At 44.1% G+C, this 69736-nt stretch overlaps 11 protein-coding genes and 1 pseudogene across 15 annotated transcripts in view; all 12 read left to right on the forward strand.

The window, feature by feature from the left end:
• Positions 1-887: 887 nt before the first annotated feature.
• LOC127691853 (THO complex subunit 4-like) lies at positions 888-1337 on the forward strand (the record flags this gene model as incomplete). Its single annotated transcript, XM_052191758.1, has 1 exon — positions 888-1337. A coding segment is annotated over one exon (450 nt), but the record flags the coding sequence as incomplete, so codon positions are not given.
• A 4230-nt stretch (positions 1338-5567) lies between these two features.
• Positions 5568-6017, forward strand: LOC127693072 (THO complex subunit 4-like; the record flags this gene model as incomplete). The annotated part of the gene is made up of 1 exon (XM_052193791.1): positions 5568-6017. A coding segment is annotated over one exon (450 nt), but the record flags the coding sequence as incomplete, so codon positions are not given.
• Positions 6018-10246: 4229 nt separating this feature from the next.
• On the forward strand, positions 10247-10696 carry LOC127693084 (THO complex subunit 4-like; the record flags this gene model as incomplete). The annotated part of the gene is made up of 1 exon (XM_052193808.1): positions 10247-10696. A coding segment is annotated over one exon (450 nt), but the record flags the coding sequence as incomplete, so codon positions are not given.
• A 4230-nt stretch (positions 10697-14926) lies between these two features.
• LOC127693071 (THO complex subunit 4-like) lies at positions 14927-15376 on the forward strand (the record flags this gene model as incomplete). Its single annotated transcript, XM_052193790.1, has 1 exon — positions 14927-15376. A coding segment is annotated over one exon (450 nt), but the record flags the coding sequence as incomplete, so codon positions are not given.
• A 4225-nt stretch (positions 15377-19601) lies between these two features.
• On the forward strand, positions 19602-20051 carry LOC127693083 (THO complex subunit 4-like; the record flags this gene model as incomplete). The annotated part of the gene is made up of 1 exon (XM_052193806.1): positions 19602-20051. A coding segment is annotated over one exon (450 nt), but the record flags the coding sequence as incomplete, so codon positions are not given.
• Positions 20052-24279: 4228 nt separating this feature from the next.
• LOC127693090 (THO complex subunit 4-like) lies at positions 24280-24729 on the forward strand (the record flags this gene model as incomplete). Its single annotated transcript, XM_052193814.1, has 1 exon — positions 24280-24729. A coding segment is annotated over one exon (450 nt), but the record flags the coding sequence as incomplete, so codon positions are not given.
• A 4228-nt stretch (positions 24730-28957) lies between these two features.
• LOC127691877 (THO complex subunit 4-like) lies at positions 28958-29407 on the forward strand (the record flags this gene model as incomplete). Its single annotated transcript, XM_052191807.1, has 1 exon — positions 28958-29407. A coding segment is annotated over one exon (450 nt), but the record flags the coding sequence as incomplete, so codon positions are not given.
• Positions 29408-33632: 4225 nt separating this feature from the next.
• LOC127692760 (THO complex subunit 4-like) lies at positions 33633-34082 on the forward strand (the record flags this gene model as incomplete). The annotated part of the gene is made up of 1 exon (XM_052193359.1): positions 33633-34082. A coding segment is annotated over one exon (450 nt), but the record flags the coding sequence as incomplete, so codon positions are not given.
• A 4226-nt stretch (positions 34083-38308) lies between these two features.
• LOC127692759 (THO complex subunit 4-like) lies at positions 38309-38758 on the forward strand (the record flags this gene model as incomplete). Its single annotated transcript, XM_052193358.1, has 1 exon — positions 38309-38758. A coding segment is annotated over one exon (450 nt), but the record flags the coding sequence as incomplete, so codon positions are not given.
• A 3927-nt stretch (positions 38759-42685) lies between these two features.
• LOC127692001 (THO complex subunit 4-like) lies at positions 42686-43444 on the forward strand. The gene has a single exon (XM_052191887.1). The coding sequence runs from the start codon at positions 42686-42688 to the stop codon at positions 43442-43444; it is 759 nt and encodes a 252-aa protein (XP_052047847.1).
• A 2129-nt stretch (positions 43445-45573) lies between these two features.
• Positions 45574-47337, forward strand: LOC127692002 (mortality factor 4-like protein 1; annotated as a pseudogene).
• A 15527-nt stretch (positions 47338-62864) lies between these two features.
• The window catches only part of Ptp4a1 (protein tyrosine phosphatase 4A1), a 9222-nt gene continuing 2350 nt past the window's right edge, over positions 62865-69736 (forward strand). Inside the window, exons 1-6 of one of the 5 annotated variants that reach the window (XM_052192926.1) lie at positions 62865-63080; positions 65805-66385; positions 67399-67491; positions 67768-67898; positions 68449-68523; positions 69088-69736. The exon at positions 69088-69736 is cut by the window's right edge and continues 2350 nt beyond it. In XM_052192926.1, coding sequence (XP_052048886.1) covers positions 66281-66385; positions 67399-67491; positions 67768-67898; positions 68449-68523; positions 69088-69325 — 642 coding nt within the window. In that variant the 5' untranslated portion in view covers positions 62865-63080; positions 65805-66280 and the 3' untranslated portion in view covers positions 69326-69736. Of the gene's footprint in view, positions 63081-63294; positions 63432-65804; positions 66386-67398; positions 67492-67767; positions 67899-68433; positions 68524-69083 lie in introns of those variants that run through there. The other 4 variants (XM_052192922.1, XM_052192925.1, XM_052192923.1 and 1 more) reach the window with 4 other exon arrangements.

Genomic DNA, 69736 nt, shown 5'->3' on the forward strand with positions numbered 1-69736 from the left:
GAGGGCTGGGATCAAAAGCATTGGCCACCACACTGAACCTTTTTTTTTCCCGTTTAGTTTACTCTATTTTGTTTGTGACAGTGTTCCCCTATGCAAACCTGGACAATGCGGTTATATTTTATTTTCTGTTCAAATTCCTCAAATTCCTTTCTGGTTTGTTTGGTGGTGTGTTGGTACAGGAGTCAGGTAGAGCTCAGAAGACTTGGATGGGTGAATTGTCTCCTCGATAGGTACTGGTACCCAGAGACTGGCCTCAGCTCATTGGGTTTGCCTGTTCAGATGTTTCCAATGTTGTTTGGAAAGTGTGGTGTTAAGAGTTGTATAGGAATCACTCTGAGTAGGCCAGAAATGTAATTAAGCACTTCTATCACTTACCAAACAATCAGGAGGAGATACAGCCACCTGTAATGGTTTCAATTGAAACCTTTGTCAATAAAGAGTGTTCCTGTTGAAAATTCTTGTTTTTCCTCATCAAGTTCTCAGGACCTCTTCCCTGTTGCTCAGTGATTTACTATGCTAAAAGCACCAGGGAGAGGCTTTGAACATAAGGTTAAAACTTTGTTTTCAAAACAGGTGGGCTCGATCTGATGCCCGAATCCACACTGGCGATGGCCAACAAAGTGGACATGTCTTTGGATGACATCATCAAGCTGAACCGGAGGCAGCAAGGAGGTCCCTGGTGGGGCCGGGGTCGCAGAGGGGCCGGCTACCAGAACTTCCGTGGCTTCAAAGCAGGCGGCGGTGGTGAGCCTAGGAGGAAGCAGCCTGCCATGGCCCTGCGCGGCAGGAACCGGGTGGCACCATACAGCCACCAGAAGCAAAGTCGTCGGGACAAGTGGCAGCAGGACCTAGTCCACAGGGCCTTCGTGGGTGGAGCCAGCGTGGACAGCGGTGGGAAGCTGCTTGTGTCCAACCTGGACTTTGCAGTGTCCGATGCTGATATACAGGAAGTCTTTGCTTCATCCGGAACCTTGAAGAAAGCCACCGTGCACTATGATCGCTCTGGACAAAGTTTGGGGACAGCAGAGGTGCACTTTGAACGGGAAGCAGATGCCCTGAAGGCTATGCAAGAGTACAATGGTGTGCCTTTGGATGGCCGCCGCATGAAGATCCAGCTCGTCACATCCCAGATCCTTATGCAACCAAGACCTGCACAAAGCATCAACAGAGGAGGCATGACAAGAAACCCTGGCTCGGGAGGTTCGCGTGCCGGAGTCACCAGGAGAGGGACAAGTGGAGGCTACCAGGGACGAGCTAGAGGGGCCAGCAGCAACTCGAAGCAGCAGCTTACTGCAGAGGGGTTGGACGCACAGTTGGATGCTTATATGGAAAGCATGGACACTGACTGAGCAAATCCATGCGAGAAATGGGACCCAGAAGCCTCATCTGTGATGCCTAGGGGGAGGGAGAGAGGAAGGGAGGGAGGGAGGGAGGGTTGGCAACTGGACTGTGCAGACCATGGTGGATTTGGGTTTTGCTTCTTTGGATTTCTCCTCTTTTCCTTGCCTGTTTTCAAATAAAATCTACAATCTAATGTAATTTCTTTTTGCCTTTTTGTGTGTTTTAGTTTGATTTTTAACTCTGAAACAGACCTCTTTGGCCCTGACTTATCTTGGGGATACATTTTACTTGTTGCTGTTGTGTTGAAGGTAGCATTTTCACCTTTGCCATACTAAAAGGCAAAGGTGTGCTGGGGTGGGGGAACAGGCATTCTAGGGTACTAAAGTAGTAATTCACCTTCACCTTGGAGACTGATTTCTTTGGTGGTTGTTGTAATCATCAAAGTAGAAGGTGGAATAAGATTGCGTTCTCTGGGCCTGTGGGGGGAAGAGCGTGCCTCAGTGGACCCATGCAGAGGCAACCCTTCACCCAGAGGGACCACCCACAGGATGGTATAGCATGGAAGAGAGTTTCTTTGGGGCATGGGGAAGGGAGTTGATGGGGAGAGTTAAGAGGCAGAGAGGAGGAGAGAAGTAGAAGCTGGCCAGGACCGTATGTGGAGGGAGTGGGGACGGGAAAGGAAAATGGAAGAGACAAAGAGGGCAAGAGAATGAGAGGATGAGAGAGAGAGGGAAAAGAGGGGCAAGCAGCCCCTTTGATATGGGTCAGAGCTACCTGGCCATGGCCAGGTAAGCGTGGGGTGGAGCTGAGAAAGGCCACAAACAGTCGTGATAGAATAATCTTTACACAGTTTGGGTCTCTGTGGGTCTGGGCTCAAGAGTGAAGGCCAAAGCTCATGGTATTTGCCTCTTAAAAACATTCACAAGTATGGCCTACAAATATTGTTGTCACCCAAGAGAGTGGAATTAAAGCTGGCCTCAAAGCCACTTACATGGTATATTATATTCCAGTGCTTCAATAGAGCTAGGTTTCTCAATCTTGCCTGGGAGTCAGCAAATATTCTACATCTCAGGGTCTTAGAGTGATATCTGGGGACCATGTAGTTTACTAGCAAGGAATAGATAGTGTCATTGCTCATTGGGAGGAAACTAGAATTTGGGGTTTTCATATACAAGGGCAGACCAGTTCAATCCCCTTGAATGTTTACAGACTAAACCATTCAGGAAATGGTGGCAGGCACAAATCTGCTTAACCATTGGCCAGCCTGTGACTGCAACTCGAATGGCAAACAGTTCATTTGACTCGGGTCTTTTAAGAGGTCATTGCGATGGGTGTTGAAAGCAGAAAACAAAACAAAACAAAAAAAAAACACAACAACAATGACAACAACAACAACCATGCTAGCAAAGCATCTCAAGAAGAGGTCTGGTCTAATTTCAAAATGCTGATAGGTGTGGTGCTGAATGTGCCGTGAGGTGATCATGATTACGTCACTTTTTGGTTTCCTTGTTTGTTTGTCTTTGTTGTTTATTTGGTTTTGGTTTGTGTTTGTTTTCTGTTTTGTTCTTTGTTTTGTTTAATCCCAGCATTAAATGGGCTTAAAGGTGTGTGCCACCACTGCTGGGCAATTAGATCACTTCTGATCCACATCTCCAGGCAGGCAGACACACAACTTTAATCCGAATCTTGCCTTGAGGACATCCAATCAGGATCAACCGACTGAGATTCTAATCTAATCCAAACTGGGCCACACCTCCTTCTCAAAGCCTATATAAAGACAGGGAAGAAGGAGCTTTTCCTCTTTGCCTGCTTGCTCTCATCTTGCTAGCAAGTCCATTCTTTCACCGGGATCCCAGCATCTCTACTGAAGACCAGTTGAGACCTCCAGCCTTGTGGACTGAGTGGATTCTGGAACTCTGAACTTTCCATCATCATAGCAAACCACTGGATTAGTGGGACCACACCTTGTAAGTCATTCAACACAATCCCCTTTCTGTATGTATGTAGAGATTCATTCTGTAAGTTGTGCTTCTCTAGAGAGAACCCTGACTACCATAGTGATGATGCTTTTCATTTCAAAGATTTAGAAGAAAGATACTTGTCTCAAAACTATTTCTCTGAGCTGGGCATAGTGGCCCATGGGTTGATGTCTCACTACTCTGTAGAGGGAGTTAAGCAAATCTAGGATTCTGAGGCCAGCCTGGGCCATAGATCAACTACTAGGCTACAGAGTCTGACTAGGTCTTAAAGGGAACCCAAACAAACAAACCAATGTTCTCTCTCTGCACCATTAAAGAAACTGAGATGAATCTGAAAATGGGACCCAGTGAGTTGCATTCCAATGGAATCGATGGCAGAGCCCAGTGTCTAGAACACTAAGCCCCCCGTATCTCCAAGCCTTCCTTCTTTTAGTATACACTCCATACATTTTATTCTCCTTCTTAAGATCCTTCCAGGAGGGTTCCAAGAGGGTCTCCATGGCCGAGTACTTGCGTGCAGTACCCATGTGTGAAGCCATGGGTGAGATGCCCAGCAATAAACACAAGTAGTAGCTATCTGTCTTTGTGACACCCCTCTAGAGGACAGTCTCTGATTCCCCCTATGTTGCAGTCACAGAATCTTGGGATGTGTGTCCATTTTTTTTTTTTTTTATTTTCTGGCTCTGCTGTTGTTTCTTTCTTTGTTTCTTTGTTTTCTGTTTTTTCCTATCTAATGGGAGGAGTTTAGAGATGGTGTTCTGTTTCTTTAGGTGTCAAAAGCTTTCACCGAAGCACTTGGGAGACAGAGGCAGGCAGATCTCTGAGTTGGACGCCACCTCTGCTCTACAGCGTGTTCCCCCTGGATACCTACATAAAAGAAAGCCAACTGATTTAAGAGGTAAGAGGGACTCTGGGAGAAGGCTATGAAAAAAATGAAGCTTTCAGTCAGATTAGTGGGTTTCACAGAGAATTAGCCACAGTATTTTCTTTTGGCATCTAGGTTACAGCTCCCAAACATTGCTTTCATTGGTATCCTGTCTCTTTATAGGGGATGATGATTTGTGGTGTGAAAAAAAATCCCAAGACTTAAACTTAACATTCAACTCTATATTGTACTCGCTTTTAAGTAACGTTGTCATTTTGAAATTGTGTATTTTGGAGGTTTATACTTATCATTCTACTTATGATTGTTTCCATGTTTTTATCTTCTGTAGATAAAATATACAGATAGTGTTGTTGTTGTTGTTTTTTTTTTCTCAAGTATCAGTCCTACTAGGCTGCCCTGGACAGTCTAGAGCTGTCTAGGTGTAGTAGCAGGATGTCATCTAACTTGAAAAGGTCCTCCTGTCTCTGCCTCTTGAGGGCTGGGATCAAAAGCATTGGCCACCACACTGAACCTTTTTTTTTCCCCGTTTAGTTTACTCTATTTTGTTTGTGACAGTGTTCCCCTATGCAAACCTGGACAATGCGGTTATATTTTATTTTCTGTTGAAATTCCTCAAATTCCTTTCTGGTTTGTTTGGTGGTGTGTTGGTACAGGAGTCAGGTAGAGCTCAGAAGACTTGGATGGGTGAATTGTCTCCTCGATAGGTACTGGTACCTAGAGACTGGCCTCAGCTCATTGGGTTTGCCTGTTCAGATGTTTCCAATGTTGTTTGGAAAGTGTGGTGTTAAGAGTTGTATAGGAATCACTCTGAGTAGGCCAGAAATGTAATTAAGCACTTCTATCACTTACCAAATAATCAGGAGGAGATACAGCCACCTGTAATGGTTTCAATTGAAACCTTTGTCGATAAAGAGTGTTCCTGTTGAAAATTCTTGTTTTTCCTCATCAAGTTCTCAGGACCTCTTCCCTGTTGCTCAGTGATTTACTATGCTAAAAGCACCAGGGAGAGGCTTTGAACATAAGGTTAAAACTTTGTTTTCAAAACAGGTGGGCTCGATCTGATGCCCGAATCCACACTGGCGATGGCCAACAAAGTGGACATGTCTTTGGATGACATCATCAAGCTGAACCGGAGGCAGCAAGGAGGTCCCTGGTGGGGCCGGGGTCGCAGAGGGGCCGGCTACCAGAACTTCCGTGGCTTCAAAGCAGGCGGCGGTGGTGAGCCTAGGAGGAAGCAGCCTGCCATGGCCCTGCGCGGCAGGAACCGGGTGGCACCATACAGCCACCAGAAGCAAAGTCGTCGGGACAAGTGGCAGCAGGACCTAGTCCACAGGGCCTTCGTGGGTGGAGCCAGCGTGAACAGCGGTGGGAAGCTGCTTGTGTCCAACCTGGACTTTGCAGTGTCCGATGCTGATATACAGGAAGTCTTTGCTTCATCCGGAACCTTGAAGAAAGCCACCGTGCACTATGATCGCTCTGGACAAAGTTTGGGGACAGCAGAGGTGCACTTTGAACGGGAAGCAGATGCCCTGAAGGCTATGCAAGAGTACAATGGTGTGCCTTTGGATGGCCGCCGCATGAAGATCCAGCTCGTCACATCCCAGATCCTTATGCAACCAAGACCTGCACAAAGCATCAACAGAGGAGGCATGACAAGAAACCCTGGCTCGGGAGGTTCGCGTGCCGGAGTCACCAGGAGAGGGACAAGTGGAGGCTACCAGGGACGAGCTAGAGGGGCCAGCAGCAACTCGAAGCAGCAGCTTACTGCAGAGGGGTTGGACGCACAGTTGGATGCTTATATGGAAAGCATGGACACTGACTGAGCAAATCCATGCGAGAAATGGGACCCAGAAGCCTCATCTGTGATGCCTAGGGGGAGGGAGAGAGGAAGGGAGGGAGGGAGGGAGGGTTGGCAACTGGACTGTGCAGACCATGGTGGATTTGGGTTTTGCTTCTTTGGATTTCTCCTCTTTTCCTTGCCTGTTTTCAAATAAAATCTACAATCTAATGTAATTTCTTTTTGCCTTTTTGTGTGTTTTAGTTTGATTTTTAACTCTGAAACAGACCTCTTTGGCCCTGACTTATCTTGGGGATACATTTTACTTGTTGCTGTTGTGTTGAAGGTAGCATTTTCACCTTTGCCATACTAAAAGGCAAAGGTGTGCTGGGGTGGGGGAACAGGCATTCTAGGGTACTAAAGTAGTAATTCACCTTCACCTTGGAGACTGATTTCTTTGGTGGTTGTTGTAATCATCAAAGTAGAAGGTGGAATAAGATTGCGTTCTCTGGGCCTGTGGGGGGAAGAGCGTGCCTCAGTGGACCCATGCAGAGGCAACCCTTCACCCAGAGGGACCACCCACAGGATGGTATAGCATGGAAGAGAGTTTCTTTGGGGCATGGGGAAGGGAGTTGATGGGGAGAGTTAAGAGGCAGAGAGGAGGAGAGAAGTAGAAGCTGGCCAGGACCGTATGTGGAGGGAGTGGGGACGGGAAAGGAAAATGGAAGAGACAAAGAGGGCAAGAGAATGAGAGGATGAGAGAGAGAGGGAAAAGAGGGGCAAGCAGCCCCTTTGATATGGGTCAGAGCTACCTGGCCATGGCCAGGTAAGCGTGGGGTGGAGCTGAGAAAGGCCACAAACAGTCGTGATAGAATAATCTTTACACAGTTTGGGTCTCTGTGGGTCTGGGCTCAAGAGTGAAGGCCAAAGCTCATGGTATTTGCCTCTTAAAAACATTCACAAGTATGGCCTACAAATATTGTTGTCACCCAAGAGAGTGGAATTAAAGCTGGCCTCAAAGCCACTTACATGGTATATTATATTCCAGTGCTTCAATAGAGCTAGGTTTCTCAATCTTGCCTGGGAGTCAGCAAATATTCTACATCTCAGGGTCTTAGAGTGATATCTGGGGACCATGTAGTTTACTAGCAAGGAATAGATAGTGTCATTGCTCATTGGGAGGAAACTAGAATTTGGGGTTTTCATATACAAGGGCAGACCAGTTCAATCCCCTTGAATGTTTACAGACTAAACCATTCAGGAAATGGTGGCAGGCACAAATCTGCTTAACCATTGGCCAGCCTGTGACTGCAACTCGAATGGCAAACAGTTCATTTGACTCGGGTCTTTTAAGAGGTCATTGCGATGGGTGTTGAAAGCAGAAAACAAAACAAAACAAAAAAAAAACACAACAACAATGACAACAACAACAACCATGCTAGCAAAGCATCTCAAGAAGAGGTCTGGTCTAATTTCAAAATGCTGATAGGTGTGGTGCTGAATGTGCCGTGAGGTGATCATGATTAGGTCACTTTTTGGTTTCCTTGTTTGTTTGTCTTTGTTGTTTATTTGGTTTTGGTTTGTGTTTGTTTTCTGTTTTGTTCTTTGTTTTGTTTAATCCCAGCATTAAATGGGCTTAAAGGTGTGTGCCACCACTGCTGGGCAATTAGATCACTTCTGATCCACATCTCCAGGCAGGCAGACACACAACTTTAATCCGAATCTTGCCTTGAGGACATCCAATCAGGATCAACCGACTGAGATTCTAATCTAATCCAAACTGGGCCACACCTCCTTCTCAAAGCCTATATAAAGACAGGGAAGAAGGAGCTTTTCCTCTTTGCCTGCTTGCTCTCATCTTGCTAGCAAGTCCATTCTTTCACCGGGATCCCAGCATCTCTACTGAAGACCAGTTGAGACCTCCAGCCTTGTGGACTGAGTGGATTCTGGAACTCTGAACTTTCCATCATCATAGCAAACCACTGGATTAGTGGGACCACACCTTGTAAGTCATTCAACACAATCCCCTTTCTGTATGTATGTAGAGATTCATTCTGTAAGTTGTGCTTCTCTAGAGAGAACCCTGACTACCATAGTGATGATGCTTTTCATTTCAAAGATTTAGAAGAAAGATACTTGTCTCAAAACTATTTCTCTGAGCTGGGCATAGTGGCCCATGGGTTGATGTCTCACTACTCTGTAGAGGGAGTTAAGCAAATCTAGGATTCTGAGGCCAGCCTGGGCCATAGATCAACTACTAGGCTACAGAGTCTGACTAGGTCTTAAAGGGAACCCAAACAAACAAACCAATGTTCTCTCTCTGCACCATTAAAGAAACTGAGATGAATCTGAAAATGGGACCCAGTGAGTTGCATTCCAATGGAATCGATGGCAGAGCCCAGTGTCTAGAACACTAAGCCCCCCGTATCTCCAAGCCTTCCTTCTTTTAGTATACACTCCATACATTTTATTCTCCTTCTTAAGATCCTTCCAGGAGGGTTCCAAGAGGGTCTCCATGGCCGAGTACTTGCGTGCAGTACCCATGTGTGAAGCCATGGGTGAGATGCCCAGCAATAAACACAAGTAGTAGCTATCTGTCTTTGTGACACCCCTCTAGAGGACAGTCTCTGATTCCCCCTATGTTGCAGTCACAGAATCTTGGGATGTGTGTCCATTTTTTTTTTTTTTTATTTTCTGGCTCTGCTGTTGTTTCTTTCTTTGTTTCTTTGTTTTCTGTTTTTTCCTATCTAATGGGAGGAGTTTAGAGATGGTGTTCTGTTTCTTTAGGTGTCAAAAGCTTTCACCGAAGCACTTGGGAGACAGAGGCAGGCAGATCTCTGAGTTGGACGCCACCTCTGCTCTACAGCGTGTTCCCCCTGGATACCTACATAAAAGAAAGCCAACTGATTTAAGAGGTAAGAGGGACTCTGGGAGAAGGCTATGAAAAAAATGAAGCTTTCAGTCAGATTAGTGGGTTTCACAGAGAATTAGCCACAGTATTTTCTTTTGGCATCTAGGTTACAGCTCCCAAACATTGCTTTCATTGGTATCCTGTCTCTTTATAGGGGATGATGATTTGTGGTGTGAAAAAAAATCCCAAGACTTAAACTTAACATTCAACTCTATATTGTACTCGCTTTTAAGTAACGTTGTCATTTTGAAATTGTGTATTTTGGAGGTTTATACTTATCATTCTACTTATGATTGTTTCCATGTTTTTATCTTCTGTAGATAAAATATACAGATAGTGTTGTTGTTGTTGTTTTTTTTTTCTCAAGTATCAGTCCTACTAGGCTGCCCTGGACAGTCTAGAGCTGTCTAGGTGTAGTAGCAGGATGTCATCTAACTTGAAAAGGTCCTCCTGTCTCTGCCTCTTGAGGGCTGGGATCAAAAGCATTGGCCACCACACTGAACCTTTTTTTTTCCCGTTTAGTTTACTCTATTTTGTTTGTGACAGTGTTCCCCTATGCAAACCTGGACAATGCGGTTATATTTTATTTTCTGTTCAAATTCCTCAAATTCCTTTCTGGTTTGTTTGGTGGTGTGTTGGTACAGGAGTCAGGTAGAGCTCAGAAGACTTGGATGGGTGAATTGTCTCCTCGATAGGTACTGGTACCCAGAGACTGGCCTCAGCTCATTGGGTTTGCCTGTTCAGATGTTTCCAATGTTGTTTGGAAAGTGTGGTGTTAAGAGTTGTATAGGAATCACTCTGAGTAGGCCAGAAATGTAATTAAGCACTTCTATCACTTACCAAACAATCAGGAGGAGATACAGCCACCTGTAATGGTTTCAATTGAAACCTTTGTCAATAAAGAGTGTTCCTGTTGAAAATTCTTGTTTTTCCTCATCAAGTTCTCAGGACCTCTTCCCTGTTGCTCAGTGATTTACTATGCTAAAAGCACCAGGGAGAGGCTTTGAACATAAGGTTAAAACTTTGTTTTCAAAACAGGTGGGCTCGATCTGATGCCCGAATCCACACTGGCGATGGCCAACAAAGTGGACATGTCTTTGGATGACATCATCAAGCTGAACCGGAGGCAGCAAGGAGGTCCCTGGTGGGGCCGGGGTCGCAGAGGGGCCGGCTACCAGAACTTCCGTGGCTTCAAAGCAGGCGGCGGTGGTGAGCCTAGGAGGAAGCAGCCTGCCATGGCCCTGCGCGGCAGGAACCGGGTGGCACCATACAGCCACCAGAAGCAAAGTCGTCGGGACAAGTGGCAGCAGGACCTAGTCCACAGGGCCTTCGTGGGTGGAGCCAGCGTGGACAGCGGTGGGAAGCTGCTTGTGTCCAACCTGGACTTTGCAGTGTCCGATGCTGATATACAGGAAGTCTTTGCTTCATCCGGAACCTTGAAGAAAGCCACCGTGCACTATGATCGCTCTGGACAAAGTTTGGGGACAGCAGAGGTGCACTTTGAACGGGAAGCAGATGCCCTGAAGGCTATGCAAGAGTACAATGGTGTGCCTTTGGATGGCCGCCGCATGAAGATCCAGCTCGTCACATCCCAGATCCTTATGCAACCAAGACCTGCACAAAGCATCAACAGAGGAGGCATGACAAGAAACCCTGGCTCGGGAGGTTCGCGTGCCGGAGTCACCAGGAGAGGGACAAGTGGAGGCTACCAGGGACGAGCTAGAGGGGCCAGCAGCAACTCGAAGCAGCAGCTTACTGCAGAGGGGTTGGACGCACAGTTGGATGCTTATATGGAAAGCATGGACACTGACTGAGCAAATCCATGCGAGAAATGGGACCCAGAAGCCTCATCTGTGATGCCTAGGGGGAGGGAGAGAGGAAGGGAGGGAGGGAGGGAGGGTTGGCAACTGGACTGTGCAGACCATGGTGGATTTGGGTTTTGCTTCTTTGGATTTCTCCTCTTTTCCTTGCCTGTTTTCAAATAAAATCTACAATCTAATGTAATTTCTTTTTGCCTTTTTGTGTGTTTTAGTTTGATTTTTAACTCTGAAACAGACCTCTTTGGCCCTGACTTATCTTGGGGATACATTTTACTTGTTGCTGTTGTGTTGAAGGTAGCATTTTCACCTTTGCCATACTAAAAGGCAAAGGTGTGCTGGGGTGGGGGAACAGGCATTCTAGGGTACTAAAGTAGTAATTCACCTTCACCTTGGAGACTGATTTCTTTGGTGGTTGTTGTAATCATCAAAGTAGAAGGTGGAATAAGATTGCGTTCTCTGGGCCTGTGGGGGGAAGAGCGTGCCTCAGTGGACCCATGCAGAGGCAACCCTTCACCCAGAGGGACCACCCACAGGATGGTATAGCATGGAAGAGAGTTTCTTTGGGGCATGGGGAAGGGAGTTGATGGGGAGAGTTAAGAGGCAGAGAGGAGGAGAGAAGTAGAAGCTGGCCAGGACCGTATGTGGAGGGAGTGGGGACGGGAAAGGAAAATGGAAGAGACAAAGAGGGCAAGAGAATGAGAGGATGAGAGAGAGAGGGAAAAGAGGGGCAAGCAGCCCCTTTGATATGGGTCAGAGCTACCTGGCCATGGCCAGGTAAGCGTGGGGTGGAGCTGAGAAAGGCCACAAACAGTCGTGATAGAATAATCTTTACACAGTTTGGGTCTCTGTGGGTCTGGGCTCAAGAGTGAAGGCCAAAGCTCATGGTATTTGCCTCTTAAAAACATTCACAAGTATGGCCTACAAATATTGTTGTCACCCAAGAGAGTGGAATTAAAGCTGGCCTCAAAGCCACTTACATGGTATATTATATTCCAGTGCTTCAATAGAGCTAGGTTTCTCAATCTTGCCTGGGAGTCAGCAAATATTCTACATCTCAGGGTCTTAGAGTGATATCTGGGGACCATGTAGTTTACTAGCAAGGAATAGATAGTGTCATTGCTCATTGGGAGGAAACTAGAATTTGGGGTTTTCATATACAAGGGCAGACCAGTTCAATCCCCTTGAATGTTTACAGACTAAACCATTCAGGAAATGGTGGCAGGCACAAATCTGCTTAACCATTGGCCAGCCTGTGACTGCAACTCGAATGGCAAACAGTTCATTTGACTCGGGTCTTTTAAGAGGTCATTGCGATGGGTGTTGAAAGCAGAAAACAAAACAAAACAAAAAAAAAACACAACAACAATGACAACAACAACAACCATGCTAGCAAAGCATCTCAAGAAGAGGTCTGGTCTAATTTCAAAATGCTGATAGGTGTGGTGCTGAATGTGCCGTGAGGTGATCATGATTACGTCACTTTTTGGTTTCCTTGTTTGTTTGTCTTTGTTGTTTATTTGGTTTTGGTTTGTGTTTGTTTTCTGTTTTGTTCTTTGTTTTGTTTAATCCCAGCATTAAATGGGCTTAAAGGTGTGTGCCACCACTGCTGGGCAATTAGATCACTTCTGATCCACATCTCCAGGCAGGCAGACACACAACTTTAATCCGAATCTTGCCTTGAGGACATCCAATCAGGATCAACCGACTGAGATTCTAATCTAATCCAAACTGGGCCACACCTCCTTCTCAAAGCCTATATAAAGACAGGGAAGAAGGAGCTTTTCCTCTTTGCCTGCTTGCTCTCATCTTGCTAGCAAGTCCATTCTTTCACCGGGATCCCAGCATCTCTACTGAAGACCAGTTGAGACCTCCAGCCTTGTGGACTGAGTGGATTCTGGAACTCTGAACTTTCCATCATCATAGCAAACCACTGGATTAGTGGGACCACACCTTGTAAGTCATTCAACACAATCCCCTTTCTGTATGTATGTAGAGATTCATTCTGTAAGTTGTGCTTCTCTAGAGAGAACCCTGACTACCATAGTGATGATGCTTTTCATTTCAAAGATTTAGAAGAAAGATACTTGTCTCAAAACTATTTCTCTGAGCTGGGCATAGTGGCCCATGGGTTGATGTCTCACTACTCTGTAGAGGGAGTTAAGCAAATCTAGGATTCTGAGGCCAGCCTGGGCCATAGATCAACTACTAGGCTACAGAGTCTGACTAGGTCTTAAAGGGAACCCAAACAAACAAACCAATGTTCTCTCTCTGCACCATTAAAGAAACTGAGATGAATCTGAAAATGGGACCCAGTGAGTTGCATTCCAATGGAATCGATGGCAGAGCCCAGTGTCTAGAACACTAAGCCCCCCGTATCTCCAAGCCTTCCTTCTTTTAGTATACACTCCATACATTTTATTCTCCTTCTTAAGATCCTTCCAGGAGGGTTCCAAGAGGGTCTCCATGGCCGAGTACTTGCGTGCAGTACCCATGTGTGAAGCCATGGGTGAGATGCCCAGCAATAAACACAAGTAGTAGCTATCTGTCTTTGTGACACCCCTCTAGAGGACAGTCTCTGATTCCCCCTATGTTGCAGTCACAGAATCTTGGGATGTGTGTCCATTTTTTTTTTTTTTTATTTTCTGGCTCTGCTGTTGTTTCTTTCTTTGTTTCTTTGTTTTCTGTTTTTTCCTATCTAATGGGAGGAGTTTAGAGATGGTGTTCTGTTTCTTTAGGTGTCAAAAGCTTTCACCGAAGCACTTGGGAGACAGAGGCAGGCAGATCTCTGAGTTGGACGCCACCTCTGCTCTACAGCGTGTTCCCCCTGGATACCTACATAAAAGAAAGCCAACTGATTTAAGAGGTAAGAGGGACTCTGGGAGAAGGCTATGAAAAAAATGAAGCTTTCAGTCAGATTAGTGGGTTTCACAGAGAATTAGCCACAGTATTTTCTTTTGGCATCTAGGTTACAGCTCCCAAACATTGCTTTCATTGGTATCCTGTCTCTTTATAGGGGATGATGATTTGTGGTGTGAAAAAAAATCCCAAGACTTAAACTTAACATTCAACTCTATATTGTACTCGCTTTTAAGTAACGTTGTCATTTTGAAATTGTGTATTTTGGAGGTTTATACTTATCATTCTACTTATGATTGTTTCCATGTTTTTATCTTCTGTAGATAAAATATACAGATAGTGTTGTTGTTGTTGTTTTTTTTTTCTCAAGTATCAGTCCTACTAGGCTGCCCTGGACAGTCTAGAGCTGTCTAGGTGTAGTAGCAGGATGTCATCTAACTTGAAAAGGTCCTCCTGTCTCTGCCTCTTGAGGGCTGGGATCAAAAGCATTGGCCACCACACTGAACCTTTTTTTTTCCCCGTTTAGTTTACTCTATTTTGTTTGTGACAGTGTTCCCCTATGCAAACCTGGACAATGCGGTTATATTTTATTTTCTGTTGAAATTCCTCAAATTCCTTTCTGGTTTGTTTGGTGGTGTGTTGGTACAGGAGTCAGGTAGAGCTCAGAAGACTTGGATGGGTGAATTGTCTCCTCGATAGGTACTGGTACCTAGAGACTGGCCTCAGCTCATTGGGTTTGCCTGTTCAGATGTTTCCAATGTTGTTTGGAAAGTGTGGTGTTAAGAGTTGTATAGGAATCACTCTGAGTAGGCCAGAAATGTAATTAAGCACTTCTATCACTTACCAAATAATCAGGAGGAGATACAGCCACCTGTAATGGTTTCAATTGAAACCTTTGTCGATAAAGAGTGTTCCTGTTGAAAATTCTTGTTTTTCCTCATCAAGTTCTCAGGACCTCTTCCCTGTTGCTCAGTGATTTACTATGCTAAAAGCACCAGGGAGAGGCTTTGAACATAAGGTTAAAACTTTGTTTTCAAAACAGGTGGGCTCGATCTGATGCCCGAATCCACACTGGCGATGGCCAACAAAGTGGACATGTCTTTGGATGACATCATCAAGCTGAACCGGAGGCAGCAAGGAGGTCCCTGGTGGGGCCGGGGTCGCAGAGGGGCCGGCTACCAGAACTTCCGTGGCTTCAAAGCAGGCGGCGGTGGTGAGCCTAGGAGGAAGCAGCCTGCCATGGCCCTGCGCGGCAGGAACCGGGTGGCACCATACAGCCACCAGAAGCAAAGTCGTCGGGACAAGTGGCAGCAGGACCTAGTCCACAGGGCCTTCGTGGGTGGAGCCAGCGTGAACAGCGGTGGGAAGCTGCTTGTGTCCAACCTGGACTTTGCAGTGTCCGATGCTGATATACAGGAAGTCTTTGCTTCATCCGGAACCTTGAAGAAAGCCACCGTGCACTATGATCGCTCTGGACAAAGTTTGGGGACAGCAGAGGTGCACTTTGAACGGGAAGCAGATGCCCTGAAGGCTATGCAAGAGTACAATGGTGTGCCTTTGGATGGCCGCCGCATGAAGATCCAGCTCGTCACATCCCAGATCCTTATGCAACCAAGACCTGCACAAAGCATCAACAGAGGAGGCATGACAAGAAACCCTGGCTCGGGAGGTTCGCGTGCCGGAGTCACCAGGAGAGGGACAAGTGGAGGCTACCAGGGACGAGCTAGAGGGGCCAGCAGCAACTCGAAGCAGCAGCTTACTGCAGAGGGGTTGGACGCACAGTTGGATGCTTATATGGAAAGCATGGACACTGACTGAGCAAATCCATGCGAGAAATGGGACCCAGAAGCCTCATCTGTGATGCCTAGGGGGAGGGAGAGAGGAAGGGAGGGAGGGAGGGAGGGTTGGCAACTGGACTGTGCAGACCATGGTGGATTTGGGTTTTGCTTCTTTGGATTTCTCCTCTTTTCCTTGCCTGTTTTCAAATAAAATCTACAATCTAATGTAATTTCTTTTTGCCTTTTTGTGTGTTTTAGTTTGATTTTTAACTCTGAAACAGACCTCTTTGGCCCTGACTTATCTTGGGGATACATTTTACTTGTTGCTGTTGTGTTGAAGGTAGCATTTTCACCTTTGCCATACTAAAAGGCAAAGGTGTGCTGGGGTGGGGGAACAGGCATTCTAGGGTACTAAAGTAGTAATTCACCTTCACCTTGGAGACTGATTTCTTTGGTGGTTGTTGTAATCATCAAAGTAGAAGGTGGAATAAGATTGCGTTCTCTGGGCCTGTGGGGGGAAGAGCGTGCCTCAGTGGACCCATGCAGAGGCAACCCTTCACCCAGAGGGACCACCCACAGGATGGTATAGCATGGAAGAGAGTTTCTTTGGGGCATGGGGAAGGGAGTTGATGGGGAGAGTTAAGAGGCAGAGAGGAGGAGAGAAGTAGAAGCTGGCCAGGACCGTATGTGGAGGGAGTGGGGACGGGAAAGGAAAATGGAAGAGACAAAGAGGGCAAGAGAATGAGAGGATGAGAGAGAGAGGGAAAAGAGGGGCAAGCAGCCCCTTTGATATGGGTCAGAGCTACCTGGCCATGGCCAGGTAAGCGTGGGGTGGAGCTGAGAAAGGCCACAAACAGTCGTGATAGAATAATCTTTACACAGTTTGGGTCTCTGTGGGTCTGGGCTCAAGAGTGAAGGCCAAAGCTCATGGTATTTGCCTCTTAAAAACATTCACAAGTATGGCCTACAAATATTGTTGTCACCCAAGAGAGTGGAATTAAAGCTGGCCTCAAAGCCACTTACATGGTATATTATATTCCAGTGCTTCAATAGAGCTAGGTTTCTCAATCTTGCCTGGGAGTCAGCAAATCTTCTACCTCTCAGGGTCTTAGAGTGATATCTGGGGACCATGTAGTTTACTAGCAAGGAATAGATAGTGTCATTGCTCATTGGGAGGAAACTAGAATTTGGGGTTTTCATATACAAGGGCAGACCAGTTCAATCCCCTTGAATGTTTACAGACTAAACCATTCAGGAAATGGTGGCAGGCACAAATCTGCTTAACCATTGGCCAGCCTGTGACTGCAACTCGAATGGCAAACAGTTCATTTGACTCGGGTCTTTTAAGAGGTCATTGCGATGGGTGTTGAAAGCAGAAAACAAAACAAAACAAAAAAAAACACAACAACAATGACAACAACAACAACCATGCTAGCAAAGCATCTCAAGAAGAGGTCTGGTCTAATTTCAAAAAGCTGATAGGTGTGGTGCTGAATGTGCCGTGAGGTGATCATGATTAGGTCACTTTTTGGTTTCCTTGTTTGTTTGTCTTTGTTGTTTATTTGGTTTTGGTTTGTGTTTGTTTTCTGTTTTGTTCTTTGTTTTGTTTAATCCCAGCATTAAATGGGCTTAAAGGTGTGTGCCACCACTGCTGGGCAATTAGATCACTTCTGATCCACATCTCCAGGCAGGCAGACACACAACTTTAATCCGAATCTTGCCTTGAGGACATCCAATCAGGATCAACCGACTGAGATTCTAATCTAATCCAAACTGGGCCACACCTCCTTCTCAAAGCCTATATAAAGACAGGGAAGAAGGAGCTTTTCCTCTTTGCCTGCTTGCTCTCACCTTGCTAGCAAGTCCATTCTTTCACCGGGATCCCAGCATCTCTACTGAAGACCAGTTGAGACCTCCAGCCTTGTGGACTGAGTGGATTCTGGAACTCTGAACTTTCCATCATCATAGCAAACCACTGGATTAGTGGGACCACACCTTGTAAGTCATTCAACTCAATCCCCTTTCTGTATGTATGTAGAGATTCATTCTGTAAGTTGTGCTTCTCTAGAGAGAACCCTGACTACCATAGTGATGATGCTTTTCATTTCAAAGATTTAGAAGAAAGATACTTGTCTCAAAACTATTTCTCTGAGCTGGGCATAGTGGCCCATGGGTTGATGTCTCACTACTCTGTAGAGGGAGTTAAGCAAATCTAGGATTCTGAGGCCAGCCTGGGCCATAGATCAACTACTAGGCTACAGAGTCTGACTAGGTCTTAAAGGGAACCCAAACAAAAAAAAACCAATGTTCTCTCTCTGCACCATTAAAGAAACTGAGATGAATCTGAAAATGGGACCCAGTGAGTTGCATTCCAATGGAATCGATGGCAGAGCCCAGTGTCTAGAACACTAAGCCCCCCGTATCTCCAAGCCTTCCTTCTTTTAGTATACACTCCATACATTTTATTCTCCTTCTTAAGATCCTTCCAGGAGGGTTCCAAGAGGGTCTCCATGGCCGAGTACTTGCGTGCAGTACCCATGTGTGAAGCCATGGGTGAGATGCCCAGCAATAAACACAAGTAGTAGCTGTCTGTCTTTGTGACACCCCTCTAGAGGACAGTCTCTGATTCCCCCTATGTTGCAGTCACAGAATCTTGGGATGTGTGTCCATTTTTTTTTTTTATTTTCTGGCTCTGCTGTTGTTTCTTTCTTTGTTTCTTTGTTTTCTGTTTTTTCCTATCTAATGGGAGGAGTTTAGAGATGGTGTTCTGTTTCTTTAGGTGTCAAAAGCTTTCACCGAAGCACTTGGGAGACAGAGGCAGGCAGATCTCTGAGTTGGACGCCACCTCTGCTCTACAGCGTGTTCCCCCTCGATACCTACATAAAAGAAAGCCAACTGATTTAAGAGGTAAGAGGGACTCTGGGAGAAGGCTATGAAAAAAATGAAGCTTTCAGTCAGATTAGTGGGTTTCACAGAGAATTAGCCACAGTATTTTCTTTTGGCATCTAGGTTACAGCTCCCAAACATTGCTTTCATTGGTATCCTGTCTCTTTATAGGGGATGATGATTTGTGGTGTGAAAAAAAATCCCAAGACTTAAACTTAACATTCAACTCTATATTGTACTCGCTTTTAAGTAACGTTGTCATTTTGAAATTGTGTATTTTGGAGGTTTATACTTATCATTCTACTTATGATTGTTTCCATGTTTTTATCTTCTGTAGATAAAATATACAGATAGTGTTGTTGTTGTTTTTTTTTTCTCAAGTATCAGTCGTACTAGGCTGCCCTGGACAGTCTAGAGCTGTCTAGGTGTAGTAGCAGGATGTCATCTAACTTGAAAAGGTCCTCCTGTCTCTGCCTCTTGAGGGCTGGGATCAAAAGCATTGGCCACCACACTGAACCTTTTTTTTTCCCCGTTTAGTTTACTCTATTTTGTTTGTGACAGTGTTCCCCTATGCAAACCTGGACAATGCGGTTATATTTTATTTTCTGTTCAAATTCCTCAAATTCCTTTCTGGTTTGTTTGGTGGTGTGTTGGTACAGGAGTCAGGTAGAGCTCAGAAGACTTGGATGGGTGAATTGTCTCCTCGATAGGTACTGGTACCCAGAGACTGGCCTCAGCTCATTGGGTTTGCCTGTTCAGATGTTTCCAATGTTGTTTGGAAAGTGTGGTGTTAAGAGTTGTATAGGAATCACTCTGAGTAGGCCAGAAATGTAATTAAGCACTTCTATCACTTACCAAACAATCAGGAGGAGATACAGCCACCTGTAATGGTTTCAATTGAAACCTTTGTCGATAAAGAGTGTTCCTGTTGAAAATTCTTGTTTTTCCTCATCAAGTTCTCAGGACCTCTTCCCTGTTGCTCAGTGATTTACTATGCTAAAAGCACCAGGGAGAGGCTTTGAACATAAGGTTAAAACTTTGTTTTCAAAACAGGTGGGCTCGATCTGATGCCCGAATCCACACTGGCGATGGCCAACAAAGTGGACATGTCTTTGGATGACATCATCAAGCTGAACCGGAGGCAGCAAGGAGGTCCCTGGTGGGGCCGGGGTCGCAGAGGGGCCGGCTACCAGAACTTCCGTGGCTTCAAAGCAGGCGGCGGTGGTGAGCCTAGGAGGAAGCAGCCTGCCATGGCCCTGCGCGGCAGGAACCGGGTGGCACCATACAGCCACCAGAAGCAAAGTCGTCGGGACAAGTGGCAGCAGGACCTAGTCCACAGGGCCTTCGTGGGTGGAGCCAGCGTGAACAGCGGTGGGAAGCTGCTTGTGTCCAACCTGGACTTTGCAGTGTCCGATGCTGATATACAGGAAGTCTTTGCTTCATCCGGAACCTTGAAGAAAGCCACCGTGCACTATGATCGCTCTGGACAAAGTTTGGGGACAGCAGAGGTGCACTTTGAACGGGAAGCAGATGCCCTGAAGGCTATGCAAGAGTACAATGGTGTGCCTTTGGATGGCCGCCGCATGAAGATCCAGCTCGTCACATCCCAGATCCTTATGCAACCAAGACCTGCACAAAGCATCAACAGAGGAGGCATGACAAGAAACCCTGGCTCGGGAGGTTCGCGTGCCGGAGTCACCAGGAGAGGGACAAGTGGAGGCTACCAGGGACGAGCTAGAGGGGCCAGCAGCAACTCGAAGCAGCAGCTTACTGCAGAGGGGTTGGACGCACAGTTGGATGCTTATATGGAAAGCATGGACACTGACTGAGCAAATCCATGCGAGAAATGGGACCCAGAAGCCTCATCTGTGATGCCTAGGGGGAGGGAGAGAGGAAGGGAGGGAGGGAGGGAGGGTTGGCAACTGGACTGTGCAGACCATGGTGGATTTGGGTTTTGCTTCTTTGGATTTCTCCTCTTTTCCTTGCCTGTTTTCAAATAAAATCTACAATCTAATGTAATTTCTTTTTGCCTTTTTGTGTGTTTTAGTTTGATTTTTAACTCTGAAACAGACCTCTTTGGCCCTGACTTATCTTGGGGATACATTTTACTTGTTGCTGTTGTGTTGAAGGTAGCATTTTCACCTTTGCCATACTAAAAGGCAAAGGTGTGCTGGGGTGGGGGAACAGGCATTCTAGGGTACTAAAGTAGTAATTCACCTTCACCTTGGAGACTGATTTCTTTGGTGGTTGTTGTAATCATCAAAGTAGAAGGTGGAATAAGATTGCGTTCTCTGGGCCTGTGGGGGGAAGAGCGTGCCTCAGTGGACCCATGCAGAGGCAACCCTTCACCCAGAGGGACCACCCACAGGATGGTATAGCATGGAAGAGAGTTTCTTTGGGGCATGGGGAAGGGAGTTGATGGGGAGAGTTAAGAGGCAGAGAGGAGGAGAGAAGTAGAAGCTGGCCAGGACCTTATGTGGAGGGAGTGGGGACGGGAAAGGAAAATGGAAGAGACAAAGAGGGCAAGAGAATGAGAGGATGAGAGAGAGAGGGAAAAGAGGGGCAAGCAGCCCCTTTGATATGGGTCAGAGCTACCTGGCCATGGCCAGGTAAGCGTGGGGTGGAGCTGAGAAAGGCCACAAACAGTCGTGATAGAATAATCTTTACACAGTTTGGGTCTCTGTGGGTCTGGGCTCAAGAGTGAAGGCCAAAGCTCATGGTATTTGCCTCTTAAAAACATTCACAAGTATGGCCTACAAATATTGTTGTCACCCAAGAGAGTGGAATTAAAGCTGGCCTCAAAGCCACTTACATGGTATATTATATTCCAGTGCTTCAATAGAGCTAGGTTTCTCAATCTTGCCTGGGAGTCAGCAAATATTCTACCTCTCAGGGTCTTAGAGTGATATCTGGGGACCATGTAGTTTACTAGCAAGGAATAGATAGTGTCATTGCTCATTGGGAGGAAACTAGAATTTGGGGTTTTCATATACAAGGGCAGACCAGTTCAATCCCCTTGAATGTTTACAGACTAAACCATTCAGGAAATGGTGGCAGGCACAAATCTGCTTAACCATTGGCCAGCCTGTGACTGCAACTCGAATGGCAAACAGTTCATTTGACTCGGGTCTTTTAAGAGGTCATTGCGATGGGTGTTGAAAGCAGAAAACAAAACAAAACAAAAAAAAAAAACACAACAACAATGACAACAACAACAACCATGCTAGCAAAGCATCTCAAGAAGAGGTCTGGTCTAATTTCAAAAAGCTGATAGGTGTGGTGCTGAATGTGCCGTGAGGTGATCATGATTAGGTCACTTTTTGGTTTCCTTGTTTGTTTGTCTTTGTTGTTTATTTGGTTTTGGTTTGTGTTTGTTTTCTGTTTTGTTCTTTGTTTTGTTTAATCCCAGCATTAAATGGGCTTAAAGGTGTGTGCCACCACTGCTGGGCAATTAGATCACTTCTGATCCACATCTCCAGGCAGGCAGACACACAACTTTAATCCGAATCTTGCCTTGAGGACATCCAATCAGGATCAACCGACTGAGATTCTAATCTAATCCAAACTGGGCCACACCTCCTTCTCAAAGCCTATATAAAGACAGGGAAGAAGGAGCTTTTCCTCTTTGCCTGCTTGCTCTCACCTTGCTAGCAAGTCCATTCTTTCACCGGGATCCCAGCATCTCTACTGAAGACCAGTTGAGACCTCCAGCCTTGTGGACTGAGTGGATTCTGGAACTCTGAACTTTCCATCATCATAGCAAACCACTGGATTAGTGGGACCACACCTTGTAAGTCATTCAACTCAATCCCCTTTCTGTATGTATGTAGAGATTCATTCTGTAAGTTATGCTTCTCTAGAGAGAACCCTGACTACCATAGTGATGATGCTTTTCATTTCAAAGATTTAGAAGAAAGATACTTGTCTCAAAACTATTTCTCTGAGCTGGGCATAGTGGCCCATGGGTTGATGTCTCACTACTCTGTAGAGGGAGTTAAGCAAATCTAGGATTCTGAGGCCAGCCTGGGCCATAGATCAACTACTAGGCTACAGAGTCTGACTAGGTCTTAAAGGGAACCCAAACAAAAAAAAACCAATGTTCTCTCTCTGCACCATTAAAGAAACTGAGATGAATCTGAAAATGGGACCCAGTGAGTTGCATTCCAATGGAATCGATGGCAGAGCCCAGTGTCTAGAACACTAAGCCCCCCGTATCTCCAAGCCTTCCTTCTTTTAGTATACACTCCATACATTTTATTCTCCTTCTTAAGATCCTTCCAGGAGGGTTCCAAGAGGGTCTCCATGGCCGAGTACTTGCGTGCAGTACCCATGTGTGAAGCCATGGGTGAGATGCCCAGCAATAAACACAAGTAGTAGCTGTCTGTCTTTGTGACACCCCTCTAGAGGACAGTCTCTGATTCCCCCTATGTTGCAGTCACAGAATCTTGGGATGTGTGTCCATTTTTTTTTTTTATTTTCTGGCTCTGCTGTTGTTTCTTTCTTTGTTTCTTTGTTTTCTGTTTTTTCCTATCTAATGGGAGGAGTTTAGAGATGGTGTTCTGTTTCTTTAGGTGTCAAAAGCTTTCACCGAAGCACTTGGGAGACAGAGGCAGGCAGATCTCTGAGTTGGACGCCACCTCTGCTCTACAGCGTGTTCCCCCTGGATACCTACATAAAAGAAAGCCAACTGATTTAAGAGGTAAGAGGGACTCTGGGAGAAGGCTATGAAAAAAATGAAGCTTTCAGTCAGATTAGTGGGTTTCACAGAGAATTAGCCACAGTATTTTCTTTTGGCATCTAGGTTACAGCTCCCAAACATTGCTTTCATTGGTATCCTGTCTCTTTATAGGGGATGATGATTTGTGGTGTGAAAAAAAATCCCAAGACTTAAACTTAACATTCAACTCTATATTGTACTCGCTTTTAAGTAACGTTGTCATTTTGAAATTGTGTATTTTGGAGGTTTATACTTATCATTCTACTTATGATTGTTTCCATGTTTTTATCTTCTGTAGATAAAATATACAGATAGTGTTGTTGTTGTTTTTTTTTTCTCAAGTATCAGTCGTACTAGGCTGCCCTGGACAGTCTAGAGCTGTCTAGGTGTAGTAGCAGGATGTCATCTAACTTGAAAAGGTCCTCCTGTCTCTGCCTCTTGAGGGCTGGGATCAAAAGCATTGGCCACCACACTGAACCTTTTTTTTTCCCCGTTTAGTTTACTCTATTTTGTTTGTGACAGTGTTCCCCTATGCAAACCTGGACAATGCGGTTATATTTTATTTTCTGTTCAAATTCCTCAAATTCCTTTCTGGTTTGTTTGGTGGTGTGTTGGTACAGGAGTCAGGTAGAGCTCAGAAGACTTGGATGGGTGAATTGTCTCCTCGATAGGTACTGGTACCCAGAGACTGGCCTCAGCTCATTGGGTTTGCCTGTTCAGATGTTTCCAATGTTGTTTGGAAAGTGTGGTGTTAAGAGTTGTATAGGAATCACTCTGAGTAGGCCAGAAATGTAATTAAGCACTTCTATCACTTACCAAACAATCAGGAGGAGATACAGCCACCTGTAATGGTTTCAATTGAAACCTTTGTCGATAAAGAGTGTTCCTGTTGAAAATTCTTGTTTTTCCTCATCAAGTTCTCAGGACCTCTTCCCTGTTGCTCAGTGATTTACTATGCTAAAAGCACCAGGGAGAGGCTTTGAACATAAGGTTAAAACTTTGTTTTCAAAACAGGTGGGCTCGATCTGATGCCCGAATCCACACTGGCGATGGCCAACAAAGTGGACATGTCTTTGGATGACATCATCAAGCTGAACCGGAGGCAGCAAGGAGGTCCCTGGTGGGGCCGGGGTCGCAGAGGGGCCGGCTACCAGAACTTCCGTGGCTTCAAAGCAGGCGGCGGTGGTGAGCCTAGGAGGAAGCAGCCTGCCATGGCCCTGCGCGGCAGGAACCGGGTGGCACCATACAGCCACCAGAAGCAAAGTCGTCGGGACAAGTGGCAGCAGGACCTAGTCCACAGGGCCTTCGTGGGTGGAGCCAGCGTGAACAGCGGTGGGAAGCTGCTTGTGTCCAACCTGGACTTTGCAGTGTCCGATGCTGATATACAGGAAGTCTTTGCTTCATCCGGAACCTTGAAGAAAGCCACCGTGCACTATGATCGCTCTGGACAAAGTTTGGGGACAGCAGAGGTGCACTTTGAACGGGAAGCAGATGCCCTGAAGGCTATGCAAGAGTACAATGGTGTGCCTTTGGATGGCCGCCGCATGAAGATCCAGCTCGTCACATCCCAGATCCTTATGCAACCAAGACCTGCACAAAGCATCAACAGAGGAGGCATGACAAGAAACCCTGGCTCGGGAGGTTCGCGTGCCGGAGTCACCAGGAGAGGGACAAGTGGAGGCTACCAGGGACGAGCTAGAGGGGCCAGCAGCAACTCGAAGCAGCAGCTTACTGCAGAGGGGTTGGACGCACAGTTGGATGCTTATATGGAAAGCATGGACACTGACTGAGCAAATCCATGCGAGAAATGGGACCCAGAAGCCTCATCTGTGATGCCTAGGGGGAGGGAGAGAGGAAGGGAGGGAGGGAGGGAGGGTTGGCAACTGGACTGTGCAGACCATGGTGGATTTGGGTTTTGCTTCTTTGGATTTCTCCTCTTTTCCTTGCCTGTTTTCAAATAAAATCTACAATCTAATGTAATTTCTTTTTGCCTTTTTGTGTGTTTTAGTTTGATTTTTAACTCTGAAACAGACCTCTTTGGCCCTGACTTATCTTGGGGATACATTTTACTTGTTGCTGTTGTGTTGAAGGTAGCATTTTCACCTTTGCCATACTAAAAGGCAAAGGTGTGCTGGGGTGGGGGAACAGGCATTCTAGGGTACTAAAGTAGTAATTCACCTTCACCTTGGAGACTGATTTCTTTGGTGGTTGTTGTAATCATCAAAGTAGAAGGTGGAATAAGATTGCGTTCTCTGGGCCTGTGGGGGGAAGAGCGTGCCTCAGTGGACCCATGCAGAGGCAACCCTTCACCCAGAGGGACCACCCACAGGATGGTATAGCATGGAAGAGAGTTTCTTTGGGGCATGGGGAAGGGAGTTGATGGGGAGAGTTAAGAGGCAGAGAGGAGGAGAGAAGTAGAAGGTGGCCAGGACCTTATGTGGAGGGACTGGGGACGGGAAAGGAAAATGGAAGAGACAAAGAGGGCAAGAGAATGAGAGGACGAGAGAGAGAGGGAAAAGAGGGGCAAGCAGCCCCTTTGATATGGGTCAGAGCTACCTGGCCATGGCCAGGTAAGCGTGGGGTGGAGCTGAGAAAGGCAACAAACAGTCGTGATAGAATAATCTTTACACAGTTTGGGTCTCTGTGGGTCTGGGCTCAAGAGTGAAGGCCAAAGCTCATGGTATTTGCCTCTTAAAAACATTCACAAGTATGGCCTACAAATATTGTTGTCACCCAAGAGAGTGGAATTAAAGCTGGCCTCAAAGCCACTTACATGGTATATTATATTCCAGTGCTTCAATAGAGCTAGGTTTCTCAATCTTGCCTGGGAGTCAGCAAATATTCTACATCTCAGGGTCTTAGAGTGATATCTGGGGACCATGTAGTTTACTAGCAAGGAATAGATAGTGTCATTGCTCATTGGGAGGAAACTAGAATTTGGGGTTTTCATATACAAGGGCAGACCAGTTCAATCCCCTTGAATGTTTACAGACTAAACCATTCAGGAAATGGTGGCAGGCACAAATCTGCTTAACCATTGGCCAGCCTGTGACTGCAACTCGAATGGCAAACAGTTCATTTGACTCGGGTCTTTTAAGAGGTCATTGCGATGGGTGTTGAAAGCAGAAAACAAAACAAAACAAAAAAAAACACAACAACAATGACAACAACAACAACCATGCTAGCAAAGCATCTCAAGAAGAGGTCTGGTCTAATTTCAAAAAGCTGATAGGTGTGGTGCTGAATGTGCCGTGAGGTGATCATGATTAGGTCACTTTTTGGTTTCCTTGTTTGTTTGTCTTTGTTGTTTATTTGGTTTTGGTTTGTGTTTGTTTTCTGTTTTGTTCTTTGTTTTGTTTAATCCCAGCATTAAATGGGCTTAAAGGTGTGTGCCACCACTGCTGGGCAATTAGATCACTTCTGATCCACATCTCCAGGCAGGCAGACACACAACTTTAATCCGAATCTTGCCTTGAGGACATCCAATCAGGATCAACCGACTGAGATTCTAATCTAATCCAAACTGGGCCACACCTCCTTCTCAAAGCCTATATAAAGACAGGGAAGAAGGAGCTTTTCCTCTTTGCCTGCTTGCTCTCATCTTGCTAGCAAGTCCATTCTTTCACCGGGATCCCAGCATCTCTACTGAAGACCAGTTGAGACCTCCAGCCTTGTGGACTGAGTGGATTCTGGAACTCTGAACTTTCCATCATCATAGCAAACCACTGGATTAGTGGGACCACACCTTGTAAGTCATTCAACACAATCCCCTTTCTGTATGTATGTAGAGATTCATTCTGTAAGTTGTGCTTCTCTAGAGAGAACCCTGACTACCATAGTGATGATGCTTTTCATTTCAAAGATTTAGAAGAAAGATACTTGTCTCAAAACTATTTCTCTGAGCTGGGCATAGTGGCCCATGGGTTGATGTCTCACTACTCTGTAGAGGGAGTTAAGCAAATCTAGGATTCTGAGGCCAGCCTGGGCCATAGATCAACTACTAGGCTACAGAGTCTGACTAGGTCTTAAAGGGAACCCAAACAAACAAACCAATGTTCTCTCTCTGCACCATTAAAGAAACTGAGATGAATCTGAAAATGGGACCCAGTGAGTTGCATTCCAATGGAATCGATGGCAGAGCCCAGTGTCTAGAACACTAAGCCCCCCGTATCTCCAAGCCTTCCTTCTTTTAGTATACACTCCATACATTTTATTCTCCTTCTTAAGATCCTTCCAGGAGGGTTCCAAGAGGGTCTCCATGGCCGAGTACTTGCGTGCAGTACCCATGTGTGAAGCCATGGGTGAGATGCCCAGCAATAAACACAAGTAGTAGCTATCTGTCTTTGTGACACCCCTCTAGAGGACAGTCTCTGATTCCCCCTATGTTGCAGTCACAGAATCTTGGGATGTGTGTCCATTTTTTTTTTTTTTTATTTTCTGGCTCTGCTGTTGTTTCTTTCTTTGTTTCTTTGTTTTCTGTTTTTTCCTATCTAATGGGAGGAGTTTAGAGATGGTGTTCTGTTTCTTTAGGTGTCAAAAGCTTTCACCGAAGCACTTGGGAGACAGAGGCAGGCAGATCTCTGAGTTGGACGCCACCTCTGCTCTACAGCGTGTTCCCCCTCGATACCTACATAAAAGAAAGCCAACTGATTTAAGAGGTAAGAGGGACTCTGGGAGAAGGCTATGAAAAAAATGAAGCTTTCAGTCAGATTAGTGGGTTTCACAGAGAATTAGCCACAGTATTTTCTTTTGGCATCTAGGTTACAGCTCCCAAACATTGCTTTCATTGGTATCCTGTCTCTTTATAGGGGATGATGATTTGTGGTGTGAAAAAAAATCCCAAGACTTAAACTTAACATTCAACTCTATATTGTACTCGCTTTTAAGTAACGTTGTCATTTTGAAATTGTGTATTTTGGAGGTTTATACTTATCATTCTACTTATGATTGTTTCCATGTTTTTATCTTCTGTAGATAAAATATACAGATAGTGTTGTTGTTGTTGTTGTTTTTTTCTCAAGTATCAGTCGTACTAGGCTGCCCTGGACAGTCTAGAGCTGTCTAGGTGTAGTAGCAGGATGTCATCTAACTTGAAAAGGTCCTCCTGTCTCTGCCTCTTGAGGGCTGGGATCAAAAGCATTGGCCACCACACTGAACCTTTTTTTTTCCCGTTTAGTTTACTCTATTTTGTTTGTGACAGTGATCCCCTATGCAAACCTGGACAATGCGGTTATATTTTATTTTCTGTTCAAATTCCTCAAATTCCTTTCTGGTTTGTTTGGTGGTGTGTTGGTACAGGAGTCAGGTAGAGCTCAGAAGACTTGGATGGGTGAATTGTCTCCTCGATAGGTACTGGTACCCAGAGACTGGCCTCAGCTCATTGGGTTTGCCTGTTCAGATATTTCCAATGTTGTTTGGAAAGTGTGGTGTTAAGAGTTGTATAGGAATCACTCTGAGTAGGCCAGAAATGTAATTAAGCACTTCTATCACTTACCAAACAATCAGGAGGAGATACAGCCACCTGTAATGGTTTCAATTGAAACCTTTGTCGATAAAGAGTGTTCCTGTTGAAAATTCTTGTTTTTCCTCATCAAGTTCTCAGGACCTCTTCCCTGTTGCTCAGTGATTTACTATGCTAAAAGCACCAGGGAGAGGCTTTGAACATAAGGTTAAAACTTTGTTTTCAAAACAGGTGGGCTCGATCTGATGCCCGAATCCACACTGGCGATGGCCAACAAAGTGGACATGTCTTTGGATGACATCATCAAGCTGAACCGGAGGCAGCAAGGAGGTCCCTGGTGGGGCCGGGGTCGCAGAGGGGCCGGCTACCAGAACTTCCGTGGCTTCAAAGCAGGCGGCGGTGGTGAGCCTAGGAGGAAGCAGCCTGCCATGGCCCTGCGCGGCAGGAACCGGGTGGCACCATACAGCCACCAGAAGCAAAGTCGTCGGGACAAGTGGCAGCAGGACCTAGTCCACAGGGCCTTCGTGGGTGGAGCCAGCGTGGACAGCGGTGGGAAGCTGCTTGTGTCCAACCTGGACTTTGCAGTGTCCGATGCTGATATACAGGAAGTCTTTGCTTCATCCGGAACCTTGAAGAAAGCCACCGTGCACTATGATCGCTCTGGACAAAGTTTGGGGACAGCAGAGGTGCACTTTGAACGGGAAGCAGATGCCCTGAAGGCTATGCAAGAGTACAATGGTGTGCCTTTGGATGGCCGCCGCATGAAGATCCAGCTCGTCACATCCCAGATCCTTATGCAACCAAGACCTGCACAAAGCATCAACAGAGGAGGCATGACAAGAAACCCTGGCTCGGGAGGTTCGCGTGCCGGAGTCACCAGGAGAGGGACAAGTGGAGGCTACCAGGGACGAGCTAGAGGGGCCAGCAGCAACTCGAAGCAGCAGCTTACTGCAGAGGGGTTGGACGCACAGTTGGATGCTTATATGGAAAGCATGGACACTGACTGAGCAAATCCATGCGAGAAATGGGACCCAGAAGCCTCATCTGTGATGCCTAGGGGGAGGGAGAGAGGAAGGGAGGGAGGGAGGGAGGGTTGGCAACTGGACTGTGCAGACCATGGTGGATTTGGGTTTTGCTTCTTTGGATTTCTCCTCTTTTCCTTGCCTGTTTTCAAATAAAATCTACAATCTAATGTAATTTCTTTTTGCCTTTTTGTGTGTTTTAGTTTGATTTTTAACTCTGAAACAGACCTCTTTGGCCCTGACTTATCTTGGGGATACATTTTACTTGTTGCTGTTGTGTTGAAGGTAGCATTTTCACCTTTGCCATACTAAAAGGCAAAGGTGTGCTGGGGTGGGGGAACAGGCATTCTAGGGTACTAAAGTAGTAATTCACCTTCACCTTGGAGACTGATTTCTTTGGTGGTTGTTGTAATCATCAAAGTAGAAGGTGGAATAAGATTGCGTTCTCTGGGCCTGTGGGGGGAAGAGCGTGCCTCAGTGGACCCATGCAGAGGCAACCCTTCACCCAGAGGGACCACCCACAGGATGGTATAGCATGGAAGAGAGTTTCTTTGGGGCATGGGGAAGGGAGTTGATGGGGAGAGTTAAGAGGCAGAGAGGAGGAGAGAAGTAGAAGCTGGCCAGGACCGTATGTGGAGGGAGTGGGGACGGGAAAGGAAAATGGAAGAGACAAAGAGGGCAAGAGAATGAGAGGATGAGAGAGAGAGGGAAAAGAGGGGCAAGCAGCCCCTTTGATATGGGTCAGAGCTACCTGGCCATGGCCAGGTAAGCGTGGGGTGGAGCTGAGAAAGGCCACAAACAGTCGTGATAGAATAATCTTTACACAGTTTGGGTCTCTGTGGGTCTGGGCTCAAGAGTGAAGGCCAAAGCTCATGGTATTTGCCTCTTAAAAACATTCACAAGTATGGCCTACAAATATTGTTGTCACCCAAGAGAGTGGAATTAAAGCTGGCCTCAAAGCCACTTACATGGTATATTATATTCCAGTGCTTCAATAGAGCTAGGTTTCTCAATCTTGCCTGGGAGTCAGCAAATCTTCTACATCTCAGGGTCTTAGAGTGATATCTGGGGACCATGTAGTTTACTAGCAAGGAATAGATAGTGTCATTGCTCATTGGGAGGAAACTAGAATTTGGGGTTTTCATATACAAGGGCAGACCAGTTCAATCCCCTTGAATGTTTACAGACTAAACCATTCAGGAAATGGTGGCAGGCACAAATCTGCTTAACCATTGGCCAGCCTGTGACTGCAACTCGAATGGCAAACAGTTCATTTGACTCGGGTCTTTTAAGAGGTCATTGCGATGGGTGTTGAAAGCAGAAAACAAAACAAAACAAAAAAAACACAACAACAATGACAACAACAACAACCATGCTAGCAAAGCATCTCAAGAAGAGGTCTGGTCTAATTTCAAAATGCTGATAGGTGTGGTGCTGAATGTGCCGTGAGGTGATCATGATTAGGTCACTTTTTGGTTTCCTTGTTTGTTTGTCTTTGTTGTTTATTTGGTTTTGGTTTGTGTTTGTTTTCTGTTTTGTTCTTTGTTTTGTTTAATCCCAGCATTAAATGGGCTTAAAGGTGTGTGCCACCACTGCTGGGCAATTAGATCACTTCTGATCCACATCTCCAGGCAAGCAGACACACAACTTTAATCCGAATCTTGCCTTGAGGACATCCAATCAGGATCAACCGACTGAGATTCTAATCTAATCCAAACTGGGCCACACCTCCTTCTCAAAGCCTATATAAAGACAGGGAAGAAGGAGCTTTTCCTCTTTGCCTGCTTGCTCTCATCTTGCTAGCAAGTCCATTCTTTCACCGGGATCCCAGCATCTCTACTGAAGACCAGTTGAGACCTCCAGCCTTGTGGACTGAGTGGATTCTGGAACTCTGAACTTTCCATCATCATAGCAAACCACTGGATTAGTGGGACCACACCTTGTAAGTCATTCAACTCAATCCCCTTTCTGTATGTATGTAGAGATTCATTCTGTAAGTTGTGCTTCTCTAGAGAGAACCCTGACTACCATAGTGATGATGCTTTTCATTTCAAAGATTTAGAAGAAAGATACTTGTCTCAAAACTATTTCTCTGAGCTGGGCATAGTGGCCCATGGGTTGATGTCTCACTACTCTGTAGAGGGAGTTAAGCAAATCTAGGATTCTGAGGCCAGCCTGGGCCATAGATCAACTACTAGGCTACAGAGTCTGACTAGGTCTTAAAGGGAACCCAAACAAACAAACCAATGTTCTCTCTCTGCACCATTAAAGAAACTGAGATGAATCTGAAAATGGGACCCAGTGAGTTGCATTCCAATGGAATCGATGGCAGAGCCCAGTGTCTAGAACACTAAGCCCCCCGTATCTCCAAGCCTTCCTTCTTTTAGTATACACTCCATACATTTTATTCTCCTTCTTAAGATCCTTCCAGGAGGGTTCCAAGAGGGTCTCCATGGCCGAGTACTTGCGTGCAGTACCCATGTGTGAAGCCATGGGTGAGATGCCCAGCAATAAACACAAGTAGTAGCTATCTGTCTTTGTGACACCCCTCTAGAGGACAGTCTCTGATTCCCCCTATGTTGCAGTCACAGAATCTTGGGATGTGTGTCCATTTTTTTTTTTTTATTTTCTGGCTCTGCTGTTGTTTCTTTCTTTGTTTCTTTGTTTTCTGTTTTTTCCTATCTAATGGGAGGAGTTTAGAGATGGTGTTCTGTTTCTTTAGGTGTCAAAAGCTTTCACCGAAGCACTTGGGAGACAGAGGCAGGCAGATCTCTGAGTTGGACGCCACCTCTGCTCTACAGCGTGTTCCCCCTCGATACCTACATAAAAGAAAGCCAACTGATTTAAGAGGTAAGAGGGACTCTGGGAGAAGGCTATGAAAAAAATGAAGCTTTCAGTCAGATTAGTGGGTTTCACAGAGAATTAGCCACAGTATTTTCTTTTGGCATCTAGGTTACAGCTCCCAAACATTGCTTTCATTGGTATCCTGTCTCTTTATAGGGGATGATGATTTGTGGTGTGAAAAAAAATCCCAAGACTTAAACTTAACATTCAACTCTATATTGTACTCGCTTTTAAGTAACGTTGTCATTTTGAAATTGTGTATTTTGGAGGTTTATACTTATCATTCTACTTATGATTGTTTCCATGTTTTTATCTTCTGTAGATAAAATATACAGATAGTGTTGTTGTTGTTGTTGTTTTTTTCTCAAGTATCAGTCGTACTAGGCTGCCCTGGACAGTCTAGAGCTGTCTAGGTGTAGTAGCAGGATGTCATCTAACTTGAAAAGGTCCTCCTGTCTCTGCCTCTTGAGGGCTGGGATCAAAAGCATTGGCCACCACACTGAACCTTTTTTTTTCCCGTTTAGTTTACTCTATTTTGTTTGTGACAGTGATCCCCTATGCAAACCTGGACAATGCGGTTATATTTTATTTTCTGTTCAAATTCCTCAAATTCCTTTCTGGTTTGTTTGGTGGTGTGTTGGTACAGGAGTCAGGTAGAGCTCAGAAGACTTGGATGGGTGAATTGTCTCCTCGATAGGTACTGGTACCCAGAGACTGGCCTCAGCTCATTGGGTTTGCCTGTTCAGATGTTTCCAATGTTGTTTGGAAAGTGTGGTGTTAAGAGTTGTATAGGAATCACTCTGAGTAGGCCAGAAATGTAATTAAGCACTTCTATCACTTACCAAACAATCAGGAGGAGATACAGCCACCTGTAATGGTTTCAATTGAAACCTTTGTCGATAAAGAGTGTTCCTGTTGAAAATTCTTGTTTTTCCTCATCAAGTTCTCAGGACCTCTTCCCTGTTGCTCAGTGATTTACTATGCTAAAAGCACCAGGGAGAGGCTTTGAACATAAGGTTAAAACTTTGTTTTCAAAACAGGTGGGCTCGATCTGATGCCCGAATCCACACTGGCGATGGCCAACAAAGTGGACATGTCTTTGGATGACATCATCAAGCTGAACCGGAGGCAGCAAGGAGGTCCCTGGTGGGGCCGGGGTCGCAGAGGGGCCGGCTACCAGAACTTCCGTGGCTTCAAAGCAGGCGGCGGTGGTGAGCCTAGGAGGAAGCAGCCTGCCATGGCCCTGCGCGGCAGGAACCGGGTGGCACCATACAGCCACCAGAAGCAAAGTCGTCGGGACAAGTGGCAGCAGGACCTAGTCCACAGGGCCTTCGTGGGTGGAGCCAGCGTGGACAGCGGTGGGAAGCTGCTTGTGTCCAACCTGGACTTTGCAGTGTCCGATGCTGATATACAGGAAGTCTTTGCTTCATCCGGAACCTTGAAGAAAGCCACCGTGCACTATGATCGCTCTGGACAAAGTTTGGGGACAGAAGAGGTGCACTTTGAACGGGAAGCAGATGCCCTGAAGGCTATGCAAGAGTACAATGGTGTGCCTTTGGATGGCCGCCGCATGAAGATCCAGCTCGTCACATCCCAGATCCTTATGCAACCAAGACCTGCACAAAGCATCAACAGAGGAGGCATGACAAGAAACCCTGGCTCGGGAGGTTCGCGTGCCGGAGTCACCAGGAGAGGGACAAGTGGAGGCTACCAGGGACGAGCTAGAGGGGCCAGCAGCAACTCGAAGCAGCAGCTTACTGCAGAGGGGTTGGACGCACAGTTGGATGCTTATATGGAAAGCATGGACACTGACTGAGCAAATCCAAGCGAGAAATGGGACCCAGAAGCCTCATCTGTGATGCCTAGGGGGAGGGAGAGAGGAAGGGAGGGAGGGAGGGAGGGTTGGCAACTGGACTGTGCAGACCATGGTGGATTTGGGTTTTGCTTCTTTGGATTTCTCCTCTTTTCCTTGCCTGTTTTCAAATAAAATCTACAATCTAATGTAATTTCTTTTTGCCTTTTTGTGTGTTTTAGTTTGATTTTTAACTCTGAAACAGACCTCTTTGGCCCTGACTTATCTTGGGGATACATTTTACTTGTTGCTGTTGTGTTGAAGGTAGCATTTTCACCTTTGCCATACTAAAAGGCAAAGGTGTGCTGGGGTGGGGGAACAGGCATTCTAGGGTACTAAAGTAGTAATTCACCTTCACCTTGGAGACTGATTTCTTTGGTGGTTGTTGTAATCATCAAAGTAGAAGGTGGAATAAGATTGCGTTCTCTGGGCCTGTGGGGGGAAGAGCGTGCCTCAGTGGACCCATGCAGAGGCAACCCTTCACCCAGAGGGACCACCCACAGGATGGTATAGCATGGAAGAGAGTTTCTTTGGGGCATGGGGAAGGGAGTTGATGGGGAGAGTTAAGAGGCAGAGAGGAGGAGAGAAGTAGAAGCTGGCCAGGACCGTATGTGGAGGGAGTGGGGACGGGAAAGGAAAATGGAAGAGACAAAGAGGGCAAGAGAATGAGAGGATGAGAGAGAGAGGGAAAAGAGGGGCAAGCAGCCCCTTTGATATGGGTCAGAGCTACCTGGCCATGGCCAGGTAAGCGTGGGGTGGAGCTGAGAAAGGCCACAAACAGTCGTGATAGAATAATCTTTACACAGTTTGGGTCTCTGTGGGTCTGGGCTCAAGAGTGAAGGCCAAAGCTCATGGTATTTGCCTCTTAAAAACATTCACAAGTATGGCCTACAAATATTGTTGTCACCCAAGAGAGTGGAATTAAAGCTGGCCTCAAAGCCACTTACATGGTATATTATATTCCAGTGCTTCAATAGAGCTAGGTTTCTCAATCTTGCCTGGGAGTCAGCAAATATTCTACATCTCAGGGTCTTAGAGTGATATCTGGGGACCATGTAGTTTACTAGCAAGGAATAGATAGTGTCATTGCTCATTGGGAGGAAACTAGAATTTGGGGTTTTCATATACAAGGGCAGACCAGTTCAATCCCCTTGAATGTTTACAGACTAAACCATTCAGGAAATGGTGGCAGGCACAAATCTGCTTAACCATTGGCCAGCCTGTGACTGCAACTCGAATGGCAAACAGTTCATTTGACTCGGGTCTTTTAAGAGGTCATTGCGATGGGTGTTGAAAGCAGAAAACAAAACAAAACAAAAAAAAACACAACAACAATGACAACAACAACAACCATGCTAGCAAAGCATCTCAAGAAGAGGTCTGGTCTAATTTCAAAATGCTGATAGGTGTGGTGCTGAATGTGCCGTGAGGTGATCATGATTAGGTCACTTTTTGGTTTCCTTGTTTGTTTGTCTTTGTTGTTTATTTGGTTTTGGTTTGTGTTTGTTTTCTGTTTTGTTCTTTGTTTTGTTTAATCCCAGCATTAAATGGGCTTAAAGGTGTGTGCCACCACTGCTGGGCAATTAGATCACTTCTGATCCACATCTCCAGGCAAGCAGACACACAACTTTAATCCGAATCTTGCCTTGAGGACATCCAATCAGGATCAACCGACTGAGATTCTAATCTAATCCAAACTGGGCCACACCTCCTTCTCAAAGCCTATATAAAGACAGGGAAGAAGGAGCTTTTCCTCTTTGCCTGCTTGCTCTCATCTTGCTAGCAAGTCCATTCTTTCTCCGGGATCCCAGCATCTCTACTGAAGACCAGTTGAGACCTCCAGCCTTGTGGACTGAGTGGATTCTGGAACTCTGAACTTTCCATCATCATAGCAAACCACTGGATTAGTGGGACCACACCTTGTAAGTCATTCAACTCAATCCCCTTTCTGTATGTATGTAGAGATTCATTCTGTAAGTTGTGCTTCTCTAGAGAGAACCCTGACTACCATAGTGATGATGCTTTTCATTTCAAAGATTTAGAAGAAAGATACTTGTCTCAAAACTATTTCTCTGAGCTGGGCATAGTGGCCCATGGGTTGATGTCTCACTACTCTGTAGAGGGAGTTAAGCAAATCTAGGATTCTGAGGCCAGCCTGGGCCATAGATCAACTACTAGGCTACAGAGTCTGACTAGGTCTTAAAGGGAACCCAAACAAACAAACCAATGTTCTCTCTCTGCACCATTAAAGAAACTGAGATGAATCTGAAAATGGGACCCAGTGAGTTGCATTCCAATGGAATCGATGGCAGAGCCCAGTGTCTAGAACACTAAGCCCCCCGTATCTCCAAGCCTTCCTTCTTTTAGTATACACTCCATACATTTTATTCTCCTTCTTAAGATCCTTCCAGGAGGGTTCCAAGAGGGTCTCCATGGCCGAGTACTTGCGTGCAGTACCCATGTGTGAAGCCATGGGTGAGATGCCCAGCAATAAACACAAGTAGTAGCTATCTGTCTTTGTGACACCCCTCTAGAGGACAGTCTCTGATTCCCCCTATGTTGCAGTCACAGAATCTTGGGATGTGTGTCCATTTTTTTTTTTTTATTTTCTGGCTCTGCTGTTGTTTCTTTCTTTGTTTCTTTGTTTTCTGTTTTTTCCTATCTAATGGGAGGAGTTTAGAGATGGTGTTCTGTTTCTTTAGGTGTCAAAAGCTTTCACCGAAGCACTTGGGAGACAGAGGCAGGCAGATCTCTGAGTTGGACGCCACCTCTGCTCTACAGCGTGTTCCCCCTCGATACCTACATAAAAGAAAGCCAACTGATTTAAGAGGTAAGAGGGACTCTGGGAGAAGGCTATGAAAAAAATGAAGCTTTCAGTCAGATTAGTGGGTTTCACAGAGAATTAGCCACAGTATTTTCTTTTGGCATCTAGGTTACAGCTCCCAAACATTGCTTTCATTGGTATCCTGTCTCTTTATAGGGGATGATGATTTGTGGTGTGAAAAAAAATCCCAAGACTTAAACTTAACATTCAACTCTATATTGTACTCGCTTTTAAGTAACGTTGTCATTTTGAAATTGTGTATTTTGGAGGTTTATACTTATCATTCTACTTATGATTGTTTCCATGTTTTTATCTTCTGTAGATAAAATATACAGATAGTGTTGTTGTTGTTGTTGTTTTTTTCTCAAGTATCAGTCGTACTAGGCTGCCCTGGACAGTCTAGAGCTGTCTAGGTGTAGTAGCAGGATGTCATCTAACTTGAAAAGGTCCTCCTGTCTCTGCCTCTTGAGGGCTGGGATCAAAAGCATTGGCCACCACACTGAACCTTTTTTTTTCCCGTTTAGTTTACTCTATTTTGTTTGTGACAGTGATCCCCTATGCAAACCTGGACAATGCGGTTATATTTTATTTTCTGTTCAAATTCCTCAAATTCCTTTCTGGTTTGTTTGGTGGTGTGTTGGTACAGGAGTCAGGTAGAGCTCAGAAGACTTGGATGGGTGAATTGTCTCCTCGATAGGTACTGGTACCCAGAGACTGGCCTCAGCTCATTGGGTTTGCCTGTTCAGATGTTTCCAATGTTGTTTGGAAAGTGTGGTGTTAAGAGTTGTATAGGAATCACTCTGAGTAGGCCAGAAATGTAATTAAGCACTTCTATCACTTACCAAACAATCAGGAGGAGATACAGCCACCTGTAATGGTTTCAATTGAAACCTTTGTCGATAAAGAGTGTTCCTGTTGAAAATTCTTGTTTTTCCTCATCAAGTTCTCAGGACCTCTTCCCTGTTGCTCAGTGATTTACTATGCTAAAAGCACCAGGGAGAGGCTTTGAACATAAGGTTAAAACTTTGTTTTCAAAACAGGTGGGCTCGATCTGATGCCCGAATCCACACTGGCGATGGCCAACAAAGTGGACATGTCTTTGGATGACATCATCAAGCTGAACCGGAGGCAGCAAGGAGGTCCCTGGTGGGGCCGGGGTCGCAGAGGGGCCGGCTACCAGAACTTCCGTGGCTTCAAAGCAGGCGGCGGTGGTGAGCCTAGGAGGAAGCAGCCTGCCATGGCCCTGCGCGGCAGGAACCGGGTGGCACCATACAGCCACCAGAAGCAAAGTCGTCGGGACAAGTGGCAGCAGGACCTAGTCCACAGGGCCTTCGTGGGTGGAGCCAGCGTGGACAGCGGTGGGAAGCTGCTTGTGTCCAACCTGGACTTTGCAGTGTCCGATGCTGATATACAGGAAGTCTTTGCTTCATCCGGAACCTTGAAGAAAGCCACCGTGCACTATGATCGCTCTGGACAAAGTTTGGGGACAGCAGAGGTGCACTTTGAACGGGAAGCAGATGCCCTGAAGGCTATGCAAGAGTACAATGGTGTGCCTTTGGATGGCCGCCGCATGAAGATCCAGCTCGTCACATCCCAGATCCTTATGCAACCAAGACCTGCACAAAGCATCAACAGAGGAGGCATGACAAGAAACCCTGGCTCGGGAGGTTCGCGTGCCGGAGTCACCAGGAGAGGGACAAGTGGAGGCTACCAGGGACGAGCTAGAGGGGCCAGCAGCAACTCGAAGCAGCAGCTTACTGCAGAGGGGTTGGACGCACAGTTGGATGCTTATATGGAAAGCATGGACACTGACTGAGCAAATCCATGCGAGAAATGGGACCCAGAAGCCTCATCTGTGATGCCTAGGGGGAGGGAGAGAGGAAGGGAGGGAGGGAGGGAGGGTTGGCAACTGGACTGTGCAGACCATGGTGGATTTGGGTTTTGCTTCTTTGGATTTCTCCTCTTTTCCTTGCCTGTTTTCAAATAAAATCTACAATCTAATGTAATTTCTTTTTGCCTTTTTGTGTGTTTTAGTTTGATTTTTAACTCTGAAACAGACCTCTTTGGCCCTGACTTATCTTGGGGATACATTTTACTTGTTGCTGTTGTGTTGAAGGTAGCATTTTCACCTTTGCCATACTAAAAGGCAAAGGTGTGCTGGGGTGGGGGAACAGGCATTCTAGGGTACTAAAGTAGTAATTCACCTTCACCTTGGAGACTGATTTCTTTGGTGGTTGTTGTAATCATCAAAGTAGAAGGTGGAATAAGATTGCGTTCTCTGGGCCTGTGGGGGGAAGAGCGTGCCTCAGTGGACCCATGCAGAGGCAACCCTTCACCCAGAGGGACCACCCACAGGATGGTATAGCATGGAAGAGAGTTTCTTTGGGGCATGGGGAAGGGAGTTGATGGGGAGAGTTAAGAGGCAGAGAGGAGGAGAGAAGTAGAAGCTGGCCAGGACCTTATGTGGAGGGAGTGGGGACGGGAAAGGAAAATGGAAGAGACAAAGAGGGCAAGAGAATGAGAGGATGAGAGAGAGAGGGAAAAGAGGGGCAAGCAGCCCCTTTGATATGGGTCAGAGCTACCTGGCCATGGCCAGGTAAGCGTGGGGTGGAGCTGAGAAAGGCCACAAACAGTCGTGATAGAATAATCTTTACACAGTTTGGGTCTCTGTGGGTCTGGGCTCAAGAGTGAAGGCCAAAGCTCATGGTATTTGCCTCTTAAAAACATTCACAAGTATGGCCTACAAATATTGTTGTCACCCAAGAGAGTGGAATTAAAGCTGGCCTCAAAGCCACTTACATGGTATATTATATTCCAGTGCTTCAATAGAGCTAGGTTTCTCAATCTTGCCTGGGAGTCAGCAAATATTCTACATCTCAGGGTCTTAGAGTGATATCTGGGGACCATGTAGTTTACTAGCAAGGAATAGATAGTGTCATTGCTCATTGGGAGGAAACTAGAATTTGGGGTTTTCATATACAAGGGCAGACCAGTTCAATCCCCTTGAATGTTTACAGACTAAACCATTCAGGAAATGGTGGCAGGCACAAATCTGCTTAACCATTGGCCAGCCTGTGACTGCAACTCGAATGGCAAACAGTTCATTTGACTCGGGTCTTTTAAGAGGTCATTGCGATGGGTGTTGAAAGCAGAAAACAAAACAAAAAAAAACAGAACAACAATGACAACAACAACAACCATGCTAGCAAAGCATCTCAAGAAGAGGTCTGGTCTAATTTCAAAAAGCTGATAGGTGTGGTGCTGAATGTGCCGTGAGGTGATCATGATTAGGTCCCTTTCTGGTTTCCTTGTTTGTTTGTCTTTGTTGTTTATTTGGTTTTGGTTTGTGTTTGTTTTCTGTTTTGTTCTATGTTTTGTTTAATCCCAGCATTAAATGGGCTTAAAGGTGTGTGCCACCACTGCTGGGCAATTAGATCACTTCTGATCCACATCTCCAGGCAGGCAGACACACAACTTTAATCCGAATCTTGCCTTGAGGACATCCAATCAGGATCAACCGACTGAGATTCTAATCTAATCCAAACTGGGCCACACCTCCTTCTCAAAGCCTATATAAAGACAGGGAAGAAGGAGCTTTTCCTCTTTGCCTGCTTGCTCTCACCTTGCTAGCAAGTCCATTCCTTCACCGGGATCCCAGCATCTCTACTGAAGATCAGTTGAGACCTCCAGCCTTGTGGACTGAGTGGATTCTGGAACTCTGAACTTTCCATCATCATAGCAAACCATTGGATTAGTGGGACCACACCTTGTAAGTCATTCAACACAATCCCCTTTCTGTATGTATGTAGAGATTCATTCTGTAAGTTGTGCTTCTCTAGAGAGAACCCTGACTACCATAGTGATGATGCTTTTCATTTCAAAGATTTAGAAGAAAGATACTTGTCTCAAAACTATTTCTCTGAGCTGGGCAGAGTGGCCCATGGGTTGATGTCTCACTACTCTGTAGAGGGAGTTAAGCAAATCTAGGATCCTGAGGCCAGCCTGGGCCATAGATCAACTACTAGGCTACAGAGTCTGACTAGGTCTTAAAGGGAACCCAAACAAACAAACCAATGTTCTCTCTCTCTCTCTGCACCATTAAAGACACTGAGATGAATCTGAGAATGGGACCCAGTGAGTTGCATTCCAATGGAATTGATGGCAGAGCCCAGTGTCTAGAACACTAAGCCCCCCGTATCTCCAAGCCTTCCTTCTTTTAGTATACACTCCATACATTTTATTCTCCTTCTTAAGATCCTTCCAGGAGGGTTCCAAGAGGGTCTCCATGGCCGAGTACTTGCGTGCAGTACCCATGTGTGCAGCCATGGGTGAGATGCCCAGCAATAAACACAAGTAGTAGCTGTCTGTCTTTGTGACACCCTTCTAGAGGACGGTCTCTGATTCCCCCTATGTTGCAGTCACAGAATCTTGGGATGTGTGTCCATTTTTTTTTTTTTATTTTCTGGCTCTGCTGTTGTTTCTTTCCTTGTTTCTTTGTTTTCTGTTCTGTTTTTTCCTATCTAATGGGAGGAGTTTACAGATGGTGTTCTGTTTCTTTAGCTGTCAAAAGTTTTCACCGAAGCACTTGGGAGACAGAGGCAGGCAGATCTCTGAGTTGGACGACACCTCTGCTCTACAGCGTGTTCCCCCTCCATACCTACATAAAAGAAAGCCAACTGATTTAAGAGGTAAGAGGGACTCTGGGAGAAGGCTATGAAAAAAATGAAGCTTTCAGTCAGATTAGTGGGTTTCACAGAGAATTAGCCACAGTATTTTCTTTTGGCATCTAGGTTACAGCTCCCAAACATTGCTTTCATTGGTATCCTGTCTCTTTATAGGGGATGATGATTTGTGGTGTGAAAAAAAAATCCCAAGACTTAAACTTAACATTCAACTCTATATTGTACTCGCTTTTAAGTAACGTTGTCATTTTGAAATTGTGTATTTTGGAGGTTTATACTTATCATTCTACTTATGATTGTTTCCATGTTTTTATCTTCTGTAGATAAAATATACAGAGAGTGTTGGTTTTTTTTTTTTCTCTAGTTTCAGTCGTACTAGGCTGCCCTGGACAGTCTAGAGCTGTCTAGGTGTAGTAGCAGGATGTCATCTAACTTGAAAAGGTCCTCCTGTCTCTGCCTCTTGAGGGCTGGGATCAAAAGCATTGGCCACCACACTGAACCTTTTTTTTCCCCCTTTAGTTTACCCTATTTTTTTTGTGACAGTGTTCCCCTATGCAAACCTGGACAATGCGGTTATATTTTATTTTCTGTTCAAATTCCTCAAATTCCTTTCTGGTTTGTTTGGTGGTGTGTTGGTACAGGAGTCAGGTAGAGCTCAGAAGACTTGGATGGGTGAATTGTCTCCTCGATAGGTACTGGTTCCCAGAGACTGGCCTCAGCTCATTGGGTTTGCCTGTTCAGATGTTTCCAATGTTGTTTGGAAAGTGTGGTGTTAAGAGTTGTATAGGAATCACTCTGAGTAGGCCAGAAATGTAATTAAGCACTTCTATCACTTACCAAACAATCAGGAGGAGATACAGCCACCTGTAATGGTTTCAATTGAAACCTTTGTCGATAAAGAGTGTTCCTGTTGAAAATTCTTGTTTTTCCTCATCAAGTTCTCAGGACCTCTTCCCTGTTGCTCAGTGATTTACTATGCTAAAAGCACCAGGGAGAGACTTTGAACATAAGGTTATAACTTTGTTTTCAAAACAGGTGGGCTCGATCTGATGCCCGAATCCACACTGGAGATGGCCAACAAAGTGGACATGTCTTTGGATGACATCATCAAGCTGAACCATAGGCAGCAAGGAGGTCCCTGGTGGGGCCGGGGTCGCAGAGGGGCCGGCTACCAGAACCTCTGTTGCTTCAAAGTAGGCGGCGGTGGTGAGCCTAGGAGGAAGCAGCCTGCCATGGCCCTGCGTGGCAGGAACCGGGTGGCACCATACAGCCACCAGAAGCAACGTCGGGACAAGTGGCAGCAGGACCTAGTCCACAGGGCCTTCGTGCGTGGAGCCAGCGTGGACAGCGGTGGGAAGCTGCTTGTGTCCAACCTGGACTTTGCAGTGTCCGATGCTGATATACAGGAAGTCTTTGCTTCATCCGGAACTTTGAAGAAAGCCACTGTGCACTATGATCGCTCTGGACAAAGTTTGGGGACAGCAGAGGTGCACTTTAAACGGGAAGCAGATGCCCTGAAGGCTATGCAAGAGTACAATGGTGTGCCTTTGGATGGCTGCCGCATGAAGATCCAGCTGGTCACATCCCAGATCCTTATGCAACCAAGACCTGCACAAAGCATCAACAGAGGACGCATGACAAGAAACCCTGGCTCGGGAGGTTCGCGTGCTGGAGTCACCAGGAGAGGGACAAGTGGAGGCTACCAGGGACGAGCTAGAGGGGCCAGCAGCAACTCGAAGCAGCAGCTTACTGCAGAGGGGTTGGACGCACAGTTGGATGCTTATATGGAAAGCATGGACACTAACTGAGCAAATCCATGCGAGAAATGGGACCCAGAAGCCTCATCTGTGATGCCTAGGGGGGAGGGAGGGAGGGAGGGAGGCAGGGAGGGAGGGAGGAAGGGAGGGAGGGAGGGAGGGATGGAGGGAGGGAGGGATGGCAACTGGACTGTGCAGACCATGGTGGATTTGGCTTTTGCTTCTTTGGATTTTTCCTCTTTTACTTGCCTGTTTTCAAATAAAATCTAAAATCTAATGTAATTTCTTTTGTGTGTGTTTGTTAGTTTGATTTTTAATTCTGAAACAGACCTCTTTGGCTGACTTAACTTTGGGATACATTTTACTGGTTATTTTTATGTAGAAGGTGTCATTTTACCTTTTCCTTAATAAATTAGTAATATATTTAGAAAAATCACAAATATTCCAGAGTCATAAATTATTAAGACATCATTGATTACTGATTTTTGTTGGGATTACCTAATTTCTTACAATTTGTGTCTCTCTCGGTCTGTGCTCAAAGAGTGTGGGTCAAAGATCATGGCATTTCCTTCTTAAAAACATTTATAAGTATAATTTTCACCCAAGAGTCAGTAATTAAAGCTATCCTAGAATCCTCTTACATGGTATAACTATTTTAGTTGCTCAACAACGCTGGGTTTCTCAGTCTTCCCTGGAAGTCAGCAAATATTGTACATCTTGGCAGCCTCAAAGAGTTGTATTGGAGGACCATGTAGTTTACTGGCAAGAAAAGTATTGTGTCATTGCTGCTTTTGTCTGGGGGAAACTGGAATTTGGCTTTTCATATGTAAGGCCAGAGAACTTAAATCTAGTTGAAATTTATAGACTACAATATCCAGGAAATGGTGATGTGCACAGCTCTACTTAACCATTGTCCAGCCCGTAGGCTGCAATTCTAATGGAAAACAGGTAACTTGACTTTGATCTTTTATGACGTAATTGCTATTCTTGTTGCATTGGTTAGGGTGTGTATTTCTGCCCAGAACAGCATAATCAAGAAGCCAGTTGGGGAGGAAAGGGTTTATTCAGCTTACACTTCCACATTCCTGTTAATCACCAAAGGAAGTCTGGACTGGAACTCAAGCAGGTCAGGAAGCAGGAGCTGATGTAGAGGCCATGGAGGGATGTGTCTTACTGGCTTGCTTCTCCTGGCTTGCTCAGATTTTTTCTTATGGAACCTAAGACAACCAGTCCAGCGATGGCACCACCCACAAAGCCCCTTTCCTCTGTGATCACTAATTGAGATAATGCACCATAGTTGGATCTCATGGAAGCATTTCCCCAACTGAAGCTCCTTTCTCTGTGACAACTCAAGCCTCTGTCAAGTTGCCAGCACTGTTGTTGAAAATAGAACAAAGATGAGGATCCTAGCAGAGCATCCCAGTTAGTGCTCTGGTATTATTTCAATAAGCTTATAGGCATGATGGGAAATTCCAATACCAAACTGAAAATTGTGACAGACATTTTTTCTCTTTTATTCTATTTAGTGCTTTATATATTTTTTTAAAAAGGAAGAAGACTAAAACAAAAATTTTCAAATTAACAGATGGTTGACTGCTCTCAGCCAAAGCTAGAAAAGACTGTATAATTTTCACCAGGAGTGTATTTAGTTACAAGTCAATTCTTTAATCCTTAAAAAAAAAAAAAAAAAGCAGCTCATTATGGAAGAATCTTTTAATCAAGTTTCTGACCTCTCTTGAAAATGTGGAAGCACATGAAAAGAATCTTATTCTTTTCACTCCATTATGATACTGGGGGTGTCTCTGTGATGGAAAATTTTTATACTCTTTAGACACTTTTCCTTCCCTGGAAGATTATCTTGACTTCCCTTCCCTTACAACATGCCAAGTTCCCAGACAGAAGTTGACATCCTATGCAGGATTCCAAAAGCAACCAAAGAAAATATTTAATTATTATACTTTGTCAATACATAGTATGTTACTTATGTACATTAGCATTATATTTGGGAACTGTCTTAGGCTAGTATATCTTTCTATCAGTTTCTTGTGTGTTTATTATTTAGAGATGGGGGTCTCACTATGTAATGGCCAAAAATTCACTATGTAGACAAGGTAGCCTCAAACTCCCAGCATCTGCTTGTCTCTGCCTTTGACTCAATTCCTAGTATCATTCCTAGTATCATGAAGTAATTTAAAATAGTTTAAAATTTCAATATAATTCAAAGTAGACCTAGACCCTCCAAATGACCGGACATAGACTCTTACCCTCATCTCTTAAAGATTGTTGTAGGTGTCCATACTTGCACTGGCATACATTACACATATGTGGAGGTCAGAGAACTCATAGGAGCGCATTCTCTCCTTCCACCACGTGGGTCCTGGGGACAGAACTCAGGCTATCGGGCTCTCTGTCACATGCTTGAGCCCACTGAGCCCTCTCACCTAATTCTCCATTTTGATAAGAGGCATGGAATGTGAGTTACCTGAAGAGTCCCTATGCCTGCTCTTGCTACTTATATAGTCACAGTTCTTGGAACTACAGAGGGTAAAAAGGTTATGTGCTCAGTGCACTAGACATAAAAGGGTTTATCTCCCTGTGTGACACCTACTTTATGTTATCAAAGGCATAAAGTATGGCATAACTCTGCCTTCAGTGAGGAGTGTCCTTCAGACAGCAGTAGCTGGAAACTGGCCGTTCTCAGGCAGTTCTCTACAGCATAACCATCCTTGGGACTCCTGAGATCTGAGTGCTTATCTTGCACCCTGCAGATCCCTATCTTATGAAAGGAAAGGTGAGTCTAAGGAAGCAGTATTCAGAAATTGGATTGGGTAGAGAGTAGGGGACAGTTGTCAGGGGTGGTAAAAGAAGGAGGAAGTGGCAAATCACTTATAAATGGTGACCAAGCAGGAACCAAAGCCTAAATTCCAGGAGGGCAAGTGAGTGCTGTGCTTTCATGGGGCTCTTCCTTATGAAGCAAGTATGTAAGGGTCGCTGTAAAGGACAAACCAGTGAAGTACTTCATCGGTTGCAGTGGTTGGAATAAAAATTGGGATGAATGGGTGCCAGAAAGCAGAGTACTCAAACATGTGGACACCAATTTGCAGAAACAGAGAGAACTTCAAAAGGCCAATCAGGAACAATATGCAGAGGGAAAGCTGACAGAGGCTGCTCCAGGGAGGATGACAGCCGGTCTACAACAGAAAAATGTTGAAGTGAAAACAAAAAAGAACAAGCAGAAAACACCGGGAAAAGGAAATGGCGGCAGTACCAGTGAGATACCTCAGCCTCCTAGGAAGAAAAGAACCCGGGTAGATCCTGCCCTTGAAAATGAAGAAGTATTCATGAATAGACTTGAAGTTAAAGTGAAGATTTCTGAAGAGCTGAAACCATGGTTTGTGGATGACTGGGACCTGATCACCAGACAAAAGCAGCTTTTATATCTACCTGCCAAGGAGAATGTGGATTCCATTTTGGAGGACTATACAAATTATAAGAAGTCTCCAGGATATACAGATAACAAGGAGTTTGCTGTTAATGAGGTTGTGGCAGGAATAAAGGAGTACTTCAATGTAATGTTGTACACCCAGCTACTCTACACACTTGAGAGACCAGTGTGCTGAAATTCTCTCAGATCACCCGGATGTACCCATGTCCCAGGTGTATGGAACACCACATCTACTAAGATTATTTGTGCGATTGGTGTGAAGTTGGCCTATACATGTCTAGATGAGAAAAGCCTTGCTTTATTACTGAACCATCTACATGATTTCCTCAAGCACCTGGTGAAGAATTCTGCAACTTTGTTCAGGGCCAGTGATTGTAAAGTGGCTCCTCCCACTACGGAAAAAACTATGAAGGCTGTGCTCTCTCTCACTCTTGCTTGGATCTCTGTAAACAGCTTGGTTCCTTCTCATGTACAAATGATGTATTTTGAAGACTGTTAGTGTATAACAGAGTTGATGCTTGTTTTCTGTTTGATTTTAAACAGAGAATTTAAAGGAGTAACTGCTCCATTTAAAAAAAAAAGGCAATTTTTCAGGTTTGATTCACTGATTTCACTGGGTTTCTTCCCACCTATCCTTTATAAACTCCAGTAATATCTTTGATGGAGACCTGCTAGTGTCAATAAAATGCAACATTATGATATATAGATGGTGTAAAGAATGTTACTTGAGGAAACTGCAGGAAGAAACAAGGTGTGTTGCTATTGAGAACCCTCCCCTAGTCTCTGAAGAAAGGGACACTTCTACGGCTACTTGGATGTAATGTCTTTTTTAGACCCCTTTGGTTCTGTTTTTCAAAATTTTAGACCATTTCCATCTTTTATATTCTGTGTTTTCATAGCAGAGAACATCCTATACTAATTTCCTTGTGCCTAAGATTACTTGGGTCATGGCAGACATTTAATAAACTAATGCATTTGTGTTAATTCTTTGTTGATTTAGGATGTTTGGATGATTACACTGGTTTTTGGTAGCTCCCTTACCATAGAAGCTGAGAAGCTTCTGGCCCCTTTAAGATCGACTTGTACAGCGAATCTCCTGGCAGGGCTTCTCAGCTGAGCTAGGCTCCTAACTACAGGTGCAGAGCTCCTAAGGTCAATTGAGACTAATTTTTTATTTTTTTTTTTTAAAACAAATTAAAACGAACTCAAGGGGTGCACAACCAGCAGAAAAAGTTTTAACATTTTTTTCTTTCAACATGAAACACAGAACACAAGCAATGAAACAAAACGAAAACACAGACTTAACATAAAACAGTCAGTTTTGATGGACATGGACAGATTGGTATGCCAAGGACATACAATAGACAGAGAGAGAGGGAAGAGAATTAGAGGTCCTGAATAGACCCAGATATGCTACCTAAGGGACCCAGAACCAAGCACTCCTCTAGTAGGAGTCAGAGGAGGCAGGATGTCTCCAGACCTCCTCCTGTCCCAAGTCAGCTCAGTCAGTCAACAGGGAATCCAGAAAAAGAGCAGGGATAAAAAGAAAGAGACAATTACACAATTGCAGCATGGCCTCATAAATTCTTAGACTGAAGGAAGGTTTATTTTTCCCATCAGCTTTTATACCACTTTAATTACATGCAGGTACTAAGGGTGTGTACTATAATAGGGAATCAAGCAAGACAATAGTCAAGGAAAAAGCAAGACAGTAAACACAAAGTCCCATGATCACTCACTCCAGTGATGACTGTTTCTAAGGATGATCAGGATGTCCAAACCTACTTCCTGGTCCTAGCCTAAAGTCATAATCAGGACTGAAACCTGCTTCTCTGACCCACCCTAATGTCAGATGCCTGCCAAGCAGTCCGTTTTCTTGTCCATGGCCAATATCAGACTCCTACCAAGTTCACCCCAAAAGGCTCTCCACGCTTCAGGAGTCAAGACTCTGAGCAGTGAGCGGCAAGGGACACCCCTGCCGTAGGGACACAGGCAGGCCCAGGCTGGAACTGGAACAAGGGAAAAGCAGAAATGATGTCATAGCAAAGTTCATTTCCATCAGAACTAGCCTTATTCAGCTAAATAGAGATTACTAAAACAGAGATATGAATTATCTCTGAAGTAATTTTGCAAAAGAGTGGGGAAAGTTTTAAGTTTGCTGACAAATATGCATGCAAATTTCCAATCACTTAATCATCACCTTTAAAGTTTCTTGGCATCTGAGCTGGGATTTTGGCCGGTCAGGAATTGCAGGTTGTTCTGAAGAGGGTGTTTCCCAGGTTTCCAGTCAGAGAGGCTGTTCCTGCAGTTCCCTTAGTTCCAAAGTTCCCAGCAATTGTTTCAAAAGCCCCTCAAATAATGTTAATTGGTTTCACGTTTCCATGACAAAAAAGAACACACACACACACACACACACACACACACACACACAAACGTGAGCCGACTAGTTTAGAAACTGACATATAAAAGAAGGCTGTCAGTACGCCATTAAAATTCAATAAAAATTTGATTGAATCTTCCATTGAAGAAACTTAGGGATGAAATTGAAGGGTGGTGTTGTAAAGCAATGAACAATAAAAAGGACTCTGACAGCTAGTCCAGACAGAGTTCTTGCAGAAACCAAGAAAGAGCGTGGAGTGAGAGATGAAGAGCTGAAATGGCGGCACCCACCTTTGAGCCAGGCAGAAGGAGCAGTCAGTCATTCAAGGTCATACTCAGTTTCCCAGTGAGAGACCAGCCTGGGTTACCTGAGACTCCGTATCTACAAAAGACGTTAAAAAGTAAAACATGGAGCCCATATTTCAAAGGTAGTTCAACAATATTTTTACATAGCATTAAGATATGCTAAAGAATATCTCCCTACAATAATAATCTTAAAACGTTTCCTGAAGTCGGGCAGTGGTGGCACTTGCCTGTAATCCCAGCACTTGAGAGGCAGAGGCAGGCGGATTTCTGAGTTTGAGGCCAGCCTGGTCTACAGAGTGAGTTCCAGGATAGCCAGGGCTACCCAGAGAAACACTGTCTTGGGGGAGGGGGGAAACTTTGCTGTCTAGAATAGCTTGAGAAGCCTAATACACCAGTCTCCTGATTCCTGTACCAGAAGTGTGGGTCCAGACAAGTGAAGATGCTATTTTTTCCCATAACCAGTTCTCTGGGAACCTTGTGACTGTCTGTGTGAGAGCACATTTAGAAGACTGAACTGGTTCCAGCAGGTAGAACCTGTTTAAAATTAAAGAACACATAAGATTTACAACAAATCAAGGGAGGGATCAGTGGATACCACAACCCACTACCTAACTTGAAGGAGTTCACATCACAATGTGGTTATCACCACCTATACATCCTTTCTGAATGCAACTCCTTTTCTAATCACAGCTGTGGCAACCTCTCTCTCTCTCCCTCTCTCTCTCTCCCTCTCTCTCTCTCTCTCTTTCTCTCTCTCTCTTTGGTCTCTGCTCTGCTCTGTGATTTGCTATGAACAAAAACCAGAAAATCTCAATGACAACAGTCAAAGGACATGATTAGGACAATTTCTAAAGAAATTCAAAGGGTCAGTGAACATATATGTGAAGGCATGTTCAAGGGCCTTAGTAGTCACAGGCACACAGACTTCACAGGTGCTAATGGTAAACCGTTGAGGCATTGTATACTGAATGCCATGTGTTAGAGAAGGCAGAGAGGGAAGACAGAATATTCACGCCTGTTGGTAGGATGGTTCATTCACACAACCTTAGAAAACAATCTAGAATTGCTTTCAAATCAGTAGAGCCACATACTGTTCTCTTGCTTCCCCCACCCCCAAAATGTTTCAGACATTGAATCTGTGTTGGCTCAATGTAACTACGTAACTCCCAAGAACTTTCCTTTGTGGGAAAGGAGTTTGGGTGGGTTGTTTGTTTTGTGTTTTGTTTTGTAACCTGGCTGTCCTTGAACTCACTGTGTAAGGCAGGCTACCCTCAAACTCACAGAGATCCTCTTCCCTCTGCCTTCCAAGTTCTGGGATTAAAGGTGTGCATCTCCAGACACAGCCTTATCTTATCTTTTCTTTTCTTGAAGATGACAGTGAAAGATGGAGACATCTTACATCTGTGACAAGCACAGTGTACATGGTCTCTCTCCTTGACCTTCTGGCCACTGAGCAGGTGGAAGCAGGAAGCATGGCTCCTACAGAAACAGGACATTTTCTAAAATCCAGTCATGGGCCAAAATACCCAGGGATGGTACTACACACAAAGGCAACCTCTCTGGGAGTTTGAAGCCAGCCTGGTCTACATAGCAAGTCCTAGGACAGTCAGAGACTCTGTCTCAAAAACAGACAAACAAACAAACAAGCCTCCTATCACAATACCACTGCTGTGATTTCAAAAACATGTATTCCAAATGATGCTATACACCAAAACAACTAAAAGTCACAGCATGAAGCAATGGAAGATTTGAAATAGGCATATGTATAAGAAAGAATAGAACAAAAGCCAATCAACAGAGGCTGATTGTGTGCCACACCCTGAGTTCAGGATAGTCCATTCGAGTCTACATTTAAAAGAAATGTTAATTTAAATTTAAAAGCACAGTACTTCTTGGATTTTATGACAGGGTAGAACTGTCATGTTAAAATAATTGGGTCCTTGTTACAGTCTAAGTTTTCCACTAGAAATCAAGTCTTTATGATAAGCAATATTTTTTTTCCAAGAAAGAGTTTATTTTGTTTTACTGCTCATCAGTTTGACAAGTTAGAAGGAACACACAATATCCATGGTGCTGGTGAAAGTACATACAAAGTGGCCTGTCAGACACCACAGAATATAAGTTGATATTCAGTCTCATGCCTAACATATATTTGTTATCTTTCCTTTGACCTCATGTTATAAATTCATCAGTATACAAAAGGTATGCACGTATAATAGTCATATTATTTTTATAATGGCAAAAACTTGCTAAAGGCTCATCGATAATAAATTATATTTCTGCATAATTGACTTCCATGCAAATACTAAAATTAATATAGGCCATTACCTACAGGCATGGTAAATTGGCTAATTTTGTATTTTTTATTATATTCAACACTATATTTTATACCAATCACAAAAATGAAGGACATGTTAGTAAATGAACATAAATAGATAAAGTCCTTTTGTTTGCTTTGTTTTTAGTAGAGCTTAAAATCTTGGCTCTTACTTTGGTACAAACCCAAAATAAGCACAAGTTTTACACATTGGAGTTCACTGTCGTAAGACTGTTCTTCATGTCACCAGATGATTTTACATCCATATTAACTAAGAGTTGACAGTTCTGCTGTGCCAAGTAATGAATTATAGGCACAATTATTTGGATATAGATCTCCTGCTATGGTCAAAACTATTTGACTTGAGTGATTGTCATCATTCTCAGCCCACAAGGAACAGGTTACATTCATTTAAAAAATGGTGTCTATATTAAGATGGTCTAACCAATTCATTAACTGTTTCAATGAACAATGGTTCTGGTTGGAGGGTTGCACAGACATTAGGTAAGGGTAAGATTCTGGTTTATTGGCTGTGATGATTTGAAAAACATTCATCTCAGAAAAAAGAGTAATTTATAAGGTCCTCTTCTTCAAAACTGATACAATAATTATAAATGTCAAGCCAAACATTCAGTCTTACTCTTTGTTGTTCTCTTACAAGCCACCTCCCAAATTGTCTACTTTTCTTTGGGTTGTATAAATAATTTTGGAATATTTAAGCTGTTCTGAAAACCATAGTATAGTGTAAAAACCTCAAAAAAACCATCCTACTAATAGAGAGGCTAAGATAGGAGAAGCATGTTTTCAAGACCATTATGTGGTACACAGCAAGACAACTCTCAGGTTCAAATAAGCAGAAAATGTATATGAATTGTACAATATTGGATGTATTTCTCCAATTACCAAATTAGAGACAAAACTGAATGACAGCTAATAAATTTCTAAGTCCTCATATTTTTGAATTTCAATCAATTAGGATATTTTAGTAATATTAACTTTCATTGTAAGAGATATTAAGGAAAAATGATTACTTTGTTATTTTTGTTGTGAGAGGTGGAATTATGTTTGTGTGGGTTTGTTGAAAGATTACTTTCTTCCTTTTTCTAGGTATAGTTTCTATTATCCTTTGTAGGGCTGGATTTGTGGAAAGATATTGTGTAAACTTGGTTTTGTCATGGAATTATCTTATATTCTGACTATGGTAGATCTGACTATGGTAATTTAGAGTTTTGCTGGGTAAAGTACCTTGGGCTGGCATTTCTGTTCTCTTGGGGTCTCTATGACATCTGCCCAGGATCTTCTAACTTTCATAGTCTCTGGTGAGAAGTCTGGTGTAATTCTGATAGCCTTGCCTTTATATGTTACTTGACCTTTTTCTCCTTACAGCTTTTAAAATTCTTTCCTTGTTTAGTGCATTTGATGTTTGATTATTATGTGAGAGAAGGAATCTCTTTTCTGTTCCAGTCTATTTGGAGTTCTGTAGGCTCCTTGTATGTTCATGGGCATCTCTTTCTTTAGGTTAAGGAAGTTTTCTTCTCTAATTTTGTTGAAGATATTCACTGGCCCTTTAAGTTGGGAATCTTCACTGTCTTCTGTACCTATTATCCTTAGGTTTGGTCTTCTCATAGTAGGATAAGCAAGTTTATCTACCATAGTCACCATGGACCTCAGACTGTGAACAGGACCTGCCAGAGACAATAACAGCTGCCCATTCAACAAAGGCACCCATGCAGAAAGCTATTTTTGACCTCAGAGTTGTGCCTATTCAGTGAACTGGCTCACTAACAAGATCCCAAGATTTAGGAAACAAGACAAAAAACAAAACAGAAAAACAAAAAACAACTTTCCTAAGAGACATCAGACATCAGGCAAATCGTACAAGGGCTGCTGGTAAAATGAGATTAATAATATTCTCCAAGAAAAAAAAAAAAAAAAGCCTGGCGCACGCCTTTAATCCCAGCACTTCCGAGGCAGAGGCAGGCAGATTTTTGAGTTCGAGGTCAGCCTGGTCTACAGAGTGAGTTCAGGACAGCCAGGGCTACACAGAGAAACCCTGTCTCAAAAAAAAACAAAAAAACAAAAAAAACAAAAACAAAAAATAAACAAAAAATAAACATTTCTCCTGCCTAACTCTAGCTGTTTCTTACACCACTCAGACTTCTCAACAAAGAAGGCTTTTGTCAAATACTCCAGCAAGGTAGACACCATTCTACCATTCCACTATTCATGTCCTGCTTGTATACACAGGTACCCACAAGTCCTTTGATTACCAATTTTTATATAACTAAGTACTTTACATGTATAAATAAGTCCATAGTTTAATTTTTTAGTTCAATTATCTGGCCTCTTTTTCCCTAGCAAACTGCCTCCCTCACCCACCCACCAAAGACTACTACTACCCATTTCTTGGCAAAACCACATTATTTTACAAAGGAAACTCTTCTAGGTGTTATGCACACTGACCCACTTGAATGGTAGGGTATTGAAAAATGTTTCTGTCCCAAGAATAATGTCAATACCCTTGTTATATATTTTTTTCTGTTTTTTAAAAGCATAGATTTGTGTTGCAAGAAAAATTACAAAGGATCAGCATATACTTTTCACCTAGAATCCCTAGATAGTAGCTTCCTGTGACATGTTTTAGGCCTCTCTATTTATGTATGATATACTATCATGTTCACTTAACTAGTTGCAAGAAAGTAATAGCTGTGTTCTGAAGCCTTTAGTTTCATGAAAGGGCTATAACCTTGAGGAGACTTTTGATGATTTTCATCATTTCTGAAACACTGGCTTTGGCCCTTTTGTTAAGATTATAACTACCAAATCTTTATTCTCTGAGATAATTGTTTTTCTTTGGCATTAACAATTGTCTCTGGGATAGTACTTTAGGATTATGTAAATATGCAGCTTGTCAAGAATTTGAGGCCAGCCTGGTCTACAGATCAAGTTCCAGAGCTTCATAGAGAAACCTTGTTTTTGGTGTTAAAAAAAATATAATAAAGAATCTTAGTAGTCAAGACGAAGAGGCAGGCAGATCATGGTGTGTTTAAGACCCAGACCCATGAGAGCAACATAGCGAAACTGTTTTAAGAAAGGAAGGAAGGAAGGAAAAAAGGAATACCTCAAGAATAAAATTTTTAAAAGGTTAAAATATTGACTTAGCGCCAGGCGGTGGTGGCACATGCCTTTAATCCCGGCACTTGGGAGGCAGAAGCAGGTGGATTTCTGAGTTCAAGGCCAGCCTGTACTACAGAGTGAGTTCCAGGACAGCCAGGGCTATACAAAGAAACCCTGTCTTGGGGGGGAAAACCCAACAACAACAATATATTATATTATAACAATATATTATAACAATATATTATATATGTATATATAGACTTAGCTATATGTCCATAGTCCCAGCTCCTCTGAGTGCTGTGGGTTGGGCAAGGTGACACAGACCTTTAATTCCACTATCTCAGAAGCATGGGGATCTCTCACAGTTCCTCAACAACTTGGTCTACCCCCGAGTTCCAGGCCAGCTGGGTTATACGGTGAAGACTGTCTCAAGCACAGAACAAACAAGATATAGGAGGCTGACACTGTCTAATGGTCCCTTAGCCCAGAAATTTGAGACCAGAACAAAGCCCTCACTCCATCTCTGAAAACAGATGACTACAGGGATAATGTGACGATGATGGCTGTTCTAGGTTGTCAATGGGATTACATCAGGATTTAATGAAAAATCTAAAAAGAGAGGGCACCTCTGATTGGGAATTTTACTTAATGTGACATGGGGAGATCATGATTTTATATATCACTTCTAATCCAGATCTTGAGGCAGGCAGACACACACCTTTAATCTCAATCTTGCCTGAGGAGATTCAGTCTAGATGGAATCTAACTGGGCCACACCTTCTTCTGGAAGCATATATAAAGACATGGAAGGAGCTTTTCCTCTTTGCCTGCTTGCTCTCCCCTTGCTAACAAGTCCATTCCTTCACCGGGATCCCAGCATCTCTACTGAAGACCAGTTGAGACTCCAGCCTTGTGGACTGAGTGGATTCTGGAATTCTGAACTTTCCATTCATCACAGCAAACCACTGGATTAGTGGGACCACACCTTGTAAGTCATTCAACTCAATCCCATTTCTGTGTGTATGTAGAGATTCATTCTGTAAGTTGTGCTTCTCTAGAGAACCTTAATATAAGGATGATGGTTTTCATTTCGAAGATTTAGAAGAAAGATACTTCATTCAAAAATATTTCTCTGAGCTGGGCATAGTGGCCCATGGGTTTTATTTCACTACTCAGTAGAGGGAGTTAAGCAAATCTATGGAAGAAGGAGCTTTTGCTCTTTGCCTGCTTGCTCTCACCTTGCTAGCAAGTCCATTCCTTCACCGGGATCCCAGCATCTCTACTGAAGACCAGTTGAGACCTCCAGCCTTGTGGACTGAGTGGATTCTACCCTTTGGGGCCTCAAAGAGTGACTTATGGGGACCATATAGTTTACTAGCAAGGAAGGTATTGTGTCATTGCTGGTTGGATCTGAAGGAAACTAGAATTTGGAGTTTCCATATACAATGGCAGAGAAGTTAATTCACATTGAAAATTTAGAGACTAAAAGATTCAGGAAATGGTGGTGAGCACAATTCTACTTAACTATTGGCCAGCCTGTGACTGCAACTGTAATGGGAAACAGTTAACTTCACTTAGTTCATTTAAGAGGTATTGCTATGGTTGTTGAAAACAGAAAAAAAAGGAAAAGATCCTAGCAGAGCATCCCAGTTAGTGATCTGGTATTATTTCAATAAGCTTATAGGTTTGGTGGGAAATTCCATTGCCAAACTAGAAAATGTCATAGAAATTTTTCTCTTTTATTCTATTTAGCACTTATATACTTTTCAAAATGAAGACTAAAAGCACAAATATTCAAATTAACAGATGATTGACTGCTCTCAACCAAAGCAATAAGACTTTATACTTCACATCAGGAATGTATTTAGTTACAAGTCAGTTCTTTAGTCCCTTTTTTTTGTTGTTTTTTTGGGTTTTTTTTTTTTTTTTTTTTTTGAGACAGGGTTTCTCTGTGTAGCCCAAGTTGACCTGGAACTCACTCTGCAGACCAGGCTTGCCTCGAACTCAGAAATCTGCCTGCCTCTGCCTCCCATGTGCTAGGATTAAAGGCGTGTACCACCACTGCCCAGCCTATTTAATGTTTGCTAGCCTTGTGGGTAGAAGCTCCAGTTTGAGCAGAGGATGATGTCAGGGGAGTCATAGGACTCAAACTCTGGTGAAAACACTGTTAAAGAGAAAACTAGGAATGGGGTGTCCTAAAAAAATATTTAGGTAGAAAGGTACTTGAAAATACTTAAATATTGATTGAATATTGTTGATGAAGAGTTTAAGAATTCAGGGAATCCATAATTAGAGTCTTTGTGGTAGTACACACCTTTAATCCCAGCACTTGGGAGGCAGAGATAGGTAGAGCTGTGTGAGTTTCAAGTCAGGAAGACCCTGTCTAGAAATAAAGGAGAAAAAAAAAATTCTCGATACGTCCTTTGCAGTTTCAGAGTTTCCGAAGGCTTTTGCTCTCACTTGCCCTCACTCAGTGTCTTCCAATGACGGAGTGCACAGGTGGCAATGCTTTCTCAACCTGCCCAAGTAAATGCCACACCTGTTAGCTTGGGAAAAGTAGGACTCCTGTAGCTTTCCTAAAAGACAAAATGATCCCTTGTATGCAGGAAATTGTTCAAGAACAGTTGATGTTCTTTCATGTAAGGCTACCAGAGATGCAGCTTAGGTCAGTGTCTGGATTATACAGCCTAAATGCCAACTCCGAAAATTAAGTCTGCCAAGTGCCGGCTCTATGACAGGACACACTCCAACCTTTAACATTTACTTATTCTATACTGCTTTCCTCTAACCACAGGAAACTCTTTTCCTAAGGGTTTTTTGGTTTTTTTTTTTTTTTGTCTTTTGTTTTTTGGGGTTTTTTGTTTGTTTGTTTGTTTGTTTTGCTTCCTTTCAAACTGGCATAATTCAACATGTTCTAGACAGTCACATGGAAGCTCTAACTATGCAGATTTCCAATTCCTGAGTGATTTGTATTCAGAATGCAGATTCAGGAAAAAAACTGCCAGATTTTCTAAAAAGTGGCCCACCTTTAATCTGGGCCACACTTTCCGGTAGAGAACTACATAAGGACATTGAAAGAACAAAACTAGAGTTCTTCAGGTACCAGAATGTGAACCACAGGATATGAAATTGCTGAACTGTTTGGGGCCATAGTCAACCCTTTGTTCAACCCATAGGAAATCATTTTATCACAAAGTTAAAAATACCATTCTCTTGACAATCTGTCTTGTCACATCTTGATTGCAAACTCTACTCCCAAGGAAATAATCTTTATATTAAGTAGCAAAGTTGTTAAAAACATGTTATCTGGCTTGAAGATTATGGGAGCAATTTTCAGGTTTACATGTAAGTTTGAAAAGGGAAAGAAAATGTTTATGATATAGAATTTTCTTAACTTTTCAAAATGTTGAGTTTCTGGCTTGATTTAGTTTTAGAAACTATTACTTCTTGTAGTGGCTATTCCTGGTTGTCAACTATATCTGGAATGAACTACAATCCAGAATTGGAAGGCTCGCCTGTGATCCAAATCTTGAGGCTGGGAGATACAAGTTTCTAACCTGGATCTAGGCTTGGAGATCTTGAGGCATAGTGGCTATGAATCCTAACAGATTAAGACTGGGAGATCTCTGAGTTCAAGGTCATCTGGGACAAATCAAGTCCCAGATCCAGGCATGGTGGCACACACCTTTAATCTGGGCCACACCTTCTGCTGGCCCATACTACATAAGGACATTGAAAGAACAAAAATTCACTCTTTTCTCTTCTTTGCTAGCTTTCCTTGTGGGACTGAGCAACTGCTAGATCCTTGGACTTCCATCCACAGATGCTGCTGCCCATTGTTGGGGAGTTGGACTATAGACTGTAAAAATTCCCTTACTTTACAGAGACTACACATATGTTCTGTGACTCTGAGGGCCCTAACTAATATACTTATGAATTTATTTGATAATTTACTATCTTCATTTTAGCCAGGCACAGTAAGACACACCTGGGGTATTATCACATAGGAGGTAGGATAAGAAAGATCAGGAGCTCAAGGCCAGTGTCAGCTAGTGTTTGAGGCCAGCCTCTATCACCTGAGACCTTACCTTAAAAAACAAAAGCACAAACTTTAAAAAGATGCTTAATATTGATACACCTGATTTTATGCATGAATATTTAGCTGTATTGATCTCCTATGTGACTGAAAGTTCCTATGTTGTCTGACTTTATATAAAACATAATAGTCTGCACTGGCCTATGGATTTTGTCTTGAGGTTTATTCCTTGATTCCTTGAAAAGTTTATTGCAAACAAACTTATCTCCTCACCGGAAATCACTATCTAAAATTCTAACAGAAATTTTGACATAGTATTGTCTTTTTATTCATCAAAACATCTCTGACTATAGTAATATTTGCTTTTTTTTTTTTAACTTTCTCCAGTTCTGTGGATTGAACTCAAGGCCTTGCAAGGCACTCTAACCACTGAGCTATATCACCAGCACGCCTGTTGCTTTTTCATTGTTTTTGTGTGGGAGCAGGTAGTGCTGGCAGAGGTAGGCTAGCAGAAGCATCACAAACCCTGAATCTAGAGTTATAAAAGGTTGTGAGCTGCCTAAGACTGGGAACCAATCCCGGTCTTCTAGAAGAGCAATACAGACTCTTAACCATTCTGGTACAGTTTTGCTTTTGGAGACAGAGTGAATGTTGGATTCCCAGGCTTCCAAAGTAATTAAGATTATAGATCTGTATAAAGTAGACCCAGACCGACCCCCCCCCCCCAAAAATATTATCTATATATGTTTTAGTTTTACTAACTGCTATTCTAGGCAACATTGACAGTGGCCACTGCTGTGTACCCATCCGGTTTTGCTAAAACCTTTCTTAAGCATGGCAACAGGAGCTCTGCCCAAGTATCTACACACTCATCCAGCTCTAGCTATCCTGGTATTTGCCCATACCACATATACATATACATTATTTGGTGTTCCCCAGTTGATACTGTCACATTTGATCTTTCTGGGCAACAATATCATTCTTCTATGTAAATGTAATCCTTTGGTGAGGCATTTATAACCCTATATAATCCAAGGATTCTGAGAGTGAAATCTTTTTATACACCTGGCATAAACGGGATCATTATCTACAAATGTGCTGTGCTTAAGATTTTCTATTCTCAGATTTGATCTGTTGCCTTCTGAGGTCTTGGTGGGCTTTTTTAGGGGGTGGGGTGGGGGGTGTTTTTGTTTTTTCTGAGACAAGGTTTCTCTGTGTAGCTCTGGCTGTCCTGGGACTCACTCTGTAGAGCAGGCTGGCCGGGAACTCAAAGATCCACCTGCCTCTGCCTCCCGAGTGCTGGGATTACAGGCGTGTGCCAGAGTGCTGGGATTACAGGCGTGTGCCAGCCGCAGCCGGGCACCCTCCCGTTCATCACTTATCTCCTAGGCAGTGTGGATATGCTGATAAAAGCTCCAAGGACAGAGCCAGGCATAGTTGGGGCACGCCTGTAATCCTAGCACTCTGGGAGGCAGAGGCAGGCGGATTTCTGAGTTCAAGGCCAGCCTGGTCTATAGAGTGAGTTCCAGGACAGCCAGGGCTACACAGAGAAACCATGTCTGGAAAAAAACAAATCCAAAAAAAAAAAAAAAAAAGCTCCAAGGACAGGTTTTATTGAGGAGTTTTTAGTGGGCATCTTGTTTGGCCGAAATGGTTCTCTTACATTTAGGGTTTCTGGAGTCTAATCACTAGTTTTTCAAAGTTGTTTTCTTCTCTGAAAGTCTGTTAAATAGAGGTGCTTAATGCACCAACCACAATTGGGTAAGCCCTATTGATTTGGTCCACAGGGATCACCCTGCTCAATGTTGGGACACTTACTCCCCAGATCAGCTTCCAACTACTCAATGACTAGAACAAGACACCCTCAGCAAACCTATAAACCAGCCCAAGACACCAAGTAGCAGCAGCTGCCAAAGCGACTTTGCCTTGTGAGAATTTAGTGGACTGGCCAGCAAGTCTTTATCTGGTTTAAGATACATTCTTTCGGCAGCAGAGGTTGGAACTATGTCCCTTTCCAAAATAGGACTGGGTGACAATTCCTTATAAAAGGAGAATCCCCTCAGGGACGATTCCTATCTGGATAGGAATCTGTGAAAGCTGGAGCCAACCTCAGTGAGAACAGTTAACCAAGTGCCATACATCAGCCGCTCTCTCAGCAATTACAGGATCTGTGGATTACACAGCTCACAATTCGAATCACAAGTTCACAAGAAAACTAAGACACAGATTTACCTTTGCTTACCTTTGCGGAGTTATTTCAGCTCACCAAATTCCGCTTTGGAAAAGGTGTCATTATTTTGCTTTACTTTGCTGACCAACCTTACTGGAGTAAGAGAGGCTGATTTAGTATGTCTAAGTATGTTATTAATACATGTGGGCCAAGCCATTCACTAATTCATCCTGCCCAAGTTTTTCCAAAGCTCAAGTTAAACCCAAAGTCGCTGGTCGTAAGAAAGATTTTAGTTCTGTAATACTGAATCTGTCTTCTGTTGAGTTTCCTGGTCTGTTCAACTTCACTTTACTGTCCCAAGATTTATTTTATAATCTTCCTGCATTTTCTTAGGACTTACATAATTGAACTGTTACCTCACTTTACCTCGATTTGTGAAGAGATCTGTCTCAAGTCTTTGACTTTAAATGGATCCCTGGGAAAGCAATTTTTAGTGACAATGAGTTGCTTTTGTTGTTGTTGTTGTTGTTGTTGCTGTTATTAAAGGTCTGCCCCCCCTTTTTAAATGCACTTAATTCGCTTACAGAGTACATGTTTATAAGACAATTGAATAACTATGCAAGCAAAATCTCTAAATAGAAGTGCTAATAAATCACAAAATGCGATACACAGAGAGGGAGGGTAGGACTGGATTCTTAGGATTTCCCCCAAACTAAGGTGCAGAAAAAAACAGGGAACAAAAGGCCTCAGTGTTATTGGAAAGCTGAATTCTTCAAGGCAGGTAAAGGTCCTGTTTACCTGTCCTAGGCGAGCGAGCAGAAAGGGTTTTCAGATGAAAAGCTGCCCTTGTATGATACAGAAACAGCTGGGCTCAGGCTTCACTGAGAAGCCTAGATTAAAAGGACACTGGAACAGGACTGAAGATCAACAAAAGGGGAAGGCTTAGCTTTTGACGCAGGAAAAAAAAAAATCAGTCCTTGATAAAACCGAAGATTCTTAATTTGAAAAAAAAAAAAAGCGCTTCCCCTTAGCAAAAGCTAACCTTTCATTATCTGTGAGTGAGCAGCAGAGCAGCAGTACAAAGGATGCATGTGATTTCGAAATGCCACCATCGAGCCAACTGCAGTTGCCAGCATCAGCAGTTTGGGGGGTGTAACCTAAAAAGAAGGGGGCGGGGGGAAGAATAAAGGCTCAGGAGCAACTCTTGCCTATAAAAAAAAAAAAATTAGGGACATTTCCCGCGTTCCACAGGCTAATCTCTGCGGAAAGCCTTCCCACACGTGGAAGTACCGGTGGTGACGAGAATCCCTAGTCCCAGCCTAGGGCCGGGCTCTGGAGCGGTGAGTCACCCGCCCAGCGGTCATGCGACATCAATATGGGGTGATGACGGAGATCCTGGGGCGCAAGTGCCAAGTAAACCGTTGGCCAGCGCGACGGAGCCATGGCCTCGGGCTACAGGGTTCCTCCCGCGGGAGCGGCGTTCCAAGTGGAGGCGAACTCGCGGCTCTAGCGACCGGAGCGTTTGGTAGCGAGGACCCCGCTAGCACTCCGCGCCATTCATCAACCGGTTCGCACCGGTGGCGGCCGCCTCGAGTGACGTCGGCGCCCCGGGCCCCACCCCGCGCCGCAGGCGTCCCGCGCCGTGATTGGCCGCCGCCGGTGCGCACGTCGCGCCGGCTATAAAGGGGCGGGCTTGTGACGCAAGGGCGCCTGGGCGCGCGCATTGGCTCTGGGCTGCGGCCGGCTCGGCGACGCTCTTCGGGCAGCTCACTGCATGGTCGTCTGGTGCCCCCGCCGCCTGCATCGCCGCCGCCGCCCCGCGACGCCCACCGCCGCCTGCCCTGCCGCCGCCGCCTGCGCCGCCTCGGGATCGGCTGTATGATTAGGCCACAATCTTCAATGAGTAGACATATTCCTGTGAGTACCGCAGGCCCGGCCTTTGTTAGAGCGGACGACCGAGGAGGGGAGGGAAGGTGGCCGGGCGGCCGAAGCGCCGGTGGCGGCACCCGGACCGGGAGCGGCCGGCGGGGCAGCCCAGCGGCTTTGTGCGCGTGCGACCCGGCGGCCTTTGTTCCGAGAAGCCGCGCGGGCGTCGTGGACGTGGCCGGGGCGGGGCGGGACGGCGGGGGGGACCGGGACCGGGCGGCCGGGGCCTCCCAAGATGGCCTCGGTGGCCGCCCGCGCTCGCCACCGCGAACCCGTGATTGCGGACCTCCCGGCTGTGCGCGCCTCTCAAGCCCGGGCTTGCCCGATCGCCGCCGGGCGTCGGTAGGGGGGGAACCGGGGCGGCGGAGGGGGTCCCTCCCCCGGCCCCGAGGCGGGCTGCGCGTGGGGCCGCCGGCTCCTGGGCTGGGAGCAACAGGAGCTGCTGGGCAGAACTGCGCGGCTCCTGTTGAGCGAGCAGCGCGGCACCATTCCACCGCTGGGGAGCTGAAATCTCCACGGTGTCGGAACGGTCTGTGAACTGACCGGAGGGCTGGGGCTTAGGAGCCGTGCATCCTGGCTTGCTCTTTTTTTTTTTTTTTTTCCTTTTTGCCATTTTCTTGGTGCCGGCTTAAACGGTTGGAAAACCAGCAAAGCGCGATCTGTTTCCGGAAGGAAACATCGCTTTACACGCGCTCGATTGGGCACGTTTACCTGAAACCTGAGTGCATTTGGACCAGAACTGGATAAAAGCAGATGATTCTACAGACTGGTTTGATTCTGCAGTCCGACAGACTGACTTAAACTAATGCCACAGACACTCACACACAAGTGATCACTCTTCACTGGTTAAGTGCTCTTGGTGCATGCACTTAAAATGGGAGGATCTCGCCGTGTATCTTAGCTGCCCATCAGGTTTAGTTTTTGCCTGTGTTGGAATGGGGGCTTAGTAACAAGGATGTCGGTGGTCTCCACTGTTTTAACGGAGGTGTCCTCCAGCCACTGGGTGGCTCCACTCATTTTAAACCAATTCAGGGAGAAGAAAATTTCTTGCTGCTTTCCGGCTTCCTAATGGAACTCTAAAAGCCTTGACGGTCCTGTCTATAAATGTTCGATAAAGTGCCAAATTTAAAAAAAAATTTTTTTGGACAAGTTTGTGTGTGTGTGTGTGTGTGTGTGTGTGTGTGTGTGTGTGTGTGTGTGTGTGTGTATAATTACCTTACTGTTAATTTACACACTGGGTTTTTTAACGCACTGGACAGATGTATCTTGAGAGGACAGGAATAAGTTGTTTTACTTGTGGCATCTTCTAGTAAATAGTTTGGGGGATTAGTTCCTTTGTTTCACTAGAAAAATAGTCAGGGAATTATTGACTGATTTTGTTTCAAGATTTTCTTAAGTAGTTCTCAAGGACACGGGCTACTGTCATCAGGGTTCTTATTTCTTCATCCCTGCACAAACTGAGTTTTGTTAATGTCCATTTTACTTCTGTTGGGTTTATCTGAAAGGCTTTTATGCATAGACTGAAAAAATACCCAGTGAATATGAATATACTATTTGGTGTTGACATGAATATGGTTTAATTTTTAAAAAAGGAACTTATGGAAATAAATTTGTCAATGATCATAGTTAATAGTTACATTGTATTTGAGACCGTTAGAAAAGTTCCCTTTTTTCATATTTGAATTAGATCTTTATCTTACAGCAGAGAAGTGGAATTGGAGTTTTAAAATAGCGAAAGGATAATATTGCATATATTTTATTTGAACATAACTTGGCTTAAGTAGGATATGGTTGAAGACCTAAGTAAATTGTATTTACAGTGGCCCAGTCTGATCCACAAATTTGGCATAAAAAAAGCTCTTAGGTTTTAAGCAAGAGATTACTTGCTTACAGTTTCACTTAGAATTATCACTCAGTACAATGTGGCTTATAGGAACAAGATGGCCTGGCACTCTAGGCAACCTCCTTAGAGATGAGTCTTGGGGTCCTTGTCTAAGTCCCCTCAGGATAGAACCCCGCACACACTTCACCTCCAGAGTTCACTGACAGTGCGGGTTCCATACTGTGAGACAGCTTTACCTAAAGCTGTAAATGTGCATAAATTATTTTTAAATGTAAAGGAACTGCTACAAACTACAAAAGGGACATGGGCAGGCCTTCAAATTTAAACTTCAGAGACTAAAAATGTAAAGGGTAATTCCATTAAAAATGTTTTTCTTTTTTGTAAGAAAAACCATACAACAGATATCTCCTTACTTTGATCACAGTAGCTTAATATAAAATGTAAAATCAAAGAACTAGTGGGCAGGTGAATTATTCAAAGACTGAGCGTCAAAGCATCAGACTACATGGAGCTTATATTAGTGTTTAAACAGCAGGCTAAGGCAGTATAGAAACAGGTACATAGTTTGGGCCAGCAGAAAAATAACTGAGGAGGGAGTAATTAATTAAATACATGTGTGTAGATGTGTCAGTGACTCTCTTGGAACATTTTTATTTAGCAGCTTCACTTTCATGGGCTTGTGACTGCTCAATTTAGGCCTATTGATTTAAAGTGCAGTAACCTTGAATTTTGTAATGCAAGTGAAAGTCGATGTCAAATTAGTTTGTCTCTAATTTGAGGAGTTGTGTACTTAGTGGAAAAAGCATGACATATTCCTTTTAAATTAGAAAATAACTTTTTTCCCTTTCTTGCTTTCTTTTTCTTCTAAACAGCAGTTCTGTGGTGTTCTCGGTCACACATTTATGGAGTTTCTGAAGGGCAGTGGAGATTACTGCCAGGCACAGCACGACCTCTATGCAGACAAGTGAACTGTAGAGATTCATTACTACTCCACCAAGAAGCCCCCATAAGAGTGGATAACCTGGACACAGGCGTGTTGAATTGAAATCTGCAGAGCATTTTACAAGAGCTCAGACCTGGATGGGGTAAACCTCAGTGCACTTCCTTTGTATTGCCGCAGTATTACTGGATTGAAGAATCACTGCTTCTTGTTAGGAGGTTCATTTCATCGCCCGTTTCTCCCAATTCACACTCAAAGCACTGAGAATTTCAAGTGGAGTGTATTGAATATTGAAGTAGACTTCAGGTTTTCTGTTTTTTTGTTTTGTTTTTTGTTTTGAATCATTTCTGTATTCAATTTTTTAATTCTTTCATAACCCTATTGGGTGTTTTTTTAAACTAAATTAACATGGCTCGAATGAACCGCCCTGCTCCTGTGGAAGTCACATACAAGAACATGAGATTTCTTATCACACACAATCCAACCAATGCGACCTTAAACAAATTTATAGAGGTAAGACACGATTTTTAATGTCCTAATTGGTAGCAGTTTAATAGTAGGTCTGCTTGAAGATGTTGTGGCTACAGTTCTCATCCAGAGAGCAGAGGCTGAATGGTAGAGGTATGCCTCTGAGTTTACTTAGTTTACAAGGCAGAGACTGCCACTTACAGTCTTTATCCTATATCTTCTTAGCCTAGTGTAGTAATCTTCAGTTAGTTGGTGTCTGATTTTATTTGTGCTTTGAATCTAGTTTTCAACTTCTAGTTCTGCTGTTTTCTGATGGCAGGTATGAGGCCTTCCAACTTGCTTGTACTAGGAATTGGAAGGAATTTAATGCCAAGTAATTTATTTGAGCACACATTTATAAAGTATAGAACCTACAGGTGCTCATATAACAGAGAAATATTTGAATGTTACATAATTTCTTAAAATTTTGAATTAAAATGTTTTAGAATTACTTAATGTACCCTTAAGCCTGTAGGTTTGTTTTTGTTGATGGTGGTAGTGTGTTTTTGGGTTTTGTTTGTTTGTTTGTTTTTTGTTTTTTAAATTCTTCTTTATTCTCAATCTTGGGTCTGAGGAGGTTCAGTCAGTAAAGTAATGTACTGTTCATGCAGACAGCCCTGCTGCTTCTTCAGAATCCTTATTTAGAAAACCTAGAGTAGTTGTACATGAAACAGGGACACCTTGGGCTCTGGCAGGCTACCCTAGCCTGCTGGTAAGGTGCCAGGCAGTGAGAGATTGTGAGGTGAACAGCACCCGAGGTGGACCTGGCACCCCTCCTCATGTACCCAAGTACTCACAGAAAGGAGAATTTTGGTGGTATTTATCTTACTAGAGTTCAGGGGTTTTCCCCCCAACCTAACATGAAGCATTTAGCAGTCCTCTTCACTCTTTATAATGTGAGTCATAGAACAGGCTTTGCCATTTGTTTACCACTGTGACCAAAAGAAGTGCAGATGGCATGGCAAGCATACGATTCCAAAGGCCTCATTAATGATTTTAATATATGCATTGTTTCCTAGGAACTTAAGAAGTATGGAGTTACCACAATAGTAAGAGTATGTGAAGCAACTTACGACACTACTCTTGTGGAGAAAGAAGGCATTCGTGTTCTTGTAAGTACTTGTAAGAGTTTTCATGTCTTTATTACACCACAGAAGTTTATTCAAATCAAACTTCATGATTTTCAAGTCAAGGTGAAATCATACCATAGTAGCATGTGATTAAACATTTTGTCTACTCTCTGTGTGAGAGTCTTACATAGCCCAGTTAGCCAGGAAAGTGCTGTGAATTCAGCAGGCTGCCTGCCTCTCCTTCTGGATTAGGGAGTACAGGGATGTACCTGTATACCTAAGCTAAGTTAAAGCTCTGAAATGTTTCTTTTGGATCAGGACTGGCCTTTTGATGATGGGGCACCACCATCCAACCAGATTGTTGATGACTGGTTGAGTCTTGTGAAGATTAAGTTTCGTGAAGAACCTGGTTGCTGTATTGCTGTCCATTGTGTCGCAGGCCTTGGCAGGTAAGGAAATAACCTAATTTCCTTCTATATCAGTGGCTCTCACCCTTCCTAATGGCTGCAACCCCATAGTACAGTTAGTTCTTCATGTTCTGATGCCTACCAACCAAAATATTACTTGGTGCTACTGTTATGAATCACAGTATAAAGATCTGACATGGCTTCCACAGGTTGACGACTGCTGTTCTAGATCAAGGTCTAAGCTGAAAGTACTAATGTTTACAATTCTCTCTGTTCTTTGGGATTGGTGCTGGCCCTCTTGCATGCTAGACAGGACCTCTACTTTCCCAGTTGTCTTATTTTAAAATAACTCACTGAGTTGTCCCAGCTGTTCTTGAAGTCCTCCCAGCAGGCTTTGAGATTGTGATCTTAATACCTCAGCATTCCAAGTAGCTGAGACTCTAAACCTGTAGCAGCAAAACTAAGCTCTAAAGTTTTAATATAAGCCTATCATTGAATTGATTGATAATTATATTTTTTTAGATCGGGGGGGGGGGGGTATATGAACAATTTTACAGGGTTTAATTAGTGATCAAAGTTTTTACTTTACCAGAGCTCCGGTGCTTGTTGCCCTGGCATTAATTGAAGGTGGAATGAAATATGAAGATGCAGTACAATTCATAAGACAGTAAGTAATAAACCGTCCTCTTTCATGCCTGCTTATATTTTCTTATTGAATATCTGACTTAAAATCCAAATCATGAATCAGTTACCTGTTTGTTTTAACCCATGTGCTTTGTCTGCGTGAATGCCATGGGAATGAAGGTCTGGGTGGCTGTGGGCCACAGTGTGGGTGTTGGGAACTTAAACCAGGTCCTCTGGTTTAAGCAGCAATGCTCTTAACTATCCCCCCAGTTGTTATTTTTAAAAAACTGGTACTAAGGCCTGGGGGGAAAGACCTTACCCAACCTTTTTGTATTCATACAGATAATAGTTAGATTTTTTTTTTCTGCCTTTTGACTCAATGTGCTTGCTTATTTACATTTTGCTGAGAGCACATAGCAAGGGGTGAGGTGGTTGTTCTGACCCAGTCTCAGAATCATTTATAGGATAAAAGTTAAATAAAACCACTTTGCATATTTAGAAATCTAGATGGGCCCTTTGGTCTTTATTTTCCTTGCTACCGAAATAGCATCCTTCTATCCTCTATCATGATCAAAAAGTCTTTTGTCTTTTCCTTCCGTCCAGAAAGCGGCGCGGAGCTTTTAACAGCAAGCAACTTTTGTATCTGGAGAAGTACCGTCCGAAAATGCGGCTCCGCTTCAAGGATTCCAATGGTCATAGAAACAACTGTTGTATTCAATAAAACTGGGGTGCCTGATGCCATTGCCTTGGGAGTGGAACTTCACACGGGACCTGATTTGTCATACGTAACTACCCAATGTGTCGGCTTACCGAATAAGTCTACTGAAGCGCCACAGGAATATTGAAAACCAGTTTTATCAGGCCACAAGCTGACAGAATTGCAACCTCTATATTTGGGCTATGATCAACATGTTTGGACACTTAGCAAAAGAATTTTGCTGGTCAGCATTTAAAATGTGCTTCTTATTTGTATCAATTGACCTTTTCCTAAAATAAGGTATTGAGTTATGTCATTAAATGTACTCCTGTGCCAGAATACTATTAGTCTATAAGGAATTTAGAAAGATTAGGTGCCAAAATACCCAGCACAATACTTGTATGTTTTTAGCATCATACAGAACCAAAATTGCAGGAACTAAGAGCTCTCTAGCCCTCCCACGGTGTGTGTATTCCTTCAGTCATTTCAAACCTGCAGGGCTCTCTCGTCGTCTGCCTGCTCACTGTTTACCTCTCCCACACGTACACCAGAAGACATC

Source organism: Apodemus sylvaticus, chromosome 9, assembly GCF_947179515.1.
Source record: "Apodemus sylvaticus chromosome 9, mApoSyl1.1, whole genome shotgun sequence".
Taxonomy (NCBI): Eukaryota; Metazoa; Chordata; class Mammalia; order Rodentia; family Muridae; genus Apodemus; species Apodemus sylvaticus.

Excerpts from the sequence above, each read along its gene's own strand:
- LOC127692001 (XM_052191887.1), top strand. The coding sequence starts at position 42,686 with ATGCCCGAATCCACACTGGAGATGGCCAACAAAGTGGACATGTCTTTG.